Source organism: Artibeus jamaicensis, unplaced genomic scaffold, assembly GCF_021234435.1.
Source record: "Artibeus jamaicensis isolate MK-2021 breed Jamaican fruit bat unplaced genomic scaffold, CSHL_Jam_final scaffold_833, whole genome shotgun sequence".
NCBI lineage: Eukaryota > Metazoa > Chordata > Mammalia > Chiroptera > Phyllostomidae > Artibeus > Artibeus jamaicensis.
Window position 1 is genome coordinate 8,754,190 of NW_026522056.1, and position 69,329 is coordinate 8,823,518.

At 48.9% G+C, this 69,329-nt stretch overlaps 3 protein-coding genes and 1 long non-coding RNA gene across 8 annotated transcripts; 1 reads left to right on the forward strand and 3 right to left on the reverse strand.

Moving 5' to 3' along the window:
• Positions 1-985: 985 nt before the first annotated feature.
• Positions 986-11,677, reverse strand: PLPBP (pyridoxal phosphate binding protein). Of its 2 annotated transcripts, none has more exons than XM_037166946.2 (8): positions 11,490-11,677; positions 8,586-8,693; positions 8,473-8,508; positions 7,648-7,723; positions 5,626-5,760; positions 3,838-3,980; positions 3,295-3,393; positions 986-2,357 (listed from the first exon to the last, which is right to left on the reverse strand). In XM_037166946.2, exons 1-8 carry the CDS (start codon positions 11,586-11,588, stop codon positions 2,226-2,228), a joined length of 828 nt encoding a protein of 275 aa, XP_037022841.2. In that variant the 5' UTR covers positions 11,589-11,677; the 3' UTR covers positions 986-2,225. The 2 variants fall into 2 exon arrangements, with proteins under 2 accessions (XP_037022841.2, XP_037022842.2); XM_037166947.2 differs by lacking the exon at positions 11,490-11,677 and adding an exon at positions 11,303-11,381.
• Positions 11,678-15,491: 3,814 nt separating this feature from the next.
• On the reverse strand, positions 15,492-34,962 carry ERLIN2 (ER lipid raft associated 2). Of its 4 annotated transcripts, none has more exons than XM_037166901.2 (12): positions 34,878-34,962; positions 33,521-33,642; positions 32,058-32,139; positions 30,986-31,032; positions 29,339-29,400; positions 29,061-29,186; positions 24,874-24,947; positions 24,658-24,716; positions 24,034-24,125; positions 23,110-23,199; positions 21,190-21,269; positions 15,492-20,789 (listed from the first exon to the last, which is right to left on the reverse strand). In XM_037166901.2, the coding sequence occupies exons 2-12, from the start codon at positions 33,625-33,627 to the stop codon at positions 20,589-20,591; spliced, it is 1,020 nt and encodes a 339-aa protein (XP_037022796.2). In that variant the 5' UTR covers positions 33,628-33,642; positions 34,878-34,962; the 3' UTR covers positions 15,492-20,588. The 4 variants fall into 4 exon arrangements, with proteins under 4 accessions (XP_037022796.2, XP_037022797.2, XP_053515931.1 ...); XM_037166902.2 differs by lacking the exon at positions 34,878-34,962 and adding an exon at positions 34,483-34,865; XM_053659956.1 differs by lacking the exon at positions 34,878-34,962 and adding an exon at positions 34,459-34,865.
• A 17,579-nt stretch (positions 34,963-52,541) lies between these two features.
• LOC128626621 (uncharacterized) lies at positions 52,542-58,844 on the forward strand. Its single transcript, XR_008390605.1, has 4 exons — positions 52,542-52,615; positions 55,018-55,110; positions 56,886-56,978; positions 58,073-58,844. It is a non-coding gene; the product is annotated as an uncharacterized LOC128626621 (long non-coding RNA).
• A 3,913-nt stretch (positions 58,845-62,757) lies between these two features.
• On the reverse strand, positions 62,758-67,044 carry ZNF703 (zinc finger protein 703). Its single transcript, XM_037166949.2, has 2 exons — positions 66,542-67,044; positions 62,758-65,567 (listed from the first exon to the last, which is right to left on the reverse strand). Exons 1-2 carry the CDS (start codon positions 66,782-66,784, stop codon positions 64,035-64,037), a joined length of 1,776 nt encoding a protein of 591 aa, XP_037022844.1. The 5' UTR covers positions 66,785-67,044; the 3' UTR covers positions 62,758-64,034.
• Positions 67,045-69,329: the final 2,285 nt, after the last annotated feature.

Here is a 69,329-nt window from a genome sequence, read left to right on the forward strand (position 1 = left end):
GCACTTTACGGGCCATGAATGTTTTAAGGAGCAGGAAGTACAATTTGAGCATTGAGAGGCTGCTTTGTTGAGAGATGCGGCAGTCAGAATCCATGATGTATTTCCTGAGGACAAAGCCTCGATGGGTTATTGGGAGCCTTGGGGCGCGCAAACCCGAGGCCGGCACCAGGCAGACCAGGGCCCAGGCTGCTGGGCTGTCTGGGTGGGTCTGACCTCGGGCAGCATGCTATTGTCACTCAGGAAACTGCTGAGGATGCCGTCACTGCTTTGATGAAAACCTAGAAGTTTCCAGACCATCGTGTGGAATAACAAAAGACAGTCACAACTTTGCTCCATTTTCTCTTTGCTGAAGCCCTGGGCTGCAGTGGGTACTCTGGAGAGACATACTTTGGTCTACTTCCCTTACCCAGGTTTGATTCAGCCTCCGTGGCTCACCTCCTTTGTTGTTCTCCATGTCTGGCCACAAGCCCCAGAGCCCGTTATTGCTTAGGCCATTTCACCTTTCCCGAAGTGCTCCACAGCCTCCGTCAGAACCCTCAGCTGAGTCAGCAAAGGGCGTATCTGAAGGAACCTAGCGGCTCTGCAGGAGTCAGCCCTATCGCTTGGGAAAATCCTGTCCTCTCTGACCTCCACGTCTGCCCGGGAAAGAGGGTGTGAGAGGAAGGGTGAGCCCCTTACAAGGTACCGAGCTGACCGTAGAGGCCCCCGCAGGCTAGCCAATGTCGCCATCTAGAGGCAATTTAAAAGTATCTTGCAGCAAGAGGTAGGCAACTTCTATTTTTGTTAATTCTTGAAATGCCAACGTTTCATTTTCTTGCCCTTGCAAGTTCAGAATCCCCTTTTCATCCATGGTGTGGCTTTGGCGGCATCTGTGACCCGAGGGAAGCCCTCCTCCAAAGCCGCTGGTGTGAGGCCAGCGACGGGCACAGCTGCATCCTATCAGATCCAAGGCCCCTCTCCTGTTACACTCACTCACTCCACCAGATCTTAAAAAATAAATCTTTTAATTGCTTTGTAATTGGCACAGATGGCATAATTCAAACTCACATTTTTATTTAATAGACTCTGAAATACCACACTCTAGCTCTGACCAAGAGTACAGGGATCACACCGGTTACAGTTTTACAAAATTACATTCAGCAGCATCCAGTTCTGAAAGTTATTTCATAAAATTACAGAGTGGGGCTTGAAGAAATAAGAAAAAGCCATCTAAGTAATAAACAGCCCAGCCCAAAGTATCCTGCTGCTCCATTAACAAGAAGAGCTGCAGTTCCGGCTTATAAATAGTGTGTCCGCGTGGGGTGGAGGCAAGGGGGGGCCTGGAAAGTGCTCCTCGGAACAGGGACCTCAAGGTCAGTCTGGCCTGGTTGAGACTGTGAACCTGAGCTGGCTTTGAAGGAACCTTACACATCTGGGGAGCTATAAGAATCACTGGTCTTTGATAAGAAATCACCGTAAGAGAATCATATCATTAACTCCTCATCTCTGTGGGGCCCGGGGGGGGGGGGGGAAGCTCAAAGCCCTGTCTCTTCAGGAGGATGTTAGAAAGGCCCAAGTCCCATTCATGTTACCCCTACAATTTTCAGGGTCAACAGGACAGGGTAGTCAATGACAAATTCTCGTCAACAATCATTTGGGTTTGGGGCATTAACTGGAACCATTTCCTGAAGTTACCTGTACTTCTATTCCAGAGTAGAGAGGAATATTTACTGAGTGGGGTGGGCGGGGTGGGGGCAGCAAAACCACCTTGTTCCAGAGCAGCAGAGATGATTACTCAGCAGGGCTTTCCATGAAGTTGGTAATCACGGGGAATTTTCTGTTACAGCCAATGACAAATGGGAATTCCTCTGACTTTGGTAATTACAGGCATCTGTGACCTAGTTTTAACCTGGGGAAGGCATTCATGGGTTGGTTGGTGCTCCTGGACAGGATTCAATACTGAACTCAATTCCCCGCTGTTGATTTGGTATTTGCTCTGCAGAAATGTCGGGATTTCTCAGATCCAATACAAAGCTACAACGTAAAGCGAGCCTCCTTTGTTAGACACGGAACACAGATGGTTTCCATCAGTACACACGATCCTCCGCGTGCTCTCACCAGGTCACAAGGAGAGCACGGTAGTGCTACAACCTGGGGAACATCAGAGCGGAAACCCAGGTGAGTGCATAGTCAGTCTTCCCCGACGGGGCCCGAGGGCGGCGAGCCGCTGCTGGCTGTTCCTCAGCTCAGTGTGCCTGTGTCACCTCCACTGCGGCTTTCAGGTCTGCCGCGGACTTGTCCAGGGCAGGTTTCTTTGAGTAATCTCGCTCTCCAAAAATGGTGCTTCCTATGCGAACATTTGTAGATCCTACCTCAATCTGTGGGAGAGAAGAGCACGTGTTGAGGGCTGAGTGTGAGCTAATGAACGCAGCCGGTACTGAAGCTGTGCCTCTCATTCTTGCTCTCGAGGGGCCTCTGAGGGGATGGATGGTGACGCAGCTGAGGTGGGGGTGGGGGGAGGACAGTGGTTTTCCTCGGGGGCGATATGACCTCAGAGGGGTGTTTCAGAAACAAGCAAGGATTTCTTTGGCTTTCACAGGTATAGCACACGTCCCAGCGTGTGTGTGTATGTGTGTGTGACAGACACACAGCAGCACACACGCTCTCTCAAATTCTCTGGTCGGGCAGATGAAAAAGCCTTATCATCATCTCTGTATGGGATCTAATTCCATTTTACTCAAAAACACAAAGTATTTTTGCACTGTTTTAATCTATACAATTTTCCAGCAATGCAACTACTGTCTACACAGAGGGAAGTTTATTCTTTGATTTCTGCAACTTTGTTACTTACTGTTCCAGAAGATCACACATTTGAGCTGACAATACAGCACAGCTGTACCGTGTACGTTGGATCTACACATAAGATTAAGCCTCAGACTTCATCATGACTTACTGTCATGTATCTATATATAAGTGTTTACATAGCAAGATGTCTTTTAGAAAATTATGGTTTAATTTCTTCTTATTTTCCTTTAGATTCCATTTAGGGAATTATGCTAGAAAATTAAATTACGTGTTAGGCTATATGTTTTATACGTTTCATTTCAAAAAGAAGGGGATGATAACATATACTTAAAATACACACTCACATACATAAATAAAGAAGGGGTGGAGAATATTAGAAGAGTTGAGAACCACTGCTACTGGATGCCCTATTGCTACAATGAGGCACTTCAAAGGTTCCTCCAGCAAAACCTGGCTCTCGCTGTGGCCTTTGGGACCCCGCCATCACACAGTACCCAGAAGGACACTCACTGCGTGCTGGAAGTCCGTGGACATGCCCATGCTCAGCTCCACCCGGCCAGTGGGGATGCTCAGCTTCCTGCACAGCTCCTCGCGGAGGGACGACAACATCTGACAGAAAGACACGTGCGACACCTGTTTCATCCCTGCCTCTCCACAGGTGCCTGGGAGCGGCGGATCTGAACACCTCTGACAAAGGTTATTTATTTTTCATGGTTTCAAGGTCTGTCAGAATTGCCAGGAGTTACTGAAAGCGTTTTTTCCTTCAAATTATCCTATTTTTCAGAAAGAAAACTCTCAGTTCCAGAAGAAGAAGGAGCTCGTTTTCTCTAAAGAGTGTGTTTGAGCCGGGTTCAGACTGAGCTGAGAAAGCTCTGTAGGGTTTTGGAGACCTGCTCTCTTTTCCTGGAGGAAACATTTTGGAAGAGGGTTATAACCTCTGACAGACGGCACCTGGGGGTCTTCGAAGTTTGCACAAACAGCCAGCCCTTCGGCGGCAGTGTGCTAAGACATTCCTTTAGCACTTGGGCGACCCCCCATCCCTGGTCCCCGTACCTGGAAGTCCGGATTTGGTCCTTGACTAAGATCGTGCCCAAAGCTTCCTATGGTCATCAGCCCCACGAATTCCAGGCTGGGGCACTTGGCATTTATGTGTTCCACCATGGCTACTGTCTCTGATGGTAGAATGCCATGTTTGCCTTTACACACACACACACACAAAATAAAAATTAAAAGAAATTGAGAACCCTTGTATCAAAATGTTTTAAGTAGCCAGAGATAGGGTCCATTTTCACCCCTCCTTTGTAACAGAGGAGGCAATCCTCGGACAAGAGGGTCTCTTGTTCTCAAGTCCAAAACAGTAACTTTATGTCTGAGGTCTGCATATAGTTCCCCTTCTGGTCAGGTTCTGAATTTCTCAAGAGAAGAGCTACACGTTGAACTCTCACGATTCTGTAACAATATCTGAGCTGAGAACAGCTAGAGTACAAAGAAAAGAAAAAACACTGCTTTTCTTGGGGTACCAAGAAGATTCACATTGCCAAAATGCCAGATTGACCTCAGAGCTTTCCCCCCCAAACCCGGTATTTCTATAGCTTTAATAATTTATTAGTAAAATAGTAAAAATGTAAAATAAAGTATATATCACAGTTCTGACTACATATCTGGTACATTTAACTGAACTTGCTAATTAACCACTAGAGGAGGGATCTGCACAGCTGACTGTTTCTTATGCAGTTATAAGGATACTGACACTGTCTTTCCCTCATTTATCAAATGTAGATGCTAAGAACACTTATTTCAATAATTAATCAGGGAAGATTATAGCTAATTATCAAGAAGTGATGTGACAGATTTGATCTGGAGTCTTTTTCAGATTTACGATAATTGTTAAAATTTACTGAACACTTACTGGTGTGCCAGGCATATGTGGCAAATCCTAAATGTTTCTCTTGTAATACAGTAGCTCTATTCAGTGAGTATTCTTCCTATCTCTGTTCTAAACATGAAACACATGGAAGCTCAGTACCATTTCCAAGGTCACACAAATAGACACTGTGGGCCTAGATTTGAACCCAGGTAGCCTGACTCCAGCCCCTATTTGGAAAACAGAGGCCTATACTGAGCTCCTCCATGCTCAGATCTGGTGAATATGGGTGCTCTGATGGCTGGAAGCAAGTGACTGATCTGTAAACAAACTGCTAACAAGTAAGACGTGCAAGGTTCTATGCCAGTGGCTTCACCTGTGCGAGCACATTTGGTCCTCACAACAGTGCTATCCCATTGTCATTGTGTGGCAAGGAGACCGAGGTATGGGGATAGGTGATCTGTGCGAGGTTACAAAGCTGGAAAGTGGTGGGGCCCAAACCCAAGGTGCGTCTGACTTCAAAGCCTGTGCTCTGCTCCCCGTGTTACACTGTTAGCCCTGTAATGATATTCACTGCCGGACACTCACACTGCTTTTCCTTCTAGTTTCTCCCAATGTAACACTAAATAATTTATTTTTTAGGGCCCAAGAAGAGTGACTTCTCATATAATTTTGCAACTTCTTTCGGAAGTGATGGTGACTTCTGGGAATTTTCAGGAGATCAAAATCACAATCCCCTTCTTGATTCTCCGTCTACCTCCTCAAAAATTAATAACAAATCATGATGTATTAAAGCATACCATGTGGGCTGGCATGGATGCCCTTGTGCCACCTAGATCCTACATAACACAGCTTACTTAACAGTCTGTGATTTCTTTCGATCACCTTAGTTATCAGGTAAACTAGGCCAGCATTCTTCCTGGGCTTCCAGCATCCTAAGGGGAGGAAAAATCTACAATACAGTTCTGGTCACTTACTCTCTTCTCCACTGGTGTTAATCTGGACCATAACCTTTAACCTTTCGGGAGAACCTTTTTTCTGCCACGAACTGTTCACTTTGTCTGCCAGCTTCACAGAATCCAGTGTTTCCAGCATGAAGAGATTGGGGACAGCTGAAACGAGAAAGAAGCAAGGAAATTCTTCATGTATCTCAGTGCAGCAAGCAACAGCTTTTGGTGGATGGAAAAGTAATCTTTCAGAAGAGAGAAAGACAGTTAAGTCTCAGTTCTACTAAGAAGACTTAATGTGAAAGTTTTACCAGATGTAAGTTCAAGTGCTAGGCCATCACTGTCTAACCAGCAAACACGAATGAGGAGCGGAGGACACTGACGTGCCGCAGTGACGCGTTGCAGTCCTGCAGCACCGTGGCCGCACACTGCGAGGGGCTGACAGTCGCAGGGCTCACCTCACTTCCAACTGAGAGAAACAGATCAGGAGGACAGGGCGGAAAGAATAACCAGTGGAAGCCGAAGGGCTTCTCTGGCACGATATTACCGTGTTCTTGAACTTTGCAGGATGGGGGCACTAGAAATGATGCCATCAAGATAGTGAAAAGACAACCCGTGGAGTGGGACGACATATTTGCTAGTCATTTATGATAGGCCTGGTATCCAGAATATGTAAAGAACTTTTATTGTTCAATAAAAAGATAAATAACCCCATTAAAAAATGAGCAAAGGATTTGAGAAGACATTTCTCCAAAGAAGACATATAAATGTCCAATAAGCACCCAAAAAGGTGCTTCACCTCATTAGTCACAAGGGAAATGAGAATAAAAACCATCACAAGATACCACTTGACATATTTTTTTTAATACCATTTTATCTCCTTTGCTGACTTACTACTCTAACTCTGTATTGTGTTATTTTATTGGATACCTTAGGTTAAACTTATCACAGTCTACCTTTAATGGTGTTACACCACTTCACATAAAGTCTAAGAATCTTATAATAGTGAACTTCTGTTTCTTCCTAGCTATTCTTTATGCTATTGTTGTAATGTATGTTGTGTTTACATGTTAGAGACCCCACAGTACATCATTGTTTTTGCTTATATAACATTAAAATAAAACAATAGAGAAAAATAAAATCAATCTTTGAGAAAACGGATAAATCTCTAGCCAGAGAGACTAGAAAAAAAGAGAAGACAGAAATTACTAATACCAGGAATGAGAGAGTTGACATTACTACAGCCTTTTCAGATATTAAAAAAGATAATGGCCCTGGCTGGTGTAGCTCAGTGGATTGAGCACGGGCCTGTGAACCAAAGGATCGCGGTTCGATTCCCAGTCAGGGCACATGCTTGGGTTGCAGGCAGGTTCCCTGCAGGTCAGTTCCCTGTAGGGGATGCACTAGAGGCAACCATACATTGATGTTTCTCTCCCTCTCTCCTTCCCCTTTAAAGATAAATAAAATCTTAAAAAAAAAAAGATAATGAAGGGAATTACACACAACCTTATGCCCCTAAATTCATTAATTTAATGAAATGGACAGATTTATTGAAAGACACGTAGTACCAAAGGTAATCCAAGAAGAAAGAGATTTTGTGAACAGCCCTATATCTGTTAGTGAAATTGAAATGATATTTAAAAACTTCTCCATAAAGTAATTTCTGTTCTTCACTGGTAAATTGTACCAAACAGTTAAGGAAGAGATAACACTAATTCCACACACCAACTCTTCCAGAGGCTTAAGGATGGAATACTTCCCAATTCAGTCTATGGGGACAGCATTACCCTGATAGGAAACCCAAATAAAGACAGTTCAAGAAAAGGAAACTAGAGACCAATGTCCCTTGGGAATATAGATGCAAAAATTCCAAACACCACCTAACAAATCAAATGAAACATTACATTGAAAAGACAGTACTTTATGACCAAGTGAAGTTCATTGCCAGGAACGCACGGTTGACTTAACATATGAAAATCAATAAATGTAATTCAACATGTTAATAAACTAAAAAAGAAAAATCATATCATCATATTTAGAGTTTTATCTTACCCATCAATTTGTTGACATTCTGTTTCTGTAAGTGGCCAATGAAGTGCCATTTAATCTCAGGACATGAAGACAGAACCTGAAAAGAAAAAGGTAACTATGTTTGACTTAGATTTTTTTCTTTTATCCTCATTGAAGGACACTTTTTTATTGCTTTTAGAGACAGGAGGGTGATGGGGGGGAGAGAGAGAGAGAAACATCGATGTGAGAGAGAAACATCAACTAGTTGCCTTCTCATATGTTCCTCAACAGGGACTGAACCCACAACCTGGGTATGTGCCCTGAGCAGGAATTGCACCTGTGACCTTTTGGTCCCTGAGACCACACTCAACCAACTGAGCCACACCAGCCAGGGTGTGGCTTCGATTTTTATGGAGGTCTAGCTGGCTCAAATACTTTGCATACTCTCTCTTCTGACCTTTCCTGTCTATGCAATAGAGCACTACCACCATCTTCAGCCAGGCTCCTTAGAAAAACATCTAAGGCTTCTGTTCTGTTTCTCTTCCTTGTTCCCATCAAATCCCTCCATCTTTTACATATCATCCATTAAGAATCAACTGACTAAAGCTTTCAAATCTCAAAAGGATCCTAGATTACAGCAAGCTCCTAAAAAAATCACCATTTAAAAAAAAACTGCAAAGGAGAAAACTATAATCTTAATAAAGAAAGAAAACCTATATGAGAAATATTGGGGGCCCAGGGTAAATGTAGACATTTCTACCACCAATCCAACTTCCTGGTGTAAAACTCAACCACCAACATGGGTCTAATTTTCCAAAGAAATGTTGAGATTTAGATACAAACTCAAGATTTCAGATATGTACTTACTTTAGGATTTGATGCTTTTTCTAGCAGTTCTTGAACCTTAGGGTAAAAAGAAAGAAGGTCAGAAGTTTGGCAAACATGACTCTTCCAAAGGAGGTTTGGAAAAGGGCTCTTACATAGTTCTCTCCGAAAGTGCGCTGGCCGTGACTGTAGGCCTCAACCACCATGTCTGCGGGCTTGGTTTTGCTGACGGCTACCAGCCGGGGCTGAATGTCTGGGAGATCCTGCCGAGAGAGAGCCAGATGAGTGAATGGTTGGGGACATTATCCTGATAAATCCTGTAAGATAGATCTTGTACAAAAGATCAGCATAGATCTTAACTTGGTATTTGGTAAGCTCCATTTTTCCAATACTGCAGGAAGATCAGCACCAAATCATGTTGAGAAGTATGTCTTTCAAATGTACTGCATTTAGCCCAGGCTGGTGTGGCTCAGTAGACTGAGCTCTGGCCTGCAAACCAAAGGGTCGCTGCTTTGCTTCCCAGTCAGGGCATGCGCCTGGGTTGAGGGCCAGGTCCCCAGTAGGGGGTGCAAGGGGCAACCACATATTGATGTTTCTCTCCCTCTCCCTTCCTTTCTCTTTCTACAATTAAATAAATAAAATATCAAAAACACCCAAATGTGGGAGTAAAAGACAGAAAACTTGAACAATTAAATAAATAAATTTAAAAAACCCAAATGCATAGCATTTAAATCTGATATGTTAGCTACTTTAATATCTAGCAAAAGATAGTTCTTAGGAGAGCTGGACAGGTTAGTAAAAGCAGTACATTTCCTTAAAATGCAGTTTTTGACCAACTATGTCAGCATCACCTGGGCCTCACTCCAGACCTACTAAATCTGAATCTCTGGGGCTGGACTCTGAGAATCACCTTTCAGATAAACTCTCCAGGTGCTTCTCTAGCACACCAGTGCTGGAGGTTTAAGAGTCAAGTCAGCCCTGGATGGTGTAGCTCAGTGGATTGAGCACGGGCATGTGAAGCAAAGGGTTGCCGGTTCGATTCCCAGTCAGGCACATGCCTGGGTTGCAGGCCAGGTCCCCAGTAGGGAACACTAGAGAGGCAACCACACATTGATGTTTCTCTCCCACTCTTTCTCCTTCCCTTCCCCTCTCTCTAAAATAAATAAATAAAATATTAAAAAGAAAAAAAAAGAATCACTTCATTACAGGAAGGCACCACTCTCTGACTAGAAGGAAGGCCACTTCTGGTTTCTGAAACCTCCAGGTTAACCATTTTGGAAGCTCATTCTGGTCCTGGTGTAATTATTAGTGTTGACCCCAGTCACATTCAAAAGCAGCCTGCTTAATTATATAATCTATTGTTCAATCTAATGAAGAACCAGGGGCAGACCTCAGGGAGGGACATGAAACCACCTCTGGACTCAGGATTAGAGCTATCCGACCCCCTCCCAAGGCCAGTACATGAAGAGCAAGGCTTCCCCAAATTCTACTGCAACAAAATCCACACTGAGGCAGTAAGAGAAGAGAGTCACCTCTCCTCACAGAGTTCAGTTTTCACGTACGCCATCACCCTTTTGCAATTTTTACAGAATCACAGTATCCCCAAAGGGCCTGAAGAGTCAGGCCAATTACGAAGAATTTCCTCATCTTTCTCAGGGCTATATTAACAGTCTTTCATAACATCATGTCATAACTCCTGGGATTATGTTGATGAATTGATGGTTTCCAGACAGAAATGTGGAATGGACAGATTTGCTGGGACAATCTCCAAGCATGATGTTTATTAGGGAAACCCCTAGTTTATCCTGGAGAATCACTGAGAATCATAGAACACTGACTCCAGGAGTGAGCTTGGAGCAATCAGAGTTCATTTCCTTTCCTATGCAGATAAGGAAACCCTGGGCCAAAGTAGTTAAGTGACTTGTTCAAGGTAATATTGAACTAGTAGCCAAGGAAAGGCCACACCAGTACAGGTTTCTGTCTGAAGGCCAACATTCTTTGTGTGTGTATGTGTGTGCGTTTTATTTTTATTTTTAAATTATGGCTTACTTTGTATTGGTTTAAATCAACACAGTGATTAGACAATCGTATGCTTTAAATATGTTCCCCTGATACTTCCAGTACTACCTGTCGCCTTACAAAGCTAATGAAATGGTATTGACTATGCTCCCTATGCTTTATGTGCCTGTGACTATTTTGTGACGGCCAATTTGTACTTCTTTCACCCATTCCCCCAACGGCCCTCCCCTCCCGCAACCACCACTCCTCTCTGTGTCTGTGAGATCCAGGCCCGCATTCAGAGTCTGACACTGCAGGTACAGATGAGAAACCTTTGACCTCTCTGTTGAGGTATGTCTAACTCCACACCATCCAGCTTAAACTTGCACAGAGGGAAGCAGATATTGACTGACCCTTGGTCTAATGAAATTCCAGGAGGAGACAACCATAAGAGGTGTGTGTGTGTGTGTGTGTGGGGGGGATTCTCTCCATAAGGGGGTTAGATGTCAGCTCCCCTGTGCTGGAAACATGAAAGTACAGCTCGGTGCCTCCGATCAATACTATCTTCAATACTATCTGCTTCGCCTACACATGGAACTGACATTTACTGAGCATCTACTAGGTGTTAGACGTTGCCACACACGTGATATTAGGCAGATCTGGCCTCCTTTGCCGTGCTCTTGAAGGAGACGACTTCTCTTGCTGCTGTTGGGCACAGGCCTGGCCCTTCCCCCGTCCCCTAAGGCTGCTGACTCCCACACGAAGCGGGACGAGCAAAGGCTGCGATTTATGCCCGGAGATTGGTCATTTTCCCGGAGCAGCGGATACCTTCCGTTCCAGCCAAGCCAACCTCCAGGAAACCTGACGGACTCACCTCGAGGTCACTGAGGAAGCCCTTCCCTAGCTTCTGGGGGCTCTGCGACCCGTGCCAACGCCGAGGCGGTGGACAGGTCCCGCCCCTCCGGGAGAACCCTCTGCGTCACCGTGACGACCCATTCTCACGCGGGTGTCCCCCTCCTCACAGCGGCCGCCCACTGTCCCCACGCGGTCCCCTTCCTCACCGGCGGCCGCCGCGCCACCGCCTGCTGCACGCGCTCGTTCACGGTCCGCAGGGCAAACGCGACTCCCAGCTCCGCCGACATGCCGCCAGCTCTCCACATCCCCTAGGGATCAACGTCGAGACCCAAACCGGGGTACCCCGGGGTTGAGACCACCTTCCGGTCCCATCCAAATTACGTCTCCATAGGATTCCAATCAGCGCTCACCACTGAATCGTCTTGTCCAATCGACGCCGGGCATTGCGGGGGCGGGGCGGGGGCGGTGTAGTGGAGGCTCCGCCCCTTGGCAACGGCCATCTTGGGGAGGTCGCTTTGGACTGGATGGTGGGGCTCAGGGCGCAGGGCGCAGAGCGCGGGGGGCATTTCTGTGCCGCCGGGAGAACCTTCAAGGACGTGTCGCCTGATGCACTGCTGCCCCCGCCTCAGTGGAACCTTTCTGAAGCAAAATCGTGGCTTGCTCCTGCTGTCCTATTTTCTTTCAAAATGCCTCCCAAATTTCCCAGTCCCTGGCGTTCAGATAGCTGTGAACCAAGATTTCTGTGCGCAGGAACCAGGATTAAAAGCTGCTAGAGTGGAGGACATCCCTTGTAGAATCTCAGTCTAGTGAGGAACCGCTGAGAGATATAAACGACATGGCATGACTCGATGTACAGTTTCATCTTGGCATCCTTTAGACCAGTGCTGTCCAATAGCACTGGTGACTCACATATGTAATTAAACAATTTCGAATAGACACATAAAAAGTAAAAACGTAATGATACAATTTATTTAACCCAATATATGCAGAAAAAACTTTAAACATGTAACCAATGGAAAAACTTCAAACAAGATATTTTCTTTTTATCGCACCCGGTTTCCAAAATCGGGTGTAGTTTTGACCTATAGCATGTCTCAGTTGGAGCTCTCCACACTTCAAGTGGCAGAAGCCACCTGTGGCCAGTGCTGCCTTGTCGGAGTGCACAGGTGGCCTGGCATGAGCTCAGCCCACATTCGGTCTAGTTCTTGAGTCTCCCATGTGTCCAGCGCTGGGCAATGTGAGAGCCGTAAACAGGAGAGAAGCCAGACAATACGGAGATGAAAAGGTAAAATGCTAAATTTGTCAGGTGGTGAAATAGTAGGTGATGTGGGTAAGTAGGAAGAGATCCGTTTTGTTAGGGAAAGCAGTTTTTGGTTGTACTGTTGATTTTCAAACATTTAATTCAACTCAATGAAGTGGGATGATATTTTGTTGCTGAAAGGGCTCACGTTTGTTCTCCAGGTTGTGTTGAAGTGACTGGAAAACGGGTGATATTCTTACTTTCTTCTCTCATCATCTTCCCAGACCCCAGGGGCTGAGATGAGGTTTCACATGTTCTTGCCATCAAGGACTTCTTTTTGGGAAGTCCCCATTTCCCAGGTACACATAACTAGGGTTGTCAAAGACATTAGGAGAAATTGTATTCAAATATCTTTGGACTTCGTCTCTAGCCCTGCCAAAGTGGTAATTAAAAAATGCCTAGAATGGCCCTTCATGGTGTGAATAGAATAACATTTGCTATAAATACAGAGTTCAAAGGTGCTAGCCAGCAGTTGGTGGTGGGAGGAACAAGGGGATTACAGTGATGAGGTCATGGGAAGGGATGTATAGAGCAAGAACTGGGTGAGCACCAAACACTTAAAGTGACCTGTTATTTGGAAAGCATTGAAAAACCATAGGCCAGGTCAGGTCAGGTCTCTTCTTTGAATTATAAGGTCAATCCCTCTAACCCCACCATCACAGTAGCTCCCAAAAGGGTATCAGGAGAGTGATTTAAACTTTCAAGGCAGTAAGTGTAGTGGTGGCCAGATTGGAGGGAGGTGGCACAGGAGTGACACAAGTTGAATCTTGGTTTCATCACTAAACTGGGATCTTGGGTAAGTTGCTGAACTTTCCAGTTTTTCATTCATAGAGTCAACATCTCCTTCAGAGTTGCATTAAGGAGCAGTCAAGATAACGTAATACACTTAGAAGACTGCTCCCTGAAACTGCCCCCCACCCTCTGCTTATCCATTTAGTGCACATTTACTGAGGCAGGTCTCTGTAGAGGTACCCTGGGCCAGACCAAGACGAGGGAGGCAGGCTTTACTGTCGATTCATTTCTAAGATGCTTTTTATCCCCAACCTTCTGTGACCTGATGAAAATGGAAGGACAAAAAGACCCCGGTGACCCCGGTTGCATTATCTTTTCCCATTTTTCAATTTCTTTACTTCTTAGCTGTTGTTTTTCAATCAACTTTATTCCACTGTTTTCTCCATTTTTACATTCTTCTCTTCTTCTTCCTGGGATGTCAACCATCTTGTTTATCTATTAATTTTTTAAAATATTTAATAAAGATTTTATTTATTTATTTTTAGAGAAGGGGAAAGGAGGGAGAGAGACATTAATGTGTGTGTGCCTCCCACAGGCCCCCAACCGGAGACCCGACCCACAACCCGTTCTGGGTCCCTGACAGGGAATCAAACTGGCGACCTTTTGGTTCACAGGCCAGCACTCAATCCACTGAGCCACACCAGCCAGGGTTATTTGTTTATTTATTTACTTACTACAAGAGAGGGGAAAGGAGGGAGAGGAGGAGAGAAACATCTAAATGGGAGAGATCAAGCCCGCAACCCACGCGTGTACACTGACTGGGAATTGAACCAGTGACCTTTCCATTTGCAGGATGATGCCCAACAGAGCCACACCGGCGGGGGCTCAAACATCTACTATAACCTTTTATGCTTTTCCACTACCTAATCCTTGAAAAATGCAAGTTCAAAATCACTTTATCGCTAGTTAACTGTCTTTATATTTCTCTAATAGTTTGCAAGGACAAAGGGGAAAGGGAAAGATTAAAGAGCCAAATACCCAGAGGGACAGATTCCATAAATAATCTAAAACCTAGTATACTTACTCGCCATAAATGCCACGAAGCTTTTAAAACATTACCCCTGTCCTCTAATGCCTTGAATTATGAGAAAAACATTTATGGATTTTAAAATTGTTTCCTTCTGAGCTTACTCTGAGTCTTTTGGGGGATAAAAAAAGATAAAATAATAGAAAATTACTGTTGCCTGGTTACTTGGCTCTGAAGAGAAATGGAGAAACAGTGCTCATGTCCTGGTTTAAATGAATTCGGGCCGAGTAGCCCTGACAGAAATCCGTCAGCAAACATGCTGTCACATCTGGCTTTTGAAATGTCAATATAGATTCTAGAACCCCAGACTTGGAGAGGACCTTTAGAGAGCATTTGATCTTTCATATAGAAAGAATGACATTTAAACCATAGAATCTCCCCAATTTCTGGAGACCACCAGAGAGAAAAATGTTATCCATGCTTATCCCTAGATTTATTTATTTTCTATTTGTAGAAAGATACTTCTACCCATTTCAAATTTTAGCCAGTCTTAAGTAAAATCTTTAAAACTACCGTATTCTGCAAGCTAATTCCTCCTCTTTGGTCTCTGAAGAATCAGAAGAAAATACCTTGCCAACCATTATGCAACTTTTATAAATGTAGGTTTGGTGAATTTCCCTTCTGCCTCTCTTGGGGGTCAACCTATGAGTTTTATTTTTCACTTACATTTCCCTTTTGGCTTTAACGTTTTCTTTTTCCTCTAGCCTTTTAAAGTCTTTCTTCTCCATAGAGCCCAGAACACAGCAATTCGGACTCTCGGCAGGGTCAATCCAGGCTGTTTTCTACACGTTACATTTCTGCGGAGGTGTGTGTTCTCAGTACCGTGTCTGCTGCACTGCGGTGTCCTTCCCTTCTTCCTTCCTCCCCTGCGGCTGTCCTATTTGTAATCTTATTCTGTGTTATCACATCTGATTTTCTCCTCAGTGGTACCCACTTAATAGCTGTGTACTTTCTAGCCTATTTTTCCAGATGATGGAAAATAAGTATGTTTGAATCCTTACACAGGCTAGCCACAGTGCTAAAGCCTTGTGTGCATGATTTCATTAATTCATTCAGCTCATTTTATAGATGAAGAGATTGAGGCACAAACAGGTTCAAGAATTTATTCAAGACCTTATACTTCGGAAGTGGTAGAGTCATTATTTGAATCTTGGCGGTTTTACTCCAGTATCTATATTCTTACTTACTAAGTTTGTATTATTTGTGTAGTAGGGTCTCAAACCAATAAAGCCTGGGGGAACCATCAAAAAACCCGAGGGAAGGGAATAATGGTGGAAAGAAGGGGAAGGGATCAGTCAAAAACATGTATGAATGACCCATGGACAACTGTGTGGGGATTGGGAGTGGGGGTTGGGATGGGCAGAGAAGGGCAAAGGGGGAAAACTGGGACGACTGTAATAGAATAGCAATAAGAAAAAACTGTAACCCAACCCGCCCAAACCTGAGAAAGGCTAGGGTTGTCAGATTTAGTAAATATAAGACAGTATACTCAGTGCAATGTGAATTTTATGTAAACAATGAATAACTTTTTAGTATAAGCGTGCCTCATACAGTATTTGTGAGATACTCAATGCTAAAAATTATGTTGTCCCCTGGATGGTGTGGCTCAGTGGATTGAGTGCCAGCCTGCAAACTGGATGGTTGCCATTTCGATATCACACGTTGATAGCACAATGAATTTTGGGTCAGTTAAAAGTACCTCTGCCCTTTGGAGCAGGATTGCAGTGATGTATGGATTCTTTAACATTATAAATCTCTATAGCGCCGACCAAGAATTATCCCGTGTTTACAAATGAGTTTGTACTGTTTCTGCATTGACAATGGGATACACAGGGTCTGGCAGCAGGAAGGCCACTTGAGTGCGGTAATAATACGGGTGTAATCATTTATAGTTTCAATTCGAACATTTCACCTAAAGTGTCACATAGTGTCCTTGAATGTGATATATTTTTTAAATTATTTATTTATTTTTAGAGAGAGGGGAAGGGAAGGAGGAAGAGAGGGAGAGAAACATCAATGTGTGGTTACCTCTCGTGCCCCCTACTGGGGGCCTGGCCCGAAACCCAAGCATGTGCCCTGACTGGGAATTGAACCAGTAATGCTTTGGTTCACAGGCCCACACTCAATCCACTGAGCTACACCAGCGAGGGTGAATGTGATAGTTTTATGTTACAGAATTACACGCATATGATTTTGTAATAAAAGATTTTATAATAAAAAGCGGCGTTATTGTGCCAGATCCAGTATATTCATTTGAATATATTTTTAGGGTGACCTTGTACTCACTCACTTGGCAGGGATATTTTATTTCTTATATCACCTATTCTACTATTAGCTAGTGCTAAATTTCACTTTGATAAAAAAGTAAATACAAAGACTCAGTTAGTAAGACTGAAAATAAAACTAAGACATGAGTTCACATCTTCAGTGTTGTCCAAAACAATTCCTGTAGCTCTCAACTCAAGGCAATCCAGCAGATCATTCATTTACAGAGTGGCTCATATAACAAGAATCATTTTTCAGTTACAAAGGGGTCATGAAGCCCTCAGGGCTCTTTGAAACTAGAACTAGTTTGATTGATCACTTGCTCACATAAAACTAGAAATAAAAAGGAATGGAAATACAAACACAAAATGATTGACCATTACCTCTGTTATAAGAAAACATCAGAAACAGTGGCGAGACCCCTAATGAGCAGAGTACTGGTCAAGTTCTTGGACACAGGGTAGCCACTGGCCAAGATACAGACTGTCCCCCAGTTATGATTTTTTGACTTTATGATGGTCACAATGTCAAATTTGATTAAAAAGTAGATTTTGTGTTAGATGATTTTGCCCAACTGTAGGCTAATGTAAGTATTCTAAACATATTTAAGGTAGGCTATACTAAACTATAACGATCGGTAAGTTTTGATGTATTAAATATATTTTCAACTTAATATTTTTAAATTAAAATAAAAAAAATCGTTGCCTGTGGATACACTTATTGATTTAGAGAGAGAAAGGGGAAGACGGAGAGAGAGAAACATTGATTGGCTGCCTCCTGCACGTGTCCTGACCAGGGACCGAACCTGCAAACTAGGTATGTGCCCCGACAGGAAATCGAACCTGCACCTGTTCCGTGCACGGGAGGACGCGCCAACCAACCAGGCTGCATGGGCCAGGGCAGCTCAATGAGATTTTCAACTTATGATGGGTTTATTGGGATGAAACCTCATCATAAATTGAGCAGCATCTATACATTTTATCCTTGAACTCAAATAGATAATTCAGTAAATATGATCTTACTTTCATTATTTACTCTCTATAAATGATAAACTTATCAGGGTTGAAAGACAGACCCATAGAACTTGCAACAGGGCATTTAGGAAACGTCTTGTTTTGGATCCATATACAGTAAGTCCTCACCACTGTCCACAGGTTCTGCGACTTTAAGTCAAATGACGTCGGATGAAACTAATTTTACAACAGGCTAACTGACATAAACAAGAGCTGAGTTCCTATGGCATCTGGTCGATGTTACAACAGAACTACGTTGAATGAAATGATGTTTTTTTGAGGACCTGCTGTATTGCTAAAATTCAGTGATTTTTTTTCTCCCTCAATATGACTGTAGATCTCTCCAAATTTATTTTAGTCATATAAAAATTATTAACAAACTTTGGTTTCCTTGCAAACATTCTGTCCTCATATAAAAAAATGATTAAAACCAATACTGAATATGAATTACTTCTGCAAAGTTTAATGAGAAACATTCAACCAAGGTGGCTTCTCCTTGGAAAATTCTACAAAAGCTGAATTATATAAACAGTTACTTATTTTGATAGAAGTTCCACTTATAAATAGCAGCCGTGACTTACTGCCTACAAAACTGCAGGCTGTCACATCTTATGTTACGTGTTTAGAATTCCAATGTTAAGCTCAGATTTTCTAGTGTGTGCTAAAGAAGGTCACACAGGTAGATTGGTTAGTTGTCCCATGCTAAGAACACAGCTGACTTCCATGATCTTACCATTCAGGCAGGTACAGACAACTGCTGATCTAAACTAGTGGGGACTACGACATTTATTTTTTGTTTAAAGAGGAAGCCACATTAACATCGAGAGGGGCAGGGCTGCAGGACTGCACTGGGGCTCTCCCGTGATCACAGAGGACCTGGTACAAGAGACACGCTGTCACAGGATGTTAGTGTTAAGAGACTTTCAACATAAGAACCTGAACAAACGTGCTACTCCAAGGGACTGAGATACCCTTGCTACTTATTCAGTTGTAGTGAAGTAGTGTTTTTTGAGGCCTAGGTAGCAGGTCTCAGAGTAGAGGGAGCAGACACATATGTAAATTGGGGGGGTGGACCTGACATATTGTTCCTAGCAGGTGATTAGTGGCACTGAAGTGGGAGGAGGGTGAGAACGTGTTAATGATGGACACCCTACGTTGGTCTGGGGAGACTGACTGCCTTCTGTGAGGACTTTGGAAGGTATTCAAACCTGCCACTCCCAGGAATATTGGGCTGCTTGTAGAAAAAGTGATCAGGACCAGTGGTTTGAGAATTCTAGAGGCAAAAGTTAGAAAAGAGAAGGGCAACATTTGAATTAAGAAGAGTTAACATTTTGTTTCTTCCTGGGCAGGCAGAAAGCTCCCCAAACTTGCTACTTTGGAGAAAGCTGGCCCAGTTCTGGGGCCATTTGACAAAGTGGAAGTCTGAGCATGGGACCAAAAAAGAGGCGGGGATCTGCGCCACAAAGTAGCATTCACAGTTCCACCGAGCCAGGGGGTGGAGGGTGGGGTTTTTCCGGGGGAGGGAGACAAGGCCAAGTCCTAAACCAGAGCTTGTCATGGAGATTACCAACCTGCTGGTACGTTAACTCCAGAGAGCTGTCTTCCGCTGAACAATCCGGTACACAACTCAGGGACTGTACAGACTGTCCTGCCCTCAACTCTGATGCCAGGATACGAGAAAACCTTTCTCTCGTGTTCGTGCTCCCCTTCCCAAATCTCCCAGAGTGACCCAAACTTTTCCTAATTAGGAATGAGAAAGAAAACATCAGAACAGATTTCGATGCCGCTGCTTCAACCCAGGGACTTGGGCATGGACTCGGCCTTGCACCCACATCTGTCTCTGGAGACTGAAGACTCAGTCTGATGCCTGTGTGGCTGCCTGGAGCCTTGGATTTAAAAACAGACATGTCCCTGCACCAGACAAACCCCCAGCACAAGCCATGTACCATAAGATTAGGAATGCTTTTGGATGACCCTCCCTTCTCTTCCAGAGACTGTTCACTGACCAATCTCCAGAACAATAAAAAGAACTTGGCCTCAAGGAACGTACAGAGTTTGCCAGGCAGGTACCTTCGTTGCTAACAGACATAACGATCCCACTTTAGTTGCTATTAAGACACTTGAGTTGTTTGTTCCTGCCTTCTTGATGCTGACTGGAACCAACAAGCAGATTGAGAAGGAAAACAATCCCCAAATTGCAGAATAGGTGAAGAGTTTTAAAAAGAATCATGTGGTGAAGACCAGCCCTGGCTCTGACACTGGAGTCAGAAGCCACCACTGTAGGCTCAGGGCAAGGAGGGCAGCAGGTATAGAAAAGCTGGCCAAGCCCAGCACCCGTTCTTCCTTATGAGGGCCCACGAAGTGCGCCTCTAGAATAACTCGCGCCTGCACGGACAGAACGCCAGGAAGGCCAAACGTGCTGCAGCTGTTCGCCCACGGCTCTCCTGGCAAACGGACGGACGAGCATATGTCTGCTCAGCTGTGAGCCCCACCCACAGGCATTTCCCACCTTGAAGGCGGGGGTGAGAGGTCTGGATGGCGTTTTCCCGAAGAAGGGAAATCAGACCATCCACAGGCAACACCCTCTCTTTCTCCCATTCCTTATGATAGCATCCTTAATTAAGTCAGCTTCAAAGGACTAAAATTAATGCCTGGAGGTCAAAGGTCAAACCAATGGTTTACAAATCTTAACAGAAGTTATATAACCTATGTCCCTGAATAAAATCCCCAAATCATCAATCCCTGCCCTCCCTTCCCAGTGGAATAGATTTAAGTCCTTTTCTTCTTTTTCACCACAATAGTGGAAGACAAAGAAGCTAGTGTGAGAGGGAGGAGCATCCTGGCTCGTCATTAAAAAATAAAGATCTCTTTCTCTGAGTGTCACCTGAGGCTGTATAAAAATTCTGTTTCAGTTCTCCTCGGTGTCTGCCTCCAAGGGTTCATCTTCTAAGCTGAAACTCAGCTTGTCAGCTAGTCCCTCAAACTGCTTGCCCAGACTGCCGGCAGAGTCCACGAACATGTTCGGGATGTCTTTGCCAAAGTAAATCTTGCTGTTGGAAGCAATGGCCTTGTACTTCATCAGCTGTAGATATTCAGGGGTCAGCTTTAGCTGTAAAAAAAGGAGAAGGAAACGAAGGCTTAGGTGGAGCCTGGTGAGGGCGAACTGTGGGTGGCACCCCTTCGCTCGTCACGAGGAGAGGGCCCCTGTCAAAGACATGTGCTCCTGCTACTTCTCCTGGTCTGGCTGTTACATCAGTAACAGGGTAACCACTTCTCTGAGAGAAAGTAACCACGGATTTTCAAGGCCAGCGCAGCAAGAGTTTTAGGAGTTTCTGTGTTTAACACAGACATTGCACCTCCACCGAGGCGCTGCTGAGAAAAAGGGAAGTGCCTGCTCCACACAGTGCGGGAGTCACTTCCGGCCAAGAGGGGCTTTGGGTGGACTCTCAAACAGTATCAGCCCAAACGCAAATGCACATTCTCTTGAACAGGCGGCCCTGGGCACGTACCTTATTTGCTTCGGCGATTTTCATAGCAGTGTAGCACTCAGCGTCGGCCTTCGCCTTCTCCCGGGCCAGGAACGCAGCATCTGAGGGGGAGGATGCAGCGGACCGTGGTGCGGAGACCACCAGAACACTGGGTCTGGTGCCTGTCCCTTTCCCTGATTGCCTCCGGCCTTGGGGAGATGGCTTCCTGTCCCCCCACCCCGCTTTGGTTTCCTCATCTGTGAAATGGGGGAACGAGGGCCTTGCCAGCATCTCCCCGTGGTGGGGACCAGTCGTGAGGAAGTCTGTTGCCGTGCCCAACACCTTTTCTTTTTCCTTTCTCTGTTTTTGCTGACTGTGAGGTCAGCAAAACCTATTTACTTTTCCCCAGAACACCCTCTGTCTTTGCAGGGAAAGGACTGACATTCAGGCTGAATGCTACCAGGAGCACTATCACCTCTATGGACACATTTAATCTCCATTTGCATGTAATTTTAAAATGGATTTAAGTTGCCTCCCGCAATGCTTGTAAATGGAGAAGTGGTTCAGCTAAATGGCCCACATCTCATTTGACAGCATTGCTGAGAAAAGCAGGGCTGCCCAGAGACACTTCCTGGGCACTCTTCCTCTGCGCTCTTCCTCCTTTCGTGGCTCCGCGTCCGGGGAGGGACCCTGCCTCAGTCGCCAGTCTGTGCTTTCCACCTCACCCCTCTCGTGCTGCACGGCAAACGCAAGAGAGGCCCAGAGAAAGTGAGTGCAGCCAGAGGCAGGTCCACCCCAGCATCGAACATCGTAAGCATGAAATAGTTCAGTTCCTCTCAGTTCCTTTTCTTTCCACCAATCATTTCAAGAAGCTTTCTAATTAACAGTGGGTAAGCTGGCACAACTCTGGGAGAGTTACCAGCTATGGTCTGGGCTAACACCTGTCTGAATTAAGACCTGTTTAAATTTCTACTATGCAAGCAATATACTTCCTCAATCTGCTGAGACTAGCTCTCCACCAAGGTGATGCACATTTCTGATATTTACTTCCTTGCCTTGGGAATGAGGCTGGTCTCATATGAGTAGCATCTGCAGCAAAAGGCCTGGGAAGAAGGAGCCTGCAGTCTGGCGGGAGTTCTGGCTGCGTGAGACTGACTTACCTGCCCTCAGCACCTGATGACAGGTATTTATAAGAAATAGAAGTTGCTGTTTTGCCGAGTTCCCTAATGAGCTGCTGATTTGTAAAATCTTAATTGGCTCCTCGATAAGCCCCTGCAAAGCCTGGCAAGCCCCGTAATGTGTACAACTGGACCCAGCGTTTTGGAGCCTGAAGCTGGGCCTTGGGGCCCCCTTTTCGTCCTAGAATTTGCTTGATACTTATACACCACCCGAAGGAAAAGGTGAATGGTGGGAATGAGGTAAGAGCTGAGGGGCAGGAATTGAAGGTGAATGATATTCAGGAAAGTCAGCAAAGGAACTCTCTCCGGCTCCAGTGTTGCGGATGTGCAAACGTGTCTTCTTCATACCCAGCTTACCATGTGCAGGGTCCCTGCGAGCCGACTCAGAGGCCAAAGCTATGGTGTTTGCCGACTTCCAAGGAGGGCGTAGGTAAGGCGTGGGGGAGAGGGCTGCTGTTTTGGCCTCGTTTTTTAGTTTACTTCCAACGCCAGACTGTGAGCTCAAAGACAGCAGGGACTGTTCAATATCCCTTTTGCTAATGCCTAATGTAAGCGCGCCTAGTGGCCAAGAGCTGACATTTGTTGAGTGAATGAATGCTCCCCGAAGTGGAAAATTAACGCTAAATCTCCCCCACAGTGAAAGTGCAGAGAGAAAGTGAAGCTCCGAAGAAATCGAGAGATCTTAGAAGAAAGGTTAAAGGGCAAAGGAAATGACGTTTTCACCCCTTTGCCATGAAGTGGGGTCTGAGGAAAATTCAGGCATTCATTGCCTTGAATTTCTTACCTTCAATTTCTGAAATCTTCTTCTCGGTCTCCTTTTCCATCACCTTCTGTCCATAGGTGATTTCTGCAACCTGAGCCACTTTTTCTGCCTCTGTATGAATGGAGTTGAGAAAAGGCTTAGAGCTCTGATACTTCAGGAGTTTGACCCAGTTTGCCTTTCGCCTGAGCCCTGGGGAGTGAGCGTGGGTCAGATCAGACACAGGCCCCAGAGGACGACCAGACAGGCACCCACGGGCCAAGACGGAGCATCCCAGTGAGCACAAACCACGGCATCAGTGCAAGACAGTAACTGGGGAGACGTGGGCCCAAGGGAGGAGTCATCACTCCGATGAAATCAAGGAACAAGCGCTAACCTCTCTCTTAAATCACAAGGGTATTTCTCTTAAAGGAATATTTTAAGGAATGAGGTACTCTCTAAAAAGTTTATTCCAGCCACGATAGTCTAGTGTGGTGGTTAGGGACACAGGTTCTGGAGCAGAGTCCCTGGATCTGAACCACAGTCCCACCACTTTGCTTGCCATATGACCTTGGGCACATTATTTACCCTCTGGGCTTCACTTTCTGTGTTCCAGCTTAGCCCAGTGAGGTTAAAGTAAGTGTCTCCCTTGCGTGCTAGCTGTGAGGAGTGAGAGGTTTTGCACGTAAGAGCTCAGAAAAGTTCATGGCTCGTAGTAAATGCTCGGTAAGTGTTGGCCATCATCATTATGAGTGAACAGTAAGGGCTCCTTTCATTTAAGATATATGCGGAAACCTGAACTTATTGCCACTGGCCCCAGTCTGACAACGTCAGCTTTGCTTCTGGGAGTCGAAGAGCCCCTCGTACAAGTGGCCAGGGTTTGTAGAGCCCCGTGGTCATACTGTGCCGGAGGCTGCCCGCCACCCCAGTCCTCTGGCCTGAAAGGGGATCCGAGAACCACGTCCGGACCAATGAGGGCCTTCTTCCGCTCTGTCTCCGCTTCTTTTTCCACCACCTTCTGTTTCTGGGCGGCGATGAGCAGCTTTGTCTTCTCGCTTTCCCTGAAGGGGAAAAAAGTATGCGGCGGTGAGGTCGCTGTGCGAGAGCTTCTGAGGAACTTCGCTGTCCCCTGGAGAAGCCGAACTCTTCTGCTGAGAAAGGGGAAACTCAGACTTCTTCCTGTCTCCTGGTTGTGGTTCAATGTCCCGGGTAAAAGCAGATCTGTTGCAGACATGGCTCACCTCCTCCTCCTCCGAAATACCTCATTTGTGGGAAACAGCATAATTTACTTCAGCAAAATGCCCCTGCCTGCCCACTTAATTGTCTCTGCCTCCTATCTTCTTTGACGTGAGCCTGAAGCACAGACAAGGCCCCCGGTCCCTCTAAAAGCATCACTGCTCCAGGGGGCTTCTCCGTGCCACTCAGTCACAGACATGGAGCCCAGGTGACAGTACTGGCACGCCTGCTCCACCCCACAGTGCCACGGGCTGTGACAAACACTCAAGATGGGAATGAAAGCCTGGCACAAGTGAACGCTGGGGTGGGATGAGCTGGGAGAGAGTGGTGGTTACAGCTCAGGCGGAGGATACTCACATCAACTCGTAGTTTCTGCGGATCGCCTCAGGGATATTGGGCTTCGTCACCCGCACAGCCTGCAGGAGGGAAAAGACAGCAGCTGACGGAAGTCGGGGAGGTAAGGGACCTAAGCAGCTCCCTTTGGTCCTTGATCTTCCTGCACAGAAAGGACATCCCTTGAAGGGGGAAGGGGTCTACCTTCATCAGGGGACATTCCATGGTGGCAGTGCTTACCTGGATGACAAGCCCAGGGGCCATGGAGGTCAGGTCCTGTTGCAAAGCCAGTTTGAGATTTTCATCAATCTGATCTGCAACCCGGAAAGACAGGAAAAAGGGGTTGTCATGCTTTCTAGGCAGGAGGAATGAAGTAAAGCTAAAATACCTGCTGGAGAACGCATCTCCCAAGCAGAAGGCCTTCCCTAGGCAAAGTGCGTATCACAGCTCAGACACCGGAAGTGCCCCAGCAAGACTTTCGGGGAAGCCTGCCTCCGCAGTCCCTCTACATAGGCCCGACATGAAAGTCTCCTTCTGCTGTGGTCTCTGGACAGAATCACCCAGGCTGTTGAAAATATCAACTTCCCCACAAAGGAAACAGTTAAAAAAAAAAGAACTAACAACAATTGTAGCACATTTTTTTTTGGATCAGACAGCAGCCTTTCTCCAGGTAACAGGAGCAAAACAGAAGGCTGGCACCCGGTTTTCACGAAGAAAGAAGATGGAATGGCTATGTTAGGTATTTTGAAAGGAGCTGAGCACATTAAATCTAACAATTTTAAATGTTCCCAAAAGAAAAACAGATTCTGACGTCAAGGTAGCCCCAAGGAAGACTATTTCCATTAGGATCTCCATCAAATAACACAAGGGGAAAATAAAAATTTACAGTCCTGGAAATGAGCCCAAGTCTTTTGATGTGTTGTTTGCTTTGGTCCCGACTCCTCTGCCTGGAATTCGCATGTGAGTCATTTCACAGACAAGTGTAGGAAGAACTAGAACCGATCCCCCTTCTAGCTGCGGTCACAGGACCGCAGCACCAGGCTGCCTTTTCTGGCCTAAGATCCTAAGTAAGATCCCAGAAGGGCACCGACAGAAAGACACCATGAAACCAGGCTGGGGCATCTGAATCCATCACCTCCCTCACTGTCAGCTGCCATCTGCTTTAAGTGGCTATTCTTGGCCACTTGTGCCCAAATAGGAGCCTCTGAGAAACAGCAAATCTAACTCCTGCCTCTTATAGGTGCCCAGACTGAGATCTACAGAGGTTGAGATGTGCTCAAGCCTGTTAGTAGGCAAAATAATGAACTTGCTTAATTACTATGTTTTGATTTTTAGGGCTTAAAACGGTACCTTTTCAATCGTTGTATCAGTGAGCAAGGGGTTTTAACATTTCCATGTACTGGATATGCACTCACGAGGCTCTCAGCTCTGCAGGAGAAATGCCCATAAAGGCAGGACCTTGTGCCTGACACTGGTCTAACAATCTGATGGCTAGAGATGAGCATTACGTTCCATAGTTTCTACTCTAAATGGGACGCCCATCAGACTTTAAGTCAGATGGCCTGTACCCTCCATAAGTTATTAATCACAGTCGTTTATCAGACCAAGTTATATCTGAGTTGAGGTAGAAACCTGTGGCCGTGGGCTAGTAACTTTCTAGAAAAATCTGAAGGAAATATTTTGAAAGGTGGTTTACCAGAGTAACACTGGTGATAAGTTGTTTATGTTATAGTTATGCTAATGAATGCCGGCTAAGATATATTATTAAGTATACACCAAGTTCTTCAGGTAAACTTTTGAACAAATACTAGGTTACACACACACACACACACACACACACATATATATATATATAACATATATATGTTACATATATAGTATATGTGTATATATACACACATACACATTTTAATCCTCACTGGAGGATAAGTTTTTCTTCCATTGATTTTAAAATCTATTTTGTTTATTTTTACAGAGAGGTGAAGGGAGAAAGAAAGAGAGGGAAAGAAACATCAAGATGAGAGAGAAGTATTGATCGGCTGCTTCTCATATGCCCTCTGAATGGGGACTGAACCTGCAACCCAGACATGTGCCCTAACCGGGAATCAAACCAGCAACCTTTTGCTTTGTGGGATGATGCCCAACCGAGCCACACTGGTCAGGCTCTTCCACTGATTTGAGAAAGAGAGAGAGGGAGAGAGGGAGAGAGACAGAGAGAGAAACATCAACTGGTTGCCTCCTTTACGTGCCTGACCAGCGTTCGAACCCGCAACCTAGGTGTGTACCCTGACGAACCCGAAACCTTCTGGTGTATGGGACGATGCTCCAACCAAGTGAGCCACCTGGCCAGGGCTGGATAGTATTTTCATAAAATGGGCAAAGAAGATGCAGCAGAGTGAGCAGGGATGAGAATCATGCAGTCATGTTCAAAGTCAGGGCCAGGGGTGCTGAGAGGAGGGAACTACAATAGAAAAAAACCTTGATGGTTAAGGAATAGGATTAGAGATTCTAGTCTCTCCTTTATGGATGCAAATATATTCTTAGCAAAACGGTGCTGCTGACAAGACCGAACTTTAAAAAGAAAAAAATTTCAAAGCAAATATATTTCCCAGTGCCTCTGTACAATACAAGAAACTATATTTCATTAAGCTACCATGTTGATCTCCAAGGCAATAAAAAATTTTTTAATGCAAAACAATTTCACATTTTAATTTCCTCTTCATGGCAATTAGAGATCCTTTGTTTTTTGTTGTTTCAAATGCTTTGAAATGTACAATTAATGGTACAAGTTGGTAAACAATAGCTAGAGAGAAAATAAGTGATATTTTATAAAGTTCTGTTTGATGTTAAAAAATAGCAAATTTAACAAATTTTCCCTAAAAGCACAGTGAATTCAAACCTAATAAAATAATCTAAACCTGCCCTGGCTGGTGTAGCTCAGTGGATTGAGTGCGGGCCTGCGAACCAGACAATCGAGGTTCGATTCCCAGTCAGGGTACATGCCTGGGTTGCAGGCCGGTTCCCTTCAGGGGACTCATGAAAGGCAACCATACATTGATGTTTCTCTCCCTTTCTCCTTCTCTTCCCCTCTAAAGATATATAAATAAAAAATATTAAAAACCCCCCACAATATTAAAATAATCTAAACCCTATAGAGTGAATTTATATTCATTTTCTACTGCTGAAAATTAAAAGTGATTCTGATGGTTTCTCAAATCTGAAACAGCGCAAAAGGCTGTTTGCTTAATTAAGGTCATTGGCAATGTCAGTGATTCTTTTTTTCTTTTTTAAGATTTTTTTGTTTATTTTTAGAGAGAGGGGTAGGGAGGGAGAAAGAGAGGGAGAGAAACATCAATGTATGGTTGCCTCTCATGCGTCCCCTACTGGGGACCTGGCCTGCAACCCAGGCATGTGCCCTGACGGGGAATCGAACCGCGATCCTTTGGTTCACAGGTCCACACTCAATCCACTGAGCTACACCAGCCAGGGCTGATTCCTCTGTCTGTCTGTTCTAAAAAACATTCTCACTCAGGGTCCTTTTTACAGAGATTCTTGGGGAAAAATCACTGTCTAGTCCTAGTATCAAGAATAGTTGTGCTATGGGCTGAAAAATCCACTTACTTCTAGCACTGGTAGCACTTCTAGAAAGCTTCTAGCAGTAAGTTTATAACAGAACGTTTTACCACAAAAGAGCTATAACAATTACTGAAATGTTTTCTTTCTTCGTTGCTAAAGTTAGGCTATGTTTACTTTGACTAGGTAAACGGACAAGAAATGTCTACTTAAGTGTGTGGATCCTTTTAGTTTTTCCTATTCATCTCCATAGGTATAGGGTAAACAAACAAACAAACCCCCCCACAAAGGTTCTGGGAACTGCAAGCAGCTCTGGTCCTTGTCCCACCTGTAGAATTAAAGGTGAGCCGTCCCATTCCCCTCGGCCTTTTTGGGTGTCTCTCACTCAGTGTGACGTGGTGGAAAGCACACCAAGTGAGGTCCCCACGAGGGAGGTTCTGGCTTCAGCTGTTACCAACCAGCTGTATGACTTTCTCTGCGCATCGGTACCCTTATTTTAAAACAAGGACGTTGGGCTGGATAATCTCTAGGGTTCCTCTAGAACTGAGCCTGTCTCTATTTCAGAACGAGGCTTTAGGGACCATGGAAACACAGTCCATTCCAGTCCTCTGATTCGGGCCAGGAGTGAGTCCGTAGTCCACCGTCACTCCTGCGCCCGAAGCTCCGCCACTCTCTCCCTCTTCCATGGTCACTGGCATTTTTGAGGAATGCCCCCTCGTGACCAGTTCCTGAGCACTGGACCCTTTAACCCCTCTGGCCCAGCAGCGCCCACCCGCCCCCGTGGGTAGCTCAGAAGTAGGCAGTGGGGGAGGAGGGCTGCTAAGGCGGGCTCTGAGCAGAAGAGACTTTCTTACCAAAGAGCTCAATGTAGACCTCCTGGAGCGTATGCACACTGCAGAACTGGTTCAGTTCGTGGTGGATCTTGTTGAAAATGAGGGCCTTGTCATAGTCAGCCGTGTAGTTCTTCACTATGTCATACACTGGGTGGGGAGGGGGTTCAGAACAAGAGAAGGCGACAGTGAAGGCTTGCTCGGATGGAGCAGTTTTCCCTTCCTGAGGTGCTGTGACAGACACTGGGGTGGCATGCTGGGGACAGTAAGCTGGTGGGGGGGGCTCAAGTGGAAAAACATACCTGCATTCGGGACCAGGAAGTTCACCACTTCGATTCTGTCAAAGTAGATCATCACACCACCACTGTGAGAGGAAGGATGGACAAAGAGGTCACTAAGGAGCTCTGGGGTATAGTGCGGTCTCCTAGGTGACCTGACACGCGACTCGGGGGAGAAGGAGCAGCGTGCGTGAGAGGTCGGAAGGCACATGGCTCTACAAGTAGGAGCTTCCGAACTTACAGCAAGAACACAACCTCCCAAGAAATCACACCCCCTAATTCTGCAAAGGAAAAAGCAAAACATTTGACATACCAGTAAGAAAAGAAAGAGTGGTCTGTATCTTTGAATCTGCAATCGTTTTGACAACAACGATTGAAGGAAAAAGACTAAAGGAGGTCGAGGAGTCTACAACATAAAGGTCGCGTGGAATCGGGGGCCGTCTCCTCACGCTGTCCTCACCAGCGCGCTGGTTCAGCGCTCCCCCTTTCCTCCCACTAGTTGTTAAACGGAAATTTCAAAGACACAGAAAAGTTGAACTAAAACCCATTTGCCAACACTGAAATTTAACCGTTGTTAACATTTTACCTTGCTGATGAATCTACTTTTTTCCTCTGAAATCTTCAAAAGAAGTTGCACTCGTGATACTTTACCCCTTAACACTTGGCAACATCACCCAGGTGTCATGATATTCTCCTCCAGAGTCCCAAAACCATTCCCAAAGCTAAGAAAATCAGCAGTAACTCCTTAACGTTACTAAACTCCCAGTCACTCCCATCTCCTCAGTGATTCCTATTATGGACTGAACGGTGTCCCTCCCAAACCCCTATGTTGAAACTCCAACTCCCATTAGAGTCGCTTTCTCCTCTAATGTACAGACAGAAGGCCATTTGAGGACATAGCATGGTGGCCATCTGCAAGCCAGGAAGACAGGCTTCACCAGAAACCAACCCTCAGGCGCCTTGAGCTTGGACTTGGAGCTTCTGTAACTGTGAGAAAGTAAGCTTCTGTTGTTTAAGCCATCCAGTCACGGCAGCCCAAACAGACTAACACAATTTCATCAAGTCTTTCACGGCTGTTATTTTTCGACCAGGTTCCAATTAAGGCTCACCATCACATTTGTTTGTCTTTTAAGTTTCCTTTTCACCCCAATGCCTCTCCAAATACAACTCTGTGCCAAGATGAGACCCATTATCCTGTGGGGCGTCCCAGTTCCGGGTCTGCCCAAATGTTTCCTGAGGTGTTTCCTTTGTGACTCTGTCCCAGGTTAGACCTTCTTTCCTTTTCAGCGGCCCTCTGAGGCCCCCGTAGTGATGTTATCTTTGGATTTCCTGCCGCTAAGGCCCCAGCCCCCTTGAGCCATTCTCTATAGTTAGTTATACTAAAGTTATCTTCCTCTGTGAAGACATTTATCTGCTAAAAACCTTTAGAGGATCCTGACTTCTAACTGAAAAAGTCCAGACTTCTCACGGCATTCGAGGCCTGCCCAAACCCAGCTTCCGTGATTCTCTCTACTGCAGCCCACCACCTAGTAGAATCAGAACACAGGGGGCCAGTGGTCAGGACACTTGGTAAAAGCAGGGGGTATCTCCCTGTTCACCGTCTCGTACTGCAACCAGCCCACCAGCCCTTCCTCTCATTTGGCCTTAACGGTTTTATTCCAGGCACCTTACCTAGTCCCGCAAGGTACATTCTTCACCTCATCTGTCTGCAGTGTGGTCTGGAAACAGAGGAGACATACAATGCTGTAGGACCGGCAGTGACGAAAAAAGTAACTGAGTTTTGGAATTCTGAATGGTCTTGTCCTTGAACATCTATTTGGGTTGAACTTTGTCTCTGACAAACATGAACACCTTTCCATCTCCTCCTGAGTAACAGGGTGTGAGACTGACCAAACAAAGGTGCCCAGCCAGCTTCCACTGCAAGTGAACCACGATGTGAACGAGCTGCGTAGAAATAATGGTTTAGTGAAAAGGGCCCTGGACTAGGAATCCTCAGATCTGTGTTTATTTCTACCTCTTCCATTTACTGGTCTTGAAACAGATTCCTTACCCTAACCTGTCTCCGCCTATGAGACCTGCTCAGCCCATTCTCAGGATTACTGTGAGGTCCAAATGAGATAATGTGTGGGCATGTGTGCACTTTAAAAACCACACAGCAGAGTTCATGGCAGAAGAAACTTACAAGGAAAATGCTGAGGAGGTGTCCCAGGATACTGGCCACACTTCAAAGACAGCGGGTCTGAGTTAGCTAGGCTTTAGCTCTGTCATAACTAATCCTACTCCTATTTGAGATGTCATTTCCCTTCGCTAAGTTCAATGTCCCTTGTCCTTCCCAAAAATGATGTTCACGTCTCTGAAATCCAAATAAGAACCAGCGAAATGACCATATTCTGTTTCCATCTACCTTGGTAGCCTGTGATGTAAAACACAGACACATACACCCTACTTGTCCTTCTACACATTCAAAACAGATTCTTCTCTGGTTTTGTCTTGAAGTGAAGAAACAGCTCCCAGTTGGGGCTGAGAGGCCAAGGCAAGGACCCCAATCAGCTCTTTCAACAATCAAATAAAGCTCTAGAGTTAATGGCTCATGGAGCCTCATTCTTTATACATAAAACTGATCCTTAAATGATTCCTTGGAAAGGCAGTATACTCGTCCAATGGCTAAGTAATGCCAAATCATGCATTAGTCACACCCCCAATCTGCAGTTGTCCGGCCCTACTGCACAAGCCCAGTACACACCTGCACAGACTTATACGATGTGATGAAAGGGAGCATGAGATGGAAACCAGGGCCACTGGTGGAAGTCAGCAGGGCGCCGCCTCTGCAGAGGAGAGAGGGAAGTTCATTTAGCAGGAGGTACCTTTCACGCTGATACTCTTTGGGCAACGTTCCCCAAAGTATAAATGTTTAACAGAGAGTGACAAGTGGCAGAGCCATGTCCACAGATCCCTCTCTTCCTCCCAGGTGGACCTAATATTCTAGGAAGCCCAATGCTTAAACATAAAACCACAATTCATGCTCTTGCACTGAGGAAAATAGGCACATAGGCTAAGTGGAATAAAGACAGCAGCATCCCCAGCTATACTCGAGAGGAAGTCTGTTTTACTCTGTAGTAACCGTTGAACTTGTGGCTATCCATTGAGGCACTTAAATCCAGTAATTCAGTTATCAACTGACTGCACTAATGTTGGATTCCAGTGACATCGACACCAAAAGAATAATTTTAAGTACACTTTACAGATCATTTTAACGTATTTTTGGCAGTAGAGTTATCTTTCTAGTCAAGTTGTATGTAAATGATAATAAAAAGCCTTTTTTTGGTGACATATAAGCAGAAGGTAGGGAGAAATAATTAAAGGGGTATAAGAAACCCAGAAACAAGCATCATAAGGCACATAATAAGGTCATAAAGACTTTTAAAAAAAGATTTCATTTATTTACTTTTAGGGAGTGAGAGAGGGAAGGAGAAAGAGAGGGAGACATCAATGTGGGAGAGAAACACTGATTGGTTGCTTCGCTCACGCCCCCAGCTGGGGATCTGGCCCACAACCCAGGCATGCACCCTGACTGGGAGTCGAACCAGTGACCCCTCAGTTTGCAGGCTAGCACCCAATCCACTGAGCCACACCAGCCAGGGCAGAAGAAAGTCATAAAAACTTAAAGCAAAAAACTTGGTTATGGAAGTTACTAAAAGGAAGGTAGCCCAAGACTTTTAAGTGCTCCTTGATTAATATAAATCTAGCTGCAGGCTCGTTCACTGTTCCTGAAATGTTAATTTTAAAGAGTAGGTGCAAATTCACAGAGCAAGGCTGCCTTCTCCAGTTGCCTTCAGGAACTGGTCCTCATCAGAGGCAACCTTGTGGCACCAAGCTGCAGAGAGGGATGTAGGAGAGAACAATGTTTCAGAGATAATCTGCAAGGAGCACTAGCTACCTTCAGTTTTGTCTCTAAATCTCTATATACACTAACCAATCACCATCCATCAACTTAGAATGCTAGACTTGAGATTTACAGTTATGTGTGTGCCTGCACACATACAACACGTGTTTCCCTCCTCATGGCCACCAACACAAAAGCTCAACCTGAAAGACGTCCGTGTTCAGTAAAACCTACACGTAGATATTCAGCAGAACCTGCTCTGCCCTGACTAGGAAAGAGTCATTTAACAGGAAGCTGTGAGCTTCTCCCTGCCTCTGCCTTACCTGTAATAGACCCCAATATGTCCCTCTTCTATCTTGTGCACAGCTGAGAAGAGAGACGCACAAAAGAAACTGGCAGCCACAGCCACAACTGCTCCCAACTGAGCCATCCGTGAACCTTTATCCTGGGGGAAAAGATACGGGAAAACGTGTTCGGTCTGCGGTGCAGCGGCCAAGCTAGGACAGCCACAGTACCTCACCAAGCGGAGCTCGCTGGAGGCGGCTCCGATCCAGCCCGCAGCAGCATGAACCCGAGGTTAGATCTACAACTCTTTTCTGTCCTTGCTCCCAGGCACCATTCCCATTCCTTAATCGTGGAATTCTGTTCCCCAGCTCGTGGAACGGGCAGTGGCTCCAGCTACTCCCCAGGGAGAACCAGTGCCAACTGGGCAGCGCTCAGAACGCAGCCTTCTCTTCCTATGAGCACGAATGGGCCATCCCTGGGCCACTCACATTTAGTAAAAGGAAAAAGAGGCAGCTGCAGTGTGTTGGCCCAAATTACAGAGGAAGTCGAGTGACAGGCAGTTGTGGCTTGTAATTCTGGTCAAAGCCTCCCCCGGTCCTAACTGCCTGCCACTTCAAAGGAAACTTTGAATTATTTATTCTTTTGGAGGCTGCAGCGACAGAGGCAGCAGGCGTAGACTCTTCGCTGTCAGGCGAAGAGTTCCAAGGTGGGACTCTCTGGCCTGCTCCCAGTTACACGTTGGGCCACAAATGAGAGAGGGCTCTGAACAAGAACGCAAGCACACTCCCTCCCACATTCCTGTTACTTTGTACCCGACAGGTCCCCAAACCCATGGTTAGAGAACTGGGGTTCCCCAGGTGGGAAGATTCTGGACTCCTGGGTCCAACTGCGTTCGGGCACCAGGATGTAAAAGAGTTGAGATCTAGAGACTTATTTCCCGAACACTGAATGATCTGGAAAAAGTAGGGTAACTGACACCAAAGTTCACGGTAAGGCGTGCCTGGGCCAACCCGCGCAGGGCGTGGATTCTGCCTCCTGGATCTAAGAGAAGTCGGGCGCAGACACGTGCGAGGCGCTTATTTCACCGAGGCGGCCTCCAGCTACGGATTTGCAGCTGCGTCCTTCTCCTCCGAGGTGGTAACCCCCGCCCCACCTCGCGCCCTTTCCGAGAGAAGGTCGCGCATCCCAAGAGCTGTGGGTAGGAGCCGGGGCTCCGGGAGCCTCGGCTCGGTCCCGCTCGGGAGCTAGGGACAGAAAGAGATTCTGGAGAGAGGGGTGGCTCTCTCGATCCTGAGGAAGAGGCAGCTGGCGGAGGGCCGGGGAGTATCACTCCTCAGCGCGGCCAGAAACCGCAGCTAGGCCCAGTGCACGCACTAAGGGGCGGGGGCCGCGTACCCGGCTGTCCCTCCAGGCGCTCCGTACTCGGTCCGAACCCCCGAGCAACCGCAGAAACGGCCACACCCCTCCGCCCGCCACTTCCTTCCGGGTCCGTCGCTTCGATGACGCCTCAGTTCACGCGAGACCACACCCCCTTACCGCCCTACTTTGTTAGCTCCGCCCCCGCGTTCCGAATGGTCAGTGCCCGCGGGTGGCCGCCAGGGAGCGCCAGCGACAAGGGTCGGGCGGTCAGGGATTTGGGTCTAAGATTTCAGGGGTGGCGGTGGTGTGGATCGCCTGGGGAATGATCCCGGGGAGGGCGCCAGCGGTGCTGAGCTTGTCATTTTTCGACGTTTTGACTTGGGAGATTGCTCCGAATTCCCCTCCACGTTAGGGCATGACTGTCTACACCCCCCCCCCCCGCCCCCCTCGGAGCAGGTACTAGCGATTTGCAACAGTTTTTAGCCCTCTGCTCGCCACTGTTCTGTAGCACCCCTCCACGAAACACATCTTTTAATGTGCAGATCAGCCCCTTTAAAAGGTGTTGATCAGCGACGTCAGGGATGTCGCTGATCAACAGTCCCTACCTTCAATTGTCCTGCATGCTTTTGTAGGAGCTTTAGCCTTCGGGGTCCCCACGGCATCATAAAGTAGATTAAGGTGGAACTATTATTCCAATTTTAGTGGTCAAAATTTAAATTCAGTACGAGGCTAATAGTGGATGAAAGCCTTCTTGGCGTTTCCTTAACACCAGAAGCCTAATTAACTGGTGACAAGTTAGGTGCTTGTGAACCTCCTTGTCTCCCTGACTTGACTGTAAGTTCTCAGGGCAGGGACCGCTTCTTCCCTTGAGCATGCTGGGTACTTAGGTGCTCAGTAAGTACAGACTGAACAGTGGAACCAGCACCAGGCTCCAGGCTTTGTGTCTCCTGCTCTAAGGGCCTCAGGTTGTACACCGCCTTCACTGTTCGGCAGGATCACACTGGGCCATTTCTCATTCAACCATTGAGGTTATTCTGTTTGCAGAGGAGAAAGGGTCTGCTTAATCATAGTCTTCAGTAAATGAAAAGCTTTTCTGCAAGGTGGGTGGCAAGCTGATGGTGTTAGATTCAGGATCCAGGAAAAAGGAAAATGTAGGGTTAGCAGGGATCCAGGCATTTAGGGTTAACCCTAAATGTAGGGTTAGCGAATCCCTGCTTGGGATTCACTTGGGATCACCCTGGGTTTGCTCTGGATGAGTCTTCGTTGGGAAATTTCAGCATCACATAGTTGTACCCACACAGCTGGGCTGCGTGGTGCTGCTCTGTGCCCATCCCCGCGAATGAGGGCCTGTCTTCTCCACCCCTCGTCCCTGGAAATCCTCCCTACCCCCATCTGGCCAGGCTCCCGACTGATCCTATCAGAACTTGTTTAGTGATATAACTCAGACTATGTGCTTAACAAATGTTTACTTTGTAGTTGAGTGAATGAGTAAGAGGAATGGAAATATTGGGGTTTATCAGGAACAAGGAATGGCGCTTAGCCTGAAGCATAAAGGATTTAAATGAGTTGTAATTTAAGAATTTTCTGACTATTAAACTTGGTAATGAACTATGAGCAGAAGTGGGATTTTGTTCTCAGGAGGCTTTTTAGCAGACTTGACTAGTTTAGCTGTGGCCCTGCCCCTGGGCAGGAGGTAGACTGCAGTAGATCATGCTCCAACCTTTCTGAAAATCCCTTCCTTAAGAGACCTGTGATTGTTATGACACGGTATCCAAAGTTATCAGGCAGGTAAGTCTGTGATGATTTATTTCACAGATGTGCCTAAGAATCCACTTATTTAAAAAAACTTGCAGTATAATGGCTGAGCACAGATATTCCACAGTCAGTCTGCCTGAATATAAACCCCCTGTCCACCCTCTCACCCCCTCTTATTAGCCATGTGAGTTTGAGAAAATGACTTCGTCTGTTTGTGCCTCAGGTCTTCATATGTAAAATGGGGGTAATAATAATAGTATGAGCCTTATAAGATTGTTGTTAGGATGAAATGACTGATTAGGAAAAGCACATGCCATGTTGGCAATATTTTAAAGGTTCCCTGTATTAGCTGTTGCTGTTTTAAATAGCACATTCCCTTTATGTATTCTTACCTGTTTGTGGATTCAGATTATTTATGTGACAGACGGTGAGAGAAAGATAAACTCAAAGTTATGTGGTACTGATATTTATAATACAAAACAGGTACTTATAATACAGATTCATAAAGCATTATTGAGTTCTGTTTATGTACCAGGCCCTTGCTTTTTTCTATTTATATACTTTTGAGGTCAGCCCTTGGAGTTCAACTCTATTTTAGAGGAGGAAGTTGCAGCTTAGAGAAGTTAAGGGTTGCCCAAGATCACAAGCTTGTAGATTGCAAAGGCAGAATTCATATGGCCCAAGTCTATTTCTTCATTATAGTCGATGAATTAGAAAATAATGAGTCAGCCTAACACACACACACACTTTCGACATTTATTTCACGTGGAACCTTTTAGGAATATAGCCCAGTGGTCAGAAATTGCGAAACTGTAAGTTGGGCCAGTTCATTTTGCCGTCGCAGGTTGCAGCAGGGTACAAAGGAACAATCCCCACCACAGTCACCCACCTCGCTGTCTGCTTGGTGAACGCTCAGACAGGCTAACTGGTGAGAGAGTCGCTCTAGAGAGAGAGGAGACCCGGCCTCTCACACTCAGAGCCCTCTTCGTGAATCACTGGGTTTGCCCCAGAGGAACTAGGCAGCTCTTCAAATGTTTGGCTCCAGCTCACTTATGTCACAAGATTTGCTTGTTCTTCTTGACTTGATGCCCTAAACAGAAAATAGAGGTTGTCTTTCAGGACATTCAATCCCAGCACAAGGTTGATGGTCTTGGGGAAGGAGGAGTGACTCTATTGTTCATTAGTAAGGGGGCTGCTTAGAACATTCCCCTCTCATTTCCTGTTCGAAAAACCAGGGTTAGTGTCTTCTAACAATGAAAGGACATTCGCCTGGGCCTCAGGGTGTTTCCTAGAGAGAGTTCTATAAAGAGCTCCAACAGGAAAAAGCGAATGGAGTTGGAAGGCCATTGTAAGTCACCTAGAGATCATTTTATGATTGTATGTTTTTACAGTTTTATTGAGGTATAATTGACATACAATAAAACCCATATAAAGTGTACAATTTGATAAGTTTTGACACACTTATACACCTGTGAAACCAGGACCACAATCAAGATGGTGAACACACGCTTCGTGCCCTCAAATTTCCTCATGCCTCTCCCTCCCACCGTTCTCCAGTACTTGTCCCCCATTTCCAACCAGCGAGTGATCTGCTTGTCACCATAAATTAGTTTGCGCTTTGTAGAATTTTATATAAATGGAATCGTACAGTATATACTCTTTTTTGGGGAGAGGCAGTCTGTTTCACTTTTTTCTTTTTTACTCACAATAATTATTCAGACATTCATCCATGTTGGTGAGCATATCAAAAACTCATTCCTTTTTATTACCGCGTAATATTCCATTGTACAACCACACAACAATTTGTTTACCCATAAATCTGTTAATGGACAGACACACTGCTGCCTCTGATTTTGATCCAACCCATTTATTTCACTCTTGGCGATACAGAGGGCAAAAGGGAGGAAGTCCTTGTAGAGGGGACTGGGTCACAATGCACAGGGCCGTGGGGGGTGGTGAGGAGGCAGCCTGCCACCGTGGGCGGCGGTGCCAAGGGGCCCGCACGTGCACGTTCTCAGTGTGGCCTGGCCAGTTTCACCAGGGATGACCATTCTTTTGACATCTCTGAATCCATACTAATATTAGGAACTGAACAAAAGAGATTGCATAGCATTATGTCTGTATTTCTTTATCCTTACATCTCTATATATCACTGGTAGACTCCTTTTTGTCATCAACACAGATCTGCCTTATGTCCTTGGTGTGGGACTCTCAGAGGATAAGGAAAACCCTGTTCTGTTCTAGGGCAGCCTTTTCCCTCCTGGGTACGTAATCTCATTCCTCCTCTCTCCCCAGGGGCCGAGAGCCTTCAATTACCCCCTCACTCTCCCTGTTCTTTAGCTGCAGCCGACAGTCTTGTGCAAGTTTCCCCACCCCCACCCCAAGCCCCTCTGTTGATCCTGTGTAAGCCTCTAGTCCTCACTCGATTTGCCTCCTTTCTTTTCAAGCAAAGTTCTTTAAAAAGTCCCTTAAGGTTGCCGTCTTTACTTCTTTACTATCCATCCCCTCGTCTGCAGTCTTCATCCCTTTCTCTGATGCCCTTGATAGGGTCGACCTACCCCTTAATGCTTAAACCTCCCCACCCATGGCCTCTATGTGTGACTCTGTCCCTCCTGGTCTTCCTCCCACTTGTCCAAGTGTTCCCTGTGTGGTCTCCAGCAGGAGCTCCCCCTCGCATGTTCCTCAGCTCTCTGTCCTTGACCGACTGCTCTTCTCTCTCTGGAAGCTCTCCCATGCTCTCTATGTTCTAATTATGCGCTTGTGGTTGACTCTCCCAAGTGCCTATCAATAGCCGTGAGTTACAGACAGTACCATCGCTTTGGATGTTGTGGATGTTGGAGGGAGAGAAATCAGTCATGTCTCAACTTGAACTCATAGTTTCTTGTATTTTTTAAATTTTTATTTATTTATTTTTAGAGAGAGAGTCAGGGAGGGAGAAGGAGAGGGAGACAAACATCTATTGGTTGCCTTTCACACGCCCCTAACTGGGGAGCTGGCCCACAACCCAGGCATGTACCCTGACTAGGAATTGAATTGGAGACCTTTTGGTTCCCAGGCCGGCGCTCAGTCCACTGAGCCACACCAGCCAGGGCAGAAGTCATAGTTTCTAATAAATGTACTCCTCCCAATAACAGAGTCACTGCACACTCAACCATCCAAGCCAGACACTCAGACTCTACCTTAATCTGCCTCATCATTTAGTTTTTTGGCTCTAAACTATTCTTTGGTCCTGTACCCTCCTTGCTACACATGGTGCTGGTTCAGGGCCTTATCAGCTCTTACTTGGATTATTGTAAGAATCTACTGGTAGAGGTCTCCTTACTCCAACTTGCATCTTACCCTTAACTAGGAGCACCTTCTATTGTGCATTGTGTTCCGTATGGTCTTTGTGCACCTTTTTGGCTTAAACACCTAATCATAGGTCCCCTACAGAAAAAAAAAACAACCCCAAACTTCAAATCTCTTAGCTTGTCATATAAAATCTTTATGTGACACAACTTTTATGATGTTCTGTTGTTTTTCATGTTTTACTAGACCCACTCTTACTCATCCTGTACATCCCTTAAAACCGCGTCTCCTCCGCATGTTCACAGCATGTTGTGTATTCGTCTTGTATGGCACTCACTCCAATCTACTGAGATAGTCTGGTTAGATGCTAGTGCTTCTCCCCTGAGAGTGTAAGCTCTTGGAGGGCATGGGCTTAGTTATTAATCTCTGTGTCTCCCACCCCCATCCCGGAGGGGCCAACATAATTCTTAGCACATAATTGGCAGTCAATAAGTGCTTGTTAAATAAAATAATAAAGATCACATGACCCTTTAGGATGTAAAAAGTGATTTCAGTTACATTAACTCATTTTATCCTCATAATAATCCATGAGGATAGTTTCCCTCTAATCTCGTTTTGCAAATGAGATCATGCAAGTTAGAAGGTGAAGTCACTTCTCAAGGTCATAGACAAATCATCTGTCAACCCAATATTTTCCCCCTTATATTGGTGAATTTGGAAAATGTCAATGCACTAGGATGGAAATTTTGCTCAATAAACATTTATTAAACGCCCACTAGCTATAAGCCACAATCCTGAGTGATGAAAGCGTGGAAGAAGGGTGGGAGAGGCTGTGAAGTTTCCACGGCAGGGTTTCCCTCTCTTTCCACCTTAATAGTTCAGGCTGGATAATTCTGCTGTTGTTGTTGTTGAGGGGAAGGTCTGTCCTGTGCATTGCAGATGTTTAGCAGCATCTCTGGCCTCTAACCCTAGACGCCAGTAGCAACGTCACCCCCCCTACGTCCCCCATCACTGTCCTCCTACACACACTCAGTTGTGACAACCAAGTGTGTCTCCAGACATTGCCAAGTGTCCCCTGGTATGTGTGTGTGTGTGAGAGAGAGAGAGAGAGACAGAAGTTGCCCCTACCTGAGAATCACTGTTGTATAGCGAGGCTTAAATGGGGCGGGGGGTGGGGATTGAGAATGGGACAGCCAGCTTTCCAGGCACCCCACAGTATGACAGATGTTGTATCAGCGCAGTTCTGTCTGGGCAGAGGCAGTTGGGGGAGGAGAGAATGTGGGGAGAGGTCATGAGTGTGGCCACAGGGAGCCCAGGAGGAGTTCTGGAGGAGGAGGGAAGGTGGGGGCTGGTGTCCCTGGATGGGGCCCTGGAGAACCTGTGGGGACAAAAACCACTGGTGGGGGGGTGGGGGGGTGGGAGAGGTAGAAACATTGTGTATATATTTAGAACATAGATTTCAGCTTATTCCACTGAACTGAATACCAAAGAGGGAAATTACTTGTTCTTCAGAAGATCAGACTTGGGGAGAGGCCAGGCTGTAAATCCTTGAGGGGAGGACTTTAATGCCACTGAGAAATCAGGCCTGAAACACCCGTAATGTTTGTCGGTCCGCATTTTAGTGTTCTTAAGTAAGTGTGCAGGGTGTGGGGGATGAAATATGGCAGGTATTTGATTTAAAAAGCCTGCACAGATTTAATGTCCTGATAAAATGTATTAAATCTTTTAAGGTTTTAATGAATCTAGTATGTGTTTCATAAATCAAGAACTCTGCTAAGCCGTCTCCTGGTTTAATAAGAGTAAACTAGGAAATTGCTCTGAGCAGAAGCAAAATACATTTATATCACATTGAAAAGTAATAGATTTTTAAGCTGAGGGGGTCTTTCTGGGCCTTTTAAGCTGTTTGCTTATTACATTGCTCCAACTCCTTCAAATATTAAACCCCAGGCAAACACGTGCTTAACCGCATCAAGATGTGAGCTAGCACAAAGGTAAAAGAGATTATTTGTAAGAGCAGAAAACAAAGCCAGAGTTTCCTTACTCCGAGACCTGGGTCCGACTGGCTTTCTGCACTGAAGCCTGGTTTATGTGTACCTGGGCTCAAGGTGCTTCTTAAAAATCATTATCGACTTTTTTAGACCTCCTGTCCTAGATTCATTCACTTCTCCTTCCTCACCTCCTCAACACATTTTCTGGCTCGAAATGGTAAGTGCGTAAAATACGCCCTGACTTTTACAGCGGACTGTGGAATGCTTGTTAAGGCCACTGGTCAGACTGTCCAGGGGAAGAACGCAGAGCCTTCTTCCCGTGTCATGTCCTCACCCTGGGGCTGTAACGAACGGTCCTGCCCCAGTGGGGGTGGGGGACTGGGCCTGGGTGTAACAGATGGGGCTCTCTGGGCAGACTGGGGGTCAGACACCTCTGCCTCTCAGCTCCTTGTGTGGAGGGCGCAGGTTCTGGGTGAGATGGTGGTTCGGGGCACTGGGGGAGAGGTGTGTTGGGGGAATGAAGGAGGGGGTGGGGGTGGGGCTGGAACATTCCTGTGCATAAAAGCTGGCAGGCCTTGTGAGCTCCGCAGGGGAGGGAGCCGGCCCCATAAAGCTCAGTGTGGAGAAGCCTGTCCAACCTCATTAGCTGTCACGGGCAACAATACTGATCTGGCAATAAAGGCGATTCCAAACCTGTTGGTCATTAATCACCCGCCTGACAGTTGCGAATGGAAGTGGAAAAACCTCATCCCCCTCCGCCCGTCCCCTCCTCCCCTGGACCAGCTCTGGGGTTTCGAGTTACCTCTCCATATATACGGGGATCGCTGCTGGGGGCTGGCCTCTTCCCCCTCGACTTTCCAAGGGGCTGGTTTCAGCCCGGAGAGGCCACAGGTTGGCCAGCACCTGGCAGACCTGACTTCCTGCACAGAGACCAGGGGGTGAAAAGGTGAAAGGAGGTGGCCGGGGAGGTCAGCCCTCACTCTGACCCCCAGGATGGAGGGCTGGGTCTTGGCAAGCTGGTGCACTTGGGGAAGGCTGTCCTCAGCGCTCCGGCCTGCCTTTCCACACACTCCCCCTTCTTCCCTGGCACTCCCTTCTCCCTCCTTCGGCCACTAAGTGCCAACATATTTCACTTTATGTTCCTTTCCCTGCTCTTCCCGCCCGCTACCCTCCAGCCCCAATAAGCAGACCTTGCACTCAGGTAAAGCTTCTGTCTCAGTCCACGGCCTACTCCAAGTGGAAGCCCGTGTCTCCCAGAGGCACTTGTCTCGTCAGCCTCATCCCTAACAGCGGCAGTTGGTGGATTCAACATTTGGTGACAGTGATCTTCGGTGTGTGGAGGTGCGGTTGGTGGATGGGTGGGGAGGAGAGGCCTGGTCTGGCCAGGGGCCCTTGAAGGCAGCTCACAGAAAGTACAGCTTGGTTGTTTGGTCTGATTCTATGAGTTTTGTACCTCAAGAAAGGAGGGACAGAGGAGGAAAGGTGGTGTGCTAGAGGACATCTACAGACCCGACAAGGTGAGGCCTCGCCAGCCCTTCAAGTTCCTGGCACGCTCTTCAGTGCCCTTGAGCCAGGTTACCTTCGGGAGCAAAGAAGTGCAACTTCTGCGCAGTTCCAGAGAATGTGGCAGGAGTGGGGCGTGGAGAGTTAGCCGGGCTTCTCTGAATTGGCAGCCTGAATACAACTTACACACTTCTCGTCTCTTAGGATGGGCAGGCATTAGCGAGAGTAAACAGAATACTAACAACCTGGGGTGGGGGAGGCATTGCAACCTATATTTTCAAGTGGTCAAAAATGGTCCTCTAGTTCGCCCAAACTTTCCTGGATCCTGTGGGTCCAGAGTGACCCCGGCCTTGCCGGGCCCACATGCGTTGGTGTGGCCCGTTCTTTCCATGGCAGAGGACAGAGACATCTGTGCCCAGCCGATCCATCCAGGCTGCTCGGACAAAGGCAAGTTCCCATGACTAACTGGAACAGAATGGAAGAAAAGGACAGGCACAGTTATAGTTTTGGGGGCCCGTTTTCCAATTTCCCTTATACCCTTTTTCCTATTATTTTTCCTGTCTCCCCTCCCCCCCCAATACGATGGTTGTTCTTATCTCCAGGTACACATTAGAATAACTTGGGGAGCTTTTAAAATGTACTGATGCCTAGGTTACCTTCCTGGTATTCTGATAAAATTGGTCTGGGCCGCCTCATGGAGATACTTCTGAAGGCGACTCGCAACGTGGCATCCTTGCTTTTGAGGTTTCCTGTGTTTAGTGCCCCCTCCTCTCTTCTCTCTGCCTCTTGCCCAGCCAACTGGTGCCACCCGTGTCAGGTGTCACTCCTGCACACTGCTTGGCATTGTTCCAAAGAGAGAAGCAAAGGATGTGGTTTTTAGTTGGGGAAATAACACACACACACATTTCTTTTTAAAGACTAAACGGTCTGATGCAAAATATAGGTGCTGTACATCTCAGAGGGAATGCAAGTCAGTGAGGAAAGCTGTGTGGAGGGAGGGGGCTGGGGCCGAGCATTAATGGGTGGGTTGGCTTTGGGCGAGGGGACCGGTTGGGTAGAGGACTTCAGACAGAGGGATGGCACGAGCGAATGAGGCTGGAATGAGCAGGGCACGTGCTGGGGACCAGGAGAAGATTTGCTTGACTAAGTAGAAGGCTCAGCCCCGGCTCTTTCTCCTCCTTCAGCTTGTGCTCATTTCCCCCCCATGGTTCCTCAGGCATTACTGTGGATCCCACTTAGTCACTGGTGTGTACTGTGCAGTCACCTTCATGTGCGTGTCACTAGTTCTCACCATCAGATCGGTACACAACTGGAAGGCAGGGACTATGTATAAGTTGGGACCTGTCATTCACTTCAATCCAAACCAATCCAAATCAGTCCAATGCAACCCAACATATTATTTATTGAGTGCCAGCTCTGTGCCCGCTCTAGGCTTTTGAGATTCACCTAGGCAAACAAACATACTGGCCTTCCCCATGCCTACATTCTGGTTGGGAATACAGACAAGCACACACACTACAAATAATGTAGAGATGAGTTTTATAGTAAAGTGAAAGGTGGCAAGTACCATGGAAAAAAGAAAAAAAAAGAATAGGGTAAGGGGGATCAGGAGTGGATGTTTGTCGGTGAGTGTGTATGTGTGTGGATTTATTAAATGGAAGGTATTAAATAGAAGGCATTATTAATAGAGGTATTAAGTTGAAGGTCAGACTAGATGTTATTGAGAAAGTGAGCATCGACCATGGATGTGAAGAAAATGGGAGATTTTCCCAAGTGGATGTCTGGGAGAAAAGTTTCCCGGACAGAAGGGACAGCTAGAGCCAAGCCTGTAAGTCGGAGCTGTGGGACTGGGGCTGAGCGACTGGAAGGGACAGTGGGAGCAGACCCAGGAGCTGGGACATGCAGGGTCTCAGGAGTCCCCATGGACTTTGGCCTCCACACATTAGACAGGAACCCTTGCAGGTTTTAACAGACGAGTGACATGATCTGATTTACTTTTAAAAAGTACTCTTGGGCTGCTGTGTTGAGCATAGTCCGTGGGGGTTGGGGGTGGGGCGGAGGGCCAGAGCAGAAGCGAGGGGCTCTCTCGTGAGGTTGATTTCACAGACGCAGCTCACGCCGTGCAAGTCTGCGAGAGAAGACCTGGAAAGTGTGCCCGAGGAAGGCTGCACGCTGTTCCTACGTGGTCGTGAAGAAGAGCCTCGTTGTGAGAGGTGTGCGATTTAGATTTTTGACCTGATTAAATGAGCCTGGCCAACGAGCTTACTCACTAGGCTTCACTTCAAGAGACATTTCTCTCACCTAATGGACACACACAGATTTGTCATTGTCAGTAAAGAATGTGACAGGCTTTGAAGATGGTTTTCTAAGAGTTCCAAAGAGTTCAGAGCAAGGTAAGACCTTAGAGTAGTGTACATCATCTTCAATGGGGCCATATTTATTTTGACATCTAAGTCCTACCATGTTTGTTTAAAAATTCCACTATAATATTTCTACTGAGCAGAGCACAGCACACCCAGAGAGTACTTGGGGGATGGAATTGGCCTGGTGTGTGCTGATTTGCAAGGCAGTGTTAAAAATTCCATTGAAATGTCCAAATCCAACGAAGTTTAAGGGGGCAAAGTATTTTTTTTTCACTTAAGAGAAGACATACATATTTAAAAGAGGTTCTTGACCTTCTTCCCTTAAGAAGTCAAGGTGACCACTTTCCTGTTAAGTTTCTTATAAGTTCTTTTAGGTGATTGGGTGGCCAGGAGGGTAATCAGTCTGTCACTCAGGAAAGCAGCACTGCTGAGTGGCTTCTGTGGGAATTAGTCACTGAGAGAGGGTACAAAAGAAATAGAAACTGCCATCTTTGCCCTCGAGTTGTCCCCAATCTGTTGAGGAAAACGTGAACCGTGACAACTGTGGGACCCTTACAAAGACTCCAGCCTGGTGGGCCATTCCAGGAAAGGAGACTCATCATTAGCATATGTTTGCATATCATTTTAAATTTCTCCTTGTACTCTAACCATTATCTCATTTCGTTTGATCTTCACAATTGTTCTGTGAGGTAAAATCACAGACTGTCGCAGCTGAAAAGGACCTAAGCGATCACCCATTTTACCCAACGGCCTCCTCTGTAAGGAGGAGACTGAGGCGTGGAGGGGTGAGGTGCTTTGCCAGGGGTCACCTGGGAAGCAGAAGTGAGGGACTGGAACCCGGGCTCTAGTCCGAGCTGTTTCTTACACTCTCAGAGCAAGGCTATAAGGTCAAGGTCATAGGAGCATTTAGTGAAGCTGGGGAGGGAGGGTCTTAATTTGGCAGAGGGAGGAAGAAGAGGCAATTAGCGGGAAGAGTCCCTAACTGTCTTTTCAAAAAAGGGGCCAAGGCAGGGAAGATGCGGTGGTTCACAGGGAGGGGTTAGAAGGTTGGGTCACAGTGGGGGGCACCTGTAGGCCCAGAGCCTAAAGAGAAAACATTATCTTTTCATCCTTATTTCTGAGGCTGCCCCTCCCACAGCCAGGGTGGCCGGGGCAGGGTGTTCAGGTGGGTCAGGAATGCCTCCCCGAGTGAAGGCCAGCCGGCCATGGTTGCAGGAGGCTTTAGTAATGAACTGGATTCCTCAGCACATTGTTTAGGCTTCAACCACTGGGCTGGAAAAAAAGACCCCAGACATGGGACACCCACAGGAGGAAGTCCCTGCCTGTGACCAGAGCCCTTCTGTCCACAGGGGGCACCTTCCTGGTGTAGCGTGACCTAAAACTAAGGCTGTCCAGCCGTCTCACTAGGCCCTGCTCCGAATGGGAAAAGCAACAGGACCCACAAGGAGGACAAGGGAAATAGAGGGAGCCCTGGTACAGAGGACTCATGTCAGGGGGCGTCCAGGCAGCAGGTCTTTGGGTCAGGCCCGCCTCTATGTGCTTCTTGACCAGGCTTTTAGAGCAGTACTTCTCAAACTCTGACGTGCACGGAAGTACCTCGGGGTCTTACTGAATGCAGATTTAGGGTCACAGGTCTGGGGCGGGGCCTGGGAATCTGCATTTCTAACAGACTCCCAGGCCTTGTCAACGCTGCTGGTTTTAGGGCCACGCTTCGAGCAACGAGGATTTAAAGGGGGGGGATTAACGGGAATTGAACTTCCCCAAACCCTCGCCTGAATAATGGCCTTCCCAGCTCTTTCTCCCCGAGGCCTTCCCTCATTCAGACTGCTTTGCACACTCCCTGACCCTTCTAGACATTTCTGGCCTCTTCCTCTGAATTGGCCTCTCCTCTGAGTGGTGACACTGACCTCTTGTGCTGCTCATTTGGCCCTTAGCGCCCACCGTCCAGGCTCCTCTTCTCTGTTCTGGGTATTCCTCCAACTAGCTGGGCTACCTGGGTGTCACTCCCTTCCTCTGTCCCAGTGAGACAAAGCTGCAACATCCCGAGGACTGCCAGGGTTCTGTGAGTACAAACTCCTTGAATTGACTTGTCCCTTTGGAGCCAACATCTCTTTTCCTGTGCCCTCTGTCACCTTGAACAGTTGGCCCAAAGAATCCTTACTGGGCCAGTCTCTCTGTCCCCAGTGCCTGGGACTCAATTTCTAGAACAATAAGATGGATTCCGTTCCTCTCCTAAGAGAACGTTGAGTTCCGGAATGGGGGGAAGAGCTCTCTCTTGGCAAAGGAGGAATCTGCCCCGCCCGGCAGGCCAAGGGCCCATTGATCTGAGTCCAGTGAAAAAGTGGCTTTGCAGGAGCCCTGGATGCACGCCCACTTGCAGACAGCTTCTTCTTTCAACTCCCCTGCCTGTGTTTCAACTTCACAGACACGCCAGTTCTCGGCTGACCCCCAGAGACAGAGGTGCTGATGGTGACTGGGCGGTGGTGGTGGGGAGACCACAGCAGGGGGCAGGTGGAGTGTCGGAGTGGGGAGGGTGCAGATTGAGGTTTCACCTGCCAGAGACTTTGCTTTGGGGGGACCAAGGTGATGCTGCAGGTCTGCGGAATGGTCATGCGGACCCAGTCCACCTGACTCGGGTGATAAGACAGTCATACATATTAAAATATGGAGGCCCACAGGCGGCAAATTTCCACACGGACTTCTCACCCCTTTCCCTGGCCTTTTATGCCTCTCTCTCTGTCTCAGACACGCACACACACACAGATACTTAACCAATTAGGTCCGTCGAGCGCTGTTTGCAGATGATGGTGTGGAATTGTGCTGGAGTTGTGTCCGGCCTCATTAAACGTCAGCATTAACAATACGGCACTTGGCAATCAAGGCTGCTCTGTGGCTGTTAGTCATTAATCACCATCTGACAGTCCTGAATTGGAAACGAGGAGCCCGCTCACATGTGCTCTGTGGACCTAGTCACCCTCCTGGTAATCAGTCTTGGAAAAGTTTGCTTTGACTCCCTGCCTGGAGGGCCTCTGTCCTGGCGAGGGGGCAGAAGGTCATTAGGCTTTGGTCCCCTCTCCTCCTCCTCCTCCTCACTGGGAAAAGAAGTTGAGGTCCTAAAAAAACAGGGGAGAGAGGAGCATATTGTTTTTGGCCTACTCTTTTCCTCTCAGGCCTGCTTTATGTAGCCTTGTTTTTATATTCTGGCCCAATGGCCAGGAAAATTCTTGTGCTCCCTGAAGAAATCGTGAAAGACAGCAGGGCGCTCCGTTCTGTTCCAAGAGCTGGTGGAGTAAGGGTGTAAAATGTGTTCTTCCCGAGCCACTCAGGTGTGGGCCTCTGTCTGCTAGCTTCGGGAACTTGACTAATTTCAGGGATGGCTTCCAGCAACGTGAGCTTGAACTTCCACAGGTCTTTGGGTCCCTTTGCAGAATGCAGAGGGAGGATGAACTTCTCTTTGTACAGCCTTATTCATTCATTTCATGAAGAAATGTCTCTTGAGTGGCCATCGTGCACCGGGTGTTGACCGGACACTGTGGACCCAGCAATGGCCCGGTCAAGGACCATACCTCGTGGTGGTGGCTTTCACTGGGCGCGGTAAGGATTAGACAGAGTCTACATTGTGGCCGATCGCTCTCTGAAAGGAATTCCTCTCGCTCTTCATACTGGTGTGTGGGCTGCCCAGCTGCCAGGGTCTCTGGGGGGCACTAACCCCAGAGCTGCCTTTCCTGGGAAAACATTCATGTTCCAGAACTTTGCTGACCTGGCTGCTTCCCACCCCTCAGTGGTCTCACGTCTCATTCCCGGCGGTCCCTGTTCTCTGTCTGCCTAGTGCGGGCTGGTCCCAAACACGACTGGTGAACTCTGATGTATTAAGAGGGTTGTCCGCTCTCCCTCCACCCCTTTAACAGGCACATGTTAAGGGTTTTTTGGAAGGACTTTATTGTTTAGCTCCAAAGAATGAGTTGAGTGGGGGAATGTCAGCTGCCATGGTGGGTTGGTAGAGGAACTTCTTCCTCTACCACCCAATGCCCAGGGGGTCTCCTCTGTCTGACCCAAGGATTTGGGGGCCAAGCGGACATCCTCAGAGTGGCTGCCCGTGCCCTTGGGACCACCCTTCCTGTTCTGCGCATGGGGACACTGACAAGAGAAAGAAAGGCTTCTGGTCACTGGGCCACTGGTGGGAGTTTACATTTTCTCTTTTCCTGATGGCTCTGGCGCTGTCCCTCCTTTGGGTTTTACCCCTGGGGCCTCTTCTCTCACCCAGCTGTGTACTTCAGTTCAAAGGTGTTGACAAATGTTTAAGCCCTTTCGCTATTTTCTGGCCACACGGAATTCAGCAAGCATTCATTCATTGTCCACCACATGCCTGGCACTGCCCTGGGCACGTGGGGGACACACAGAATAATAAAACACCATTTTGCCCTAAAGCAACTTATGGTCCAGTAGTGGAGGGCACAACGAGGGGTCCTCACATAGAGAAGGACTGTAAAGGAGGCAAACGTATGTGGCTCAAGGGATTTGGAAGAGGGGAACCATGACTGGTTGGGGTGCACATGAGACCAGTGAGCTGTGCACAGGTACGCTCTTTAGAAAGAAGGAAAAACTCAATGCCAGAGCGTGATGTCTAGGAAATGGTAGGTTGTGCTTGGTTCCTGGGAGGGTTCTGGTAGGGCAGGGTGGAAAGGTTTGTGGGGCCATTCTGTGGGTGGCTCAAATGCCAGGTTAAAGGTTTGGTCTTCATTAGACAATAGGCACCAGTGGGTTTCCAAGAGTAAGAAACACACTCTTTTAGTTGTCATGCAAAAGTTATCTTTCTGCAAGGGAGAAAGCTGAGTTTCTCTTGAGCTTTACACTTGTAATTGCATATTGATTTGAGTGATCATTGGGTTGATTTCTGTCTCTATCAGCAGCTCCAGGTAAGAGCTCCAGGAGCTGGAAAACCTTAAGGCTCTGCCCCAGGGCCTCTCTGCAGCCCCTGGAGAGATGCTGTTCTGACCGCCCTCTGGCTTGCATCGGTCCCTGGTTCTGCCTTGCCAAAGCAGTTGTTGGTGCCCCAGACTGAGGGACAACTTGAGTGGCCAGGGCTCCTGCTCCACAGTCCTTGGCTCCTCTTCCCCTCCTGACCCTTCCTTCTTCTGGTTCTTTCCAGACTCGGGCTGAGTTACTGAGTTTTTGTTCTTCTCGGAAGCATAGCTCCAAGGGAAAGCACCTTCCCGACAAGAGAATAAGGCAGATGTTCAGGTGTGGATCTCCCCAGCCGGAGACACGCTTCCCTCTTCACCTGGCTGACTACTGAGCCTTCAGGTCTCAGCTTCAAGGTCGTCTTCCCAAAGAGGCTCTCCCTGACCTCAGTTCTAAATGAGGGTTCCTTGTCACATGTTTTCTGTATGCACTCTGCTTTTCCTTCACTATTATCACATTTCTAATTATACATTGACGTGTTTAGTTTTTTTTTCCTTCCTCGTTAGTGTATAAGCTCCAGGAAGGCAGGAACTATGTCCCTGTCCACTCACTGTTGCGGGCCCAGAGTCTAGCTCTGCGCCTGACATGTAGCGGATGCTCAGTGGGTGGCACTGAATGAAGGCGATGACGGTGCTGGGTCCACTCGGGGGCCAGATGATGTCAGAGCGGATTGGGCATTTACCCAGGGGCCTGGGGGCAGAGAAATGATGGGATTTTCTCTGTGTGTCAGAAGGAAAGGGGGAGAAGAAAATGGGAAATGGCTTGGTGTTCTTGGGGACTGTCCTCATGGCCTGGCCCATGGAAGGTGCTTACCTTGTCCCACCTGAGACCCTGGGTGATGGCCCTGGTCACAGGGACCCATCCAGCTGCTTCTCTGACACAGTCCCCAGTCCACAGAGACTGGCTTAAAAAATAAATCTATGGTTAAAAAAAAACCCCAAACAAATAAAAAACCAAACCAAACCAAACCAAACCAAACCAAACCAAACCAAACCAAACCAAAACAAAACAAAAAAAACCCCTGTGTGTTCCTGACCCCAGCTGCCCTCCACTGGCTGGTTTGTAAAGATTCAGAGTTCATAAGCCCCAAAGAACTTTTGGGTGCCATTCTTTCCCCCGCAGCATGAATAAGCCATAATCTGTTGCAGAAAATGGGAAAGCAGAAGAGGAAGGGAAGTACGTATAGCGCAGGGTTGGTTTGGGGAAGGCGGTGGAAGAGGAAAGTCAGTACTGGAGGCGGGTGGGGCAACACGCTCACCTCCTTTCTCCTGGTTCCCGGTGCTTTCCCGCTGAGTGGGTGGAGGGGTGTGGGTGCTGCAGGAGGCAGGGAAACGGCAGGGTCCTCGGGCGGGAGGGAGGAGCCTGGTTACCACACTAGTACCACCCCAGCGGGTTTGGGGATTGCAGGGGTTATTTCTGGTCGTTTCCATATTGAAACGGGGCAAGGGGGTGAGGGGGGGCGACACTGCAAACGAGTAGTGTCTGGAGACCAAGTATGTTAAACCTTTCACCCTGCACAGAAGGTCCACCTGGTAAAGACCTGTCTTGCTCCAAACAGCAATAGCGTCCCTTCTGAGAAACACTGGGAGGCAAGAGAAAAACAAGGACTTGGATGCTTCATCTCTTTGGGGCTTTAGACACCCCTTGGTTTCTGTCTCCAGGCCCCTGAGATCCATGGAGAAAAAGCAGAGAGGCCCATCTCCCACCACTGGGGCGTGGGGCATGGCACTCAGGGAGAGCTCGGGTCCCTGTCTGCTCCAGTGCCCTCTCGGCCCGCCCTCTGCACCCCTCAAACCTGCGGGCTCTGCTCACTGAAGCCAGGCCTCACTCAGCTGTGACGGGTAACGGTTTCCATATGCTGCGCTGCTCCCGCTTCAGACAACCAGAGAGGAGTGGGGGCAATGCACGGACAGAGGTGGCTGTGAGCGGAGGTGTGGGGTGGCAAGGTGGGGTGGGGTGGGGGGATGTCCGAGGGCTGGTGGGAAAGGTTTTTTTGTGGGGTGTTGCTTCGAGGGGGAAGTGTCGGGGGGAAGTCAACGGCAACACGTTCTAGCCTGTTGGGAGGACGGCTGTTGGCACCAGGAGAAATCCATCCAGCGGAGCCAACCCTCATTAATCATCCGGGCAGCTGAACTGCCAGCTCCTTTCAAGATCTTTCAAGAAGGGTTTTCACCCAAAATAGAGTTGAAAATGTGCTGGGCCCTACTCAGAATCTCATCAGTCTGGGCATTATGGGAAGTGTCAGGCAGGCTGTGACAGACAAGGCCCACTCTGTTCAAGGGGTCCTGACTCCCACAGCCTGTCATATCAAGCGTCTGATCAAATTTGACAGCTTCATTTGTACCTACAGAATAGATAAAAGGGCTGTTCATTGAAACAAATGGAGGGGAAGGGGTGGGGGAGGGAAGGGAGGTGAGGGTGAGAGGGAGAGAATGTGTGTGTGAGTGTTGGGGGGGGACCGCATTGGGGAGGGCCGGAGGGGAGGGTGATGGTCAGGAGCAAGGGGTGCAGAGAAGGATGATCTCTAAGAACATTTTGCTCCTCTAACACTCGCAGAGGAGGGAGTGCGGTCAGGGAGGCAGGTGGACATCAAGGAGGGTTGGGCGCGAAGGCCCCGCCCGTCCGTGTCAGCACCAGGAGGCTTCAGAGCCCCTGGCTGAGCTCTGGGCCCTGGAGCTGTACCTGGAGCCCGGAAGGTGGACCCTGGGAGCAGGAGAGCCCAGGGTGGGTGGCCATGACCAGAGAGCTACGCCAGCAAGTGGGACGCATGTTTTGGTATCAAACCCTGAGCTGAATTTTGCGAAGAGCCCTCCTTCCCTGTGGCTGCAGCCCCTTCATGGTGCTCACCCGGGCTATGTCTGTACCGAGGCTGTTGCCCTCCTTTGACGAGGCTGCTGCGTGGCTGCACCTATGCCGGGGGACCTGAAGCACTGACTCCCTTAAGTTATACTTGCAGGTGCCTCTGAGCTTCCTGCAGATGGCAGCTGGTTGGTATGAGCTGGAGGAATGTCCCCCAACACACCTGTGTCGTCACGCTTTGGGCTTCGCACTGGCCTCTAAGACCTCTTCTTCCTTTCTTGGGGCAAAGCGAACAAGTGAATCTTTCTAGGTCCCAGGGTGCTCTCAACACTTCTTATAGGTCCCCTTCCTTCGTTAATGTCATCCTTTATTTCCCATTATTAGCATGTGTTTGTACTGTTCTCCATATGAGATTGTAAATGGTAAAAGTCATGTCTTAATGCATCTTCTATCTTCTGATAGCATTTAGCACACAGAGTAGGTTCTCAGCAATATTTCCACAAGTACATGTGCACTCACGGCTCAGCTGGACCATCAGGAAATGAGACTAGGGTCAGAGGACTTAAGCTTCCTTCCTGACCAGTGGTCTTTGGAGGAGAGGGTCAGAGGTTAACGAGGCTCTGCCTATCCTGCCTCAACCCAGCTGGAGCCTGAGGGAGATTTAGGTAAGTCCCCTTTCCAGGGGGATGCAGCCCAGGCCAGGGGTCTCGGGTGGCTGTGGCGCCCTCCCTTCTTCCCTTGACCTGATGCCTCATGAAGAGCATCACCTGCGTGACACTGTGTGGTCGCTCTGGTGGCAGGACTACGAGTTTTTGGAATTAGCTAGACTCAGTGGGGATCTTGCCTTTACTGCTTACTGGCTCTGTGACCTTGGGAAAACTGTGTTCAATAACAGACTCATCGCAGAAAATTGCTGCCAGGATTACATGAATCTTGCTGCTTTGCACGGTGCCTGGTACACAGCAAGTGCTCAATAAATGCCAGAGAGAAGGGAAAAGGCCGTGTCTGGTCCCTGTTGCCCAGGCTGTTTCCATGTAAATTTATGGCACAAGTGTTGATGGCACTTGTTTGGCAGTGATCATGGATCATTATCACTTTGAATCAATACTTAGCTTTTTGTAAATTTCACAGATGAAAGTATTGCTAGAGCCGAATCCACCCAAAGTCCCTGCCCTTCTTGTGAGGGGGGCTTGTTGATACACTGCCTTTATGCTCAAACAGGTGGTTCTTTGCAAGCCGCCTGGTGAAGAGCTCAGGACCACAAGGTATGCAGAAGTCCCAAATCTCTCTGAAGTTTGGGGCCCCGTAGCCTGGAGAGGTCTGTCCTAACCATAAAGAGGCCAGACTTGTCTGGCTGCAGGGGTGTCCAACCTACGGCCTGGGGACTGCATGCAGCTTAGGATGGTTATGAATGCAGCCCAACGCAGAATCATAAATTTACTTAAAACCCTTTTTTGCTCATCAGTTTTAGTTACTGTTGGTGTATTTAATGTGTGGCCCAAGACAACTCTTCTTCAGTGTGGTCCAGAGACGCCAAGAGGTTGCATGCCCTGAGCATTCTGTTCCCAGAGGCACCTGGTTCCTGTGATTTCAAATGTAAACTTTCTCCAGGTAAACAAGGTTCGGCAGGTTGGGAGGGATTGGAAGGAGCTTCTATTTGGGAAGGCCTGAGGAAGCAGGGTGGAGGTGAGCTGGAGTGGGGGACAGTAAGTTCTTTTCTGGTTTCTCCTTTGGTCACGACGTGGCCCTCGGCAGTGACTGCATGCCTTCATGTTGTCAAGAAGCCAGTGTCCCTCTGCGGGCAGTAAACGTGGGACGGGAATGACGGGAGCTGCTCAGAGCACCCCGAGAACACCTGTGGCAGACCCTCTGGCTCTCCACTCCTTCTGAACAGGAGGGAGGGTCAACCTCCCACCCTTGTAGTTAGGAAGGGGCCATAGGACCAGTTCTGGGCACAGGATGATGAGCAGATGTGACATATGTAATTTTTGACCTGAAACATGCAATTATTCATGCAAGACCCTCCAGCTCTCCCCCTGCTGTGACCACTGAGGATATTTTTGTTCAGTCAGTGGGCCTGATTAAATTATGTGCAACACTGATGCTTTCTGATGTATCACCTTGGTTGGACTGAACTACACAGTCCTCAGTTATTTAATCAAATACCGATCTAGGTGCTTCTGTGAAGGAACCTTGCAGATGTGTGGATCAAAAGGGAGAGTAACTGGGGTGGGCCTGATCTAATCAGGAAAGCTCCTTAAAACAGGGCTTAGGCCTTGCCCCGGCTCCAGAATCCAAATGGCTCATGCCAATGAAGTTGCAGCGTGCTTGGGATACTTCCTTCCTGCCTGCCTGCCCTGCAGACTTCCACTTGCTTATCTGGCCACCACAATCTCACAAGCCAAGGCCTCGAGATAAGTGCTTTACTCTATTACTGGTTCTTCCCAGGTCCAACCCTTTCTGATACAGATATCCCTATCAGTCCACAATGGAGATGTAGTAGACGTGAAAGACAAGCCTTTGTTGTGTCAAACCCCTCAGATTTGTGGATTAATTTGTTACACAGCATAATCTAGCTTATACTGACTATTACAAAAGCATTACCTGAGCTCTTCGTCCATCACACCTTAATTAGCGTACACATCTGCCTCCTACTAGGCTATAAGCTTGTGGAGGCAAGGTCAATGTCTCTCTCATCTTTTTAATCCACAGAGTAGATCCTAGTACCTAGTATGCAGTGAGCACTCTCTAAAGTTTACTGAATGAGCCAAACCCATTGCACTGAGCAGCACCTCAGTTCTTGGAAAAGAAGGGCAGGGTCAATGCTGTTTGAAGTGCACGATGTCTAGCATGGTCCCAACACATGCAGGCGTGTTGGTCAAAATGTTTTGATGGGAAAATTCTCCTAATTCTCTCTCTCTGTAGCATCCAGACCCAACTAACCACAAAGTCGGAAGCTATGTGGCTCAGTGCAAAAGGTTTTAGAGTCAGAACTGGGTTAGAAGCCTGGCTCCATGGCTCTTTAACTGCGAGATCCTAGGTGGTTTACTTACCCTCTCCAGATTTGGTTGTGCACATTAAAGGGCACTGGAAGTTTGCTGTAAGTGGAAAATGCCCAGCATGTTCACCTGTGCCATGCACACAGAAAATCATGCTTTTTGAGCTGCCTTCAAGGGGGCTGGCCTGTCATGTCTTATTTTTTAAAGTTATTTTTAACCCTCACCTGATATGGTGAGGATATGTTTATTGATTTTTACAGAGAGAAGGAGGAGGAGGAGGAAGGGGAAGAGGAGAAGAAGGGAAACATAAATGTGAGAGAGACATTGATCAGTTGCCTCCAGTACATGTCCCGACCAGGGACTGAACCCGCAACCGTTTGGTTACAGGACAATGCTCCAACCAACTGAGGCACCCAACCAGGACCTGGCCCATCATTTCTGTACAGCTGACGGGTGGCACACGATGTGAAGTTGTCAAAAGTAAGAAGAGCGGTCACACTGTTTCCTTATGGAACATGCACAAACCGTATATAACTGATACGCACACACACGCTCACTCACAGGCACACATACCCAGGAGTGCAAACAGGGACTCGCAATGACATTTTCTCAATTACTGTTTCCATTTTAAAACCTGGCTCTCATTTAAACTCTGGGAGGATGACTTTGTCTTCCAGGGAACTGTGGAGATACCCACTGCCCACTCACAGCAAAGTTCCCCCACTGCGGCTCGATTTGTATCTGCTTTTCATTTCTTCCCTCGCCAGTCCTGTTTTCCAAAAGCAATTGGCTGTAGGCTATGAAAAATGTGATTCTCTTTGAAGACCTTGGTTTAACCTCACAGGAATCTGAACGTTATTTTTAATAATAATGTTTGACCCATTCCAGCACCCACACAGTCTCTGAAATACCTGAATCATCGTAGGGTCAGCATTTCGTCAAATTAAAAATGTTTTAATAATTCATTTTGTTGAAGCCAGTTCTCTGGGTGAAAAGTCCACATTACACATTCTCCTTGTCTGTGCTCCACCTGTTCTCCATGATTTAGGTGAAGTCGTGAGGTTTCTTTCTCTGGATCTCCCACATTGGCTGTCCTGACAGGAACCTTGGAAAACTGTAAGACCGGGGGTCAGTGACCAAAACTGACCAACTCTGACCACCACAAGGCTTCACTATTTAAACATTTTATAAACTCATAGAATATTCCATTGTGCTGAAAGACGAAAGGGCCCAACAACTTCATCTCAAAAATGGGAAAAGGGACTCAGAGAGATTAAGGAACTTGCCTAAGGTTGCAAAGCAATTAAGTTTCAGGACCAGAACAAAATCCAGGTTTCCTGATTCCCATTGCAACACTCTTTCTACTACAAGTCGTACAATGGCCAGACTTTCTGAACTTGCTACGATAGCCTAAAGTTCACCAAAGTCCTTACGCCATTGGCTCCGTTTAGAAGTTTATAAATACGGTCATTTCATTTTTTTCTCAGCCAGCAGGTTCAGCTTCTTTTTTCTTAAGAGACAGTTTCCCCAGTTCATCTGTGATCCAAATTCACTGACAGCTTTTCCTGTTTTAGGAAGTGTTAATAATGCTGATGATATGCCACCACCCCAGGAAAACTTGGAAAGGCACATCGTGGAGGAAGAAGCACAAACCACTTCCACGCCCGGAAAGCTCTGTGGAAGGAATGTTCTGTGGAAGGTGCGGCTGCCTGGAGAGGTGGGCGGAAGAAACTTCAGATGCGTTGTTTACAGCCTTAGCGAAGCCTGCTCCTTGATCTGCTTTAGAAATGGAAATTACTGGCTCAGGGGCGCCAAGATCCCGCCTGCTCACCGCTCCAGAACGACCGTCTCATCCATCTTTCCAGCCCAGGAGGAACCGAGAGCCTTCCCACAGATTGGAGCTCCCGGGGGAGGGTCCCTGACATCAGCCCCAGTAACCCCCCCTCCAGCTCCTGCAGCTTGACCACCTGATCTGCACAATTAGCACCTTGTTATATCCCATCCTGTCTTCCACTGTCTGCAAGGAAGGATTTAGCACTTTATTAGATCAGCACATATGCAGCTATATATAATGCTCTCTTGCTCCCTGGCTCATGGATGATGTCTTGTCTCTCCCATGAAAAATGGGCAGGAGTTTGGTCTGTGTTTTTTTCTATCTCATGGCATCCAGCACTGCGCTGCGCACGTAGCAGGAATTCTGTACATTCTGTTTGCTGTGATGATCGACGGCCTGGACGGAGAATCCCAAATACTGGGGCTCTATTTCCAAGCTGCCGTTTCTCTGTTTTGGCCATTAGATACATCATTTGTCAAAATAGAAACTGTACAAGTGGAAAGAAGTAGCTACTACTCTTGTGGTCTCTTCTCCTCTCCCCCCCCCACCTCTTTTTAAAAGTTGAAATCATCCATTGGGCGTAATCAGTTTCTCGCAAAGCCCCTGACCTTGTTCCCTCCCGCCCTGGGGCCACGGGGGGGGGGGGTTGCTCCGGTGTTCTGTTTTCTCCTGGCCTTGCCCCATCAGTCCCCTCCCCGGCCTCCCCCTCTGCTGGGTGCCTTTCCTGAACTTGGACTGAGTGGCTGACAGGTGGTTTGGGGGGACTGGAGGAGAAAATGTGGGCATGCTGAGTGTTACAATAGGGCAGGCTTTGTCCAGGCGCCATGGTGCGTCTCCACTGACCTTGGAACTGAGTGACCGGGGACAACCAGAGAGGGGAGGCAGTTTCCTTCCCTCTCTGGGCTGCAGGTTTTTAATGTCTTCTTTGTTGGTCTGGGGCCCTGGAGATTGAACTGAAGGGAGAGACTTTGGGCTGCTCCCTCCCTCCCGGACAAAATGGTGCATGCTTTTCCTGTTTGAACAGGGCACAGTTGTGAAGTGCCCTGACTTCGCACACACCGAGGCCCGGCAACGGCTGCAATAAATCAATAGGAAAATAGAAGCTGCCAGTTAGACTAAACAAGTGCATTTGCAAAGACGGCTAGCCCTCATTAATCACTCTGACAGTCCTAAAAACACATTTCCCCTTTAATGACTGTATTTGGATAATCAGTGCTTTTTCCTCCTCAGTCAGAGTTTGAGTAACAGACAGCTGGTGTTATTACAGCCATTGGGGAGGGAGTGCTGGGATTAGGGTCGAGAGCCGTCCACTGGAGGTCTCCGCAGAACGGGGCTGGCTGGAAAGCTGTTGTTATGCAATAATGAGGAGAAGCTTTGTACTGCCATTGATGGCTCCCGGGCAGCCGTGTGCAAGTTCCCCCCAAACCTTGACACCCACCTGCATTATGCAAACACAAAAGCCTCATGTTGGGTTTTATGAGCCTTGGCAGATTTCGCGGGGTGGGGGAGGCAGGGGTTCCTCCGGCAGCGAGGTAAGAAGATGGGTCGGTGTGATTTGGCTTTGTTTCTTTTAGGTGACTTTGGCTTTCAGGAGAAAGTTTGAAACCCAGCACATTCCTCTTTATAAATGATGTAACACATTAATGCACAGCACATTATGAAAATGGTAATTCAAACCCATAGTGCTCCAAATTAAACCATACATTATCGGATGCACTCAACCATCTATTTTACAAAAAGACAGGATGAATGAAATCAAATCAAACAGAAAAGTGGAGTGCAGCTTCCCCTACAGAATGATTAATAAAGCGCAGAGCCAAAGGACTATTTTAAGATGAATGCCACGGTGAACCAGACATACATCAGGAAGGAGTTAGTTCACGTACTGAGAGACACATAACGGGATGCTGGGTACGGCGAGGCAGTTAGGTCTGCCTAAAGATGGGGAAGAACCCCACGGCCCACACTCGGGCTACGGATTTCTTAGGAAGTGGGTCTGTGGGGGACGATCGGGAAGTTAAAATTAACACCACACAATTCTGTTTGTGTCAAACCTATATCCGAGGGCGAGTCTCTCCCCTCTCTCTCTTCCTCCCTTCCTCCCACAGCTGCCCACGAAGCCACAAAAATAACCAGGCAAGAGGTGTGAAAATATGACCTGGAGCCAGGAACGTCCAGTGTCTCAAGTTCCAGCGCTGTGGCTTCCACCCTTCTTGGTGCCTTAGGAACACAGGCCCCATTTCTGGCGCCTGGGAGGGATGAGGAAGGAGGGGAGGAGGGTTAGGACGAGAAGAAGGTGGAGAAAGAGAAGGTGGAGGTGATTCTCAAAGAAAAGAGTTGCTGGATGAATTAATTATGCAAATTGAACAGTTGGTGGGGAGTATTATCTCGATTAAAACAGCAACTTTGTTTAATGAGAATTTAGCTACTGAAAGTAACAAACTCCCCACCAGCTAATTAAAAGAGCCACATTTGTTAGGAATGTCACCCATTTGCAGTGGGAAGAGCTGACATTTCAGGGTGAGAACAGGGACACTCCAGACGACAGTACCTACCTTTGTCTTCATGGTGGCAGGTGGGGGCAACCTTTCTGGTCTGAGGAGTGTCTAACCTGCATTCTCACACCTCCCTGTAAGCCAAACAGCCACAGAAAAGCTGCTTTTGCTACAGGGAGAGTTTGCTGTGGGAGATGGTTTTCCTTTCTTTGGTCCCAGTAAGAGGAGCCTGGTGGTCCTTAGGTAGGGAGGTCTGAAGACTGCGAGATTTAGGTTCCAGTCCCCCTGCAGAGGGACCAGTTTCCAGCAGTTTCAGCAGGAATTTAAAAGGTAACCGAAGAAAAGTGGGGGGCTTGAGAGAAAGGGACGGTGGGAAATAAATGACCAATGGCAAAAAGAAAATGCAAGTGACTTCATTTTCAGGTCTTTTAAAGATTCGGGCCAATCTGAACTCTGAGAAATCGGACACCGATCATTCCTCGGGAAGAGCCAGAGCAAGTCTCCGGGCGTCACAGTCAGACCCTGACTCAGTCTCCCCGGTGCCCAGTGACCCCAGTAGCCCTGGTCCCTTCGCCAGAGGCACGCTTAGGGTTTCGGGGTGGCCAGCACCCACAGGTTTTGGAGAAGCCTGACGTTTCTTGACTAATGAAGGAATACTGCCCAGAATCAAAGATATAAGTGCCACCTCCTCCCCAAATCCCCAACCTCACAAAAACATCTTATGCCCAGGTTCTGTCAAGTGCGGAGGGCACGACGCCCACACAGGCTCAGGCCCACGCTGCCACTCTCTGGCATCCCTCCCCCCTTTCTGCACTTGACCTCGGGTCTTCGGAAGTTTCGGAAGCACACACACTGCGGAGCACGAACTGCCCAATAGGGCTCATTCCTCACAAAAAGCAAAGCCAAACAACGTGACAGCAACAGCAGATGCCAGACGCGCGCGGCCAGACGCTGAGGAGCGCGGCCAGGAGGGGGCGAGGAAGGCCGTTTTGAAGTGCGGGCGCCGGGGTCGGGCCGCGGAAACCAGCGCAGGCGGGTCTCGGCAGGTGCGGGCTCGCCGTCCGGGGTCCGCCAGCCCCGGGAGGACGCGGCTGGGGCCCTGCTCCCGGCCTCGGGGACTCCCCTCGCAGTGGGAACGTGTCCAATCTCGTCCCGCCATCCTGATAAACGGTACCCCACCCTCTCCTGCCGGAGGAGGAGAGTCAGTGTCACTCGCGCGGTGAAGAAACCTGGGACCCAGCGTGGCTTCGAGGTCCCGAGCAATTGCTGCGCCTTCTCAGCAAAACCCAAACCCTGTTGATAAGTCTCTGGGAGCGCAGATGAGTGGGGCGGACAAACCGGCGCTGACCTTGGGGAGCCTCCAAACCTTGCGAAGCGCCCCTTTAAGCAGGTGCGTTGACCCTTTGGTTTCAGGTTGTATTAAAGCATTTTCAGGAAAGAGGAAATCCTCCGCCTTTAGAGTGGGAAGCGCTGAAGGTGCCGTCGGGGATGGCGCCGGTCGCTGTCTGCCACCAGGTGGCGCCAGAGGCACGTCGTCTTTGCTCACCCTTGGGACTCGGGGCTCTGCTGCCAGGAGTCTGAGCACCCCCGACCTGGCTCCCTTCTCAAAGCCCTGGACCTCGAATCCAGGCCCAGAGGAAAAATCTGCATGCACGCACTCTCTCCACCCTGTCCCCAGGAAATGTCAAGGTCTTTGAAGTGAGGCTGGTAGGTAAAAAACCAAGTGGAACAAAAAAATAAAGGTGGTTTTATGTTATTCGTCATGCGTTGGCAGGTTTTTATTCTCCCCTTTCTCGAGGAAAGGCATTAAACGTCCTTGAACGGAAATCTGAGAAGGAAACCATAAGGTACTTTAAACAAGAATAAAAGAAAGGCATTTGCTTAGGTATCTGGAAGTGGGGTGGTAAGGCAAGACAGAAACACACCACGGTGTGAATATAGCCAAGTATTTCATTTATTAACAAAATAAGTCTTACCAAGGGAGAGCTCTATTCATCCCAAATAGGCCCTGCAGCCCCCGCGATGCTGCAGAAGACGGGGAAGAAGAGGGTGTGGGAAGACCCAGGGCCTGAGTCGTCAATCCCAGTCAACGAGGGAACCCAAGAAGGCCCCAGCTTTGGGGAATCTGTTGGGTCTGGCCTGGAAAGGGGTGAAGAGGGCGGCTGTGCCGTGTCTCCCTTGCTGTCCAACCTTGCCCCAGCAGAGATAGAAGGTCCTACTGCCCACCGATACTGAGACTGCTCTGCTTCAGAGGCATCTAGCAAGGGTCACTGACACCCCCCCCCACCAACAGGAGAGGGACCACTACCCCAATAATGGAGAGAAAAACAATGACTATAAAAGCACTTTGCAAAATATAAAGAGCAAAGTTTCATGCCAGCAAGCCCTTAGGACTTTTAACTGGATAACATGAGCCCTACAGGCCCCCACCAGCGGGCAGGGTGACTACCGGGTGTTTGGGGCCAGATGAGTCTGGAAGTGGAAGGGTTCTCTCCTAGGCCACCAGGGCCCCTCTCTCAGTCTGTGTTCAGAGCAAACCAGGGGAGGAAGGCTCTAATTTGGGGGGCCAGGGCGAAGACCAGGGTCCGTAGAAGAGGGCTGCAGGGGAGAAGTCGGGGAGCAGAGTTCTAGGCCAACAGAGGCGAGACCTCCTGCCACGGGGGCCCCTCCGTGTACCCCCAAATGCACCACAAAAACATCTCTCTGTTCCTCGTACAAAGGTAAAAACAGAACCTCAAATGGGAGGAAATGAGGGCATGAAGGGGAAAGGGGAAAATGAAATGTCGTTTTAATGGTTAAGAAGCATGCAAGAAAACTCCCCAGAGAGGGGGAACAAAACAAAGAGAAGAACCCCAGAACCCCAACTCTCCCTGTTCCCCTAACCAAACCAATCCAAAAAAAAAAAAGGAAAATTAAAACTTATACCTAAGAAAAAGTTAAAGGAAGAGGGGCAGGGAACATGTAGTTGCTTGTGATTAATATTATTTGGGGGAACACAGACTTTTTGCATACCATCGACTCGTGTGGGCCATTAATGCACTTATATTCCCAGCTTGTAAGCTAACATTATCGTAAATAAATACACAGTCCAGTGGGGAGGTCTGGGCAGGGAGTCTGGCAGGAACAAGCGGTCGTGGAGGTTGCAGCGGCCAGGCCAGGAGGCTGGGGGAGGGGGCGCTGGGAGGGGGGCTGGAGGAGGAGCCGTAGTTACTGGTATCCAAGCGCGGAGGCTGAGGCTAGTCTCTGTCCGTACAGGGCATATGGCGAGTAGTAGGGTCCGGCTGTGGGCAGGGACGGCATGGCCAGGCCCCCAGCTGTGGATAAGTGGCTCTTGCCATAGGGGTGGTACCGGCTTAGCCCCAAAGTGTGTGGACTCCGCAATGACAGCGACCCGGGGCTGCCGGGGGCGGAGGGCGGGGGGAGGTGCAGATGGCAGGAGGCAGCCGCTGCAGCCGCTGCAGCGGCGCTGCCCAGGCCCGAGGCCCCGGGGTAGGTGGCCAGAAGTTTCTCTGCGCCCGGCAAGGCCGTGTGAGTCCGCAGGTGGCTGAGCAGCTCCTCTGAGGTGGCAAAGCGCTTGTCGCAGGGCCCACTGGCCGCTACCCAGTTGCAGCTGTGAGGCAGCGGTTCGTTCTGCAGCATGAAGCCGTAGGTGTACAGGGGATGGCCTGGGAGCGCGGCCTGGGCGGCGCTGGAGGAGAGTGCGGCGGGCTGCAGCGGGTGCCCGGGGTACACCAGTGGGTAGCCCCCGGCCTTCAGGCTGGGCCCGGCTGGGTCGTGCGCGCTGCAAGTGGAGCAGCTGGAGCCTCCAAGGTGCGAGGCGCTGTGGTAACCTCCCAGGCAGTAGGGGTCGCGGCATAATCCCTGCAGGAAGGAGGGCGGGGAGGCGCCGGTGAGTGGGCTGGAGCTGGGGGGCTTGCCAGGTGGCAGGCCCAGGCCCCCCGACAGCTGGCCTCCCACGAGGCCAGACTTGCTAGGATCCAGGCCAGGCACGAACTGAGAGGGGTAGCCGGCGTAGGCGCCCACGATGGAGCCGTGGTAGCCGATGCTGGAGGGCGGCAGTGGGAAAACCGAGTGGCCCGGTTTGTAGGGTGACACCGGCGCCACGTGGCCAGCTCCCACCAGCGCCGAGGGCGGCTCCGACTTGCGCCCAGAGGCCCCGACCTCCGCACCGCCGCCGTGCGTGCCAGGTTCCCCGCTGCTGCCGCGGCTCACGGCTACAGCCTCCGGGCTGGGCTTGGGCTCCTGGTCTTTCCTGTCCAGCTCCCCGCCGCCACCCCCACCGCCGCCGTTCTTGCAGTCGGAGTGGTGCGGGGAGCCGCCTCGAGAACCGCCGGGTGAGGACGAAGACGACGACGTGGAGACTGGCGCTCCATGCGGGGGAAAGGGCGTGCAGGCGGCGCTGGGGACCCTGAAGCCTGCCTTGTCTCCCGGGGACAAGGAGGATGAGGAAGAGGTGGAGGACACAGAGGATGAGCCGCTGTCTTTACGGGAGTCGCCGCCGGAGCCCTTGGAGTAGGGCTTGAAGCTGGACTTGTCCTCGACCGGGGAGTCGCCCAGCTGCTTGAGCGCCGCAGACGCGGAGGCGGCGCCGGAGGCGGAGCGGCCAGGGTCCTTCTCTGCCCCTAACCCATTGGCAGCCGCCGCCACGGAGTTGAGTTTCGACGAGGGCGGCGGGTCCGGCTTGCCGATTTGCGAGCAGGTCTGGGCCAGCAGCGCCAATGGACTCTTCTTGGCGTCCAGCTGTGGGAGACAGCGGCAAGGGGACAGGGAGTGAGACTACAAGACCCCGCGGAGCAAACCGGGGTCCTTGGGGAGCTGGGTGGGCGCGGAGAGCACCGGTGGCGGCGGCCGCCCAACGGAAGGCCCCGGGGAGAGGTTTGAGAGCGCGCGCCCGGTGGGCGGCGCAGCTGGGCAGCACCGCGCTCGCACGGCCCAGCAGGGGGATCCCCGGCTGCACCGCGTCCCCGAGTGCGCCACAGGCCCTGGGGAGTGGGGCGGTGGAAGCAGCCCACCAAAGGCCACAGCGGGAGACGGTGGCTTCTCTGGAGTCGGGGCTGCGACTAGCCCCCTTCCTTCTAATCTCCCCCTCCTCTAAGCCCAAGGAAAAACTTATTCCTTCAGTTTGGGGAACTTCGCTTGGGACGGGTTTCCGGCGGTGGCGCCCGGGTAGAAGCGGGGAGAAGCGCGTCCTAGAGCTTGGGTTGCCGCCTGCGCTCTTAGTGGCCCCTCCCTCCCCGGAGGGCACCCAGGCAAGTGGGAGGAAGAAAGACCTGGGACCGGGAGTGTCCGGGCGTCGTGCGCTCTAACAGGATGGGGCAGAGGCGGAGTGGGACGGGGGCGATCCGTGATTCAAAGAAAACGAACCAAGGTTGGGGGGAGGGGAGACTCAGGGGAGATCGTCTCTGGCCTAGAAATTGGGTGCCGAGGAAAAGTAAAGGACCCAGCGGAGACTCCAACAGTAAACCCGATCCAATCCAAGACAGAGCACGTAGATCCGAAGGGCGATCGTGGAAGGGGAACCTTCCCTGGAGAAACCAGGGTAGAACCGAGTGCGCTATGATTCCCCAGTTGCCGGTCCCTCCTCAACCCGGTCCGCCAGTGTGGCCGGACCTGAGCGTCGCGCCGAGCCCCGGGGTGCAGGGAGTAGGGCCGTGGGCCCGGCAGCGGTGGGCGGAATGGGAACGACGCTGGGCGACAGAGACCAAGATACTGACCTCAATGGGACTGACGGGAGTGGAAGACAGCGGCTGCAGGTACTCCGGGTGCAGGAGGTGGCCGGTGTGAGCGCTCAGCATCTTCAGGACCCTGATAGGGAGCCGGTTCGCCTGGCGCTGGGGGTCCGCTGGTGGCAGGAGGGACACCACTACCGGCCCCACCGGCCTCTTCCCGCCGCCGCCGCTACCGCTGCCGCTGCTTTCGGGTGTCCTTGGGTTAGATCCAGCGGGCGAATCGCTCATTTGGAGGGGGCAGCGCCACTGGGGGGGGCGGGGAGGGAGGGGCAGCACCAGGGAGGCGAGCTCCCGGGGCGGGTGGGCGCGCTCCGCAGCGTGGAGCGCGGTGCAGCGGTCGCCGCGCCTCCGCCCCTCCTCCACCGACGCCGCCGCCGCCGCCGCCACCACCAGCCGGGGACAGCAACACAAAAACCTTCGCCTTCCGCGAGCCGCACGTCAAATAGCCGCGATCGGCAGCCACACTTCAAAGGGATCGCCGCACCCGCCCAATCGCAGCTCTCGCCCGGACCCCGGGGCGGGGAGAGCGGGGGCGGAGGCGGAGGCCAGCTCCGCCGGTGGGAGGGGAGAGCCTTAAAGGGGCCTCGCTCGCGCGCGGCCGCCGCCTCGGCCTTTACCACCCTCTGCACTTTTCCCCACCCCCCAACCGCGCCGCCTTTGCCTAGGGGGTCCCACACCAGGACCTTGGGCCCTGCGCCCTAACCTCCGCTGGCTTTCCTGTCTCTCCTCTTTTCCTTAACACCGCCGGCGCGGAGATGCTGGCGGGGGCAGTCCAGAGCCGGTGGAGCGCGTCCGGGTGTGGGGTCGGAGCGCACGGAGCTGGCTTCGGCACAGCCGAGTCTCAGCCTCTCCCGCAGGCCGCCGGGGGGCGGGCCGCGCACTCAGAGCCCCAGCCCTGCTTCGGCCCTGTTTGGGCTCTGCCTGGGCTCAGATCCGGTCCAGTTCTCTTCCCCGAATTAGCTTCTCTCGGGTGGACCCATTTGGAAGCATCCGAGGCTCGGAGGCATCGTTGGTTCTCGGGACGCGGCGTCAGCTGCTCCAGCAACTTTGAGCCCATCCTGTGCGAAGCCTGCAACTTTGAGGACTCCCTTCCTGGGGAAATGGCTCAGATGAAGCGTGTACCGTGGGCTTTGCGCGGTGTCCGCGCGCTGATTTATAGGTTCGGTGTTTGCGTGTTTTAGGTTTCTTATCCTGCCCTGTTTAGAGGCTTAAAATTCCCTCACTGCACCACCCCTAGCTGCTATTTTGGGAGGATCAGCGACCACTGGAGAGGCCAGCGTCCCAGAGGAGCTGGGGATCTCTAAAATGCTGCAGGTCGATGCGAACTCTAGATAGGACCCTCCCTCCATCCTTCTCGTCTCACGGGGAAAAACGCAGTATCTTTTTCCAGGAAAAGTTAGGAATAAAAACTTTATTAAAAATAATAATGCACGCTTCTACTCTCTCCCCTTCCCCTAGTCTTTCGGGTAGAGTATGCATTGCCAGCTTCGCACTTGGCAAAGATTTTACATAGTCATAGTTCTGACACTAAAGTTCCCGTCTGCGGATTATCAGAAGGTGAAGCTGATCCTTTGTGCGCCGGCCTCTGGGGAGGCCGCTTCTCCGTGCTCTCCGCGGCCAGGGGAGGCGCGCTGGTGTCACTGTCTCACTCCGAGTACCGCTTCCCAGCTCCAATCCATCACGCTGATTGTCGGGCCCGTCACTTGGGGCACATTGCTCCAGGAGTACCTGTCCCTGACTCTGCAGCCTTGATCTGCATCTTGAGACAGCATGAGAACCCAAGATAGGTGATTTCAAAAACAGGGTTCTTCAAAGAGAAAGACAGAACTATCACAGAAATAACAAATAGCAATCCCGAAGCTTTATCATGCGCAGTGAAGAAGGCAGCCCATCACCATTTCCAGGCCATTTCAATCAAACCCTCAGTCAAACGTACTCCTGGATCTGTGCTGTGTTTTGGGCGGTGTGTCTAGGCCTCGCAGAAATTCCACTGATTTCCCCTGTCCCAGTTTAACCCTGGTCAAACCAGGGTAGAAGGAACTGCAAGGGTGCTCCCACTGAGAGATGTCTTCCATATTGGAGCAAAAGGGGTACCAGAAGGGGGCGGCGAGCCCATGGACTGTAATGTGGTGGCCTCTTCTCACACCAGCCTCTGACATTGCTGCCGGTGCCAACACTATGTCTGAAGGTTCTCTGCAGGGCTGCTTCAACCCTCAGGGCCACTTGGTCTTTAGGAGGCTGCTATGCAGAACAAGAACAGCAGAAAGCCTTACAGAATGGAAGAGGGTAGGCACCTTGGAGGAGGATGAGCTGGGAAGAGGGGAGACCTAGGAGGCAGCAAAAGATGAAAGGCTCCTTCTGGATTGTTGTAACCACCCAGCTGTGAGAGACAGCCAAGAAATCCTTCTAGGGCCCAAGCAGATGTGTGTTAGGAATGATTAATGGGGAGTCAGTTGGGAGCAAAGGGGAGTGGAGAGAAAGAAAAGGGGTTTAGGAATTCGGAAGGAAAAGAGAGGGGGCAGCAGAAAGGCCAGAGGGACAGAGGAGAAGAATGGAGGAGGATAAAACATTTATTCTCTGTCTGGGGAGGAAAAGAGAAGAAAAAGGCAGTGAGTGAAGGAAAGGAAGGGAAGAAGGAAATGAGAACAGGATGGCCAGACTTGGGTGGAGGGTGAGGAGTCTGCATAGTTGATAATATATCTCACTTAAAAAGGAGCCGCACTCCCTTACCCCACAGCAGAATCCACTGATGGGAACAGCGGGTGCCAGACAG

Bases quoted from the DNA above. Each gene is read 5' to 3' on its own strand.
- PLPBP (XM_037166946.2), bottom strand. From the start codon at position 11,588: ATGTGGAGAGCTGGCGGCATGTCGGCGGAGCTGGGAGTCGCGTTTGCC. The intron at 5,761-7,647 runs GTAAGATAAAAC...TTCTCGTTTCAG, and splicing joins GAATGTCAACAAATTGATGG to CTGTCCCCAATCTCTTCATG. The intron at 2,358-3,294 runs GTGAGTGTCCTT...TCTCTCCCACAG, and splicing joins CCACGGACTTCCAGCACGCA to ATTGAGGTAGGATCTACAAA.
- ERLIN2 (XM_037166901.2), bottom strand. From the start codon at position 33,627: ATGGCTCAGTTGGGAGCAGTTGTGGCTGTGGCTGCCAGTTTCTTTTGT. The intron at 24,948-29,060 runs GTAAGAAAGTCT...TCCGGGTTGCAG, and splicing joins GGTCTACATTGAGCTCTTTG to ATCAGATTGATGAAAATCTC. The intron at 24,717-24,873 runs GTAAGCACTGCC...TCCCTCCTGCAG, and splicing joins CCCCTGGGCTTGTCATCCAG to GCTGTGCGGGTGACGAAGCC.
- ZNF703 (XM_037166949.2), bottom strand. From the start codon at position 66,784: ATGAGCGATTCGCCCGCTGGATCTAACCCAAGGACACCCGAAAGCAGC. The intron at 65,568-66,541 runs GTCAGTATCTTG...TGTCTCCCACAG, and splicing joins CTCCCGTCAGTCCCATTGAG to CTGGACGCCAAGAAGAGTCC.